This window comes from Rosa rugosa, chromosome 3, assembly GCF_958449725.1.
Source record: "Rosa rugosa chromosome 3, drRosRugo1.1, whole genome shotgun sequence".
Taxonomy (NCBI): Eukaryota; Viridiplantae; Streptophyta; class Magnoliopsida; order Rosales; family Rosaceae; genus Rosa; species Rosa rugosa.
In genome coordinates this window covers 22863142-22934043 of record NC_084822.1, presented here as the reverse complement: position 1 = coordinate 22934043, position 70902 = coordinate 22863142, and the positions used below count along the sequence as shown (strand labels likewise).

Sequence of the window (70902 nt, the reverse complement as noted above, 5' to 3'; positions counted from 1 at the left end):
TTTTTTTTTGAGCATCATTACCTTCCAAGTCTACCTTGCATGTTCTTCTATTTGTTTGTATATGAAAGTAATGGATATAGTACTTATTTGTTGTTGTTCTTTTGTATGTTTTTGTTATTAGTCTTTCTTTTACCTTTGCATGTTCTTCTATTTGTTTGTAAATGAAAGTAATGGATATACTACTCATTTGCTGTTGTTTTTTTGTATGTTTATTTTTATAAGTCTTTCTTTTATGTAATGTTTTGTGTATATAGTACTGATTTACTGTTGTGTAATAAAAAAGTCTTGCTGTTATAATTGAACTAAGAATTTCATATATACATGTTCTCTTTTACGTATTATAACTATTGTCTGTGATCGACATGCATTCAGGTCAATCATACTAAGCGTGAGCTGCACAATGTCTTCATTAAGAAGCTTTACAGGTGACAAAATAGCTAGATTGGCATCTGCAAATTTTACATCCAGGATCTTTTGTTTATTGGTTTACCTGTCATGACTGCTGATGTGCTTGCTATTTATGCTTGCAAACAGAGAAAACTTGTTTGAAGAGATGCTGCAGGAACCTGATGAAGTATCAATGAAGAGAAAGCGCACCCGGGAAACCCTTCGAGTTCTGCAACAGGCTTTCCGGGTAGGGTATTCATAAATTTTTTGAGGCTTTGGATTTTTAAAGATAAATGATGAAGTTCGTGTTATTACACAACTTTACCTAGATTTAGTGATATTAGTGGCTCCGCATGTATTTTTGTGCACACAATTGATGTCATAAACATAGGCCTGTTCCATATATGTTCGAGTTTCATGCCTTTGACAAATGGAACTGAAACTTGTTCAGCTGGCAAGATATTTACATTTGAATTCAGAACTCTTATCAAACTTATTGGTTTGGTTACACCAAATGTGTAAATTGACACTAGGTTAATTGGGACTTGAATATAAGAATGGATGGTAACTGAATTTCCATTGGCTCTCAATTTGCACTATTTGCAATTACAGTACTTATTTTTCTTTTTTATTTGGTGCTAGACATTGGATGAGCTGCCTTTGGAAGCAGAAACAGTTGAGAAAGGTTTTACTATGGGTGCTGATACGACAGGATTGCCAAAGATCCATGGATTGCATACATCGTCGATGTACTCCACAGGCAGTCCGAATGACTCTTACTCTTCACCTAAGAACCCAAAGCCCAGAAAGTCATCTCACTCTGGAGAGCTCAACTCACCGTTTTATGCAAATGCAGATTCTAATGGAAGTGGGCGCATGTACATGCCTGGTTTATATCCAACTGTTGATCTATAAGCCGATAAAGTAGTGCTCCAAGTCTTTCAAATAGTGTCGAAGCATTATATTCATTTTAATTGCTCTGTCCAACTGAGGGGATAGGAATTCACCTTCTGCAGCCCAGCTTTTTGCAAGTGATTTGTGCAAATAGGGTATCCGGCATTGCTTTTCCCCCTGCATATTTTTTTCATTGTCCTTATAAATAGCATAGGTTCTAAAGTATTTCTTTTACGGGGCTCCGAGAATAATATCAAGGAGGAGATGGACCATCCTTCTCTTTACCCTCTTAATTTTTTGTCAGAATCAGGTGATTCTCAGATATGCATATATGTTTACTTTTAATTTGAGATTGTCCACAACCTGGGGTGATGAAAATGTGCAGGTTGCAGCCATGTATCAAATGTAACCAGTATTGAGTGTACCGTAAATGTTAATTTGATGGATGTGCATCTGTTTTCAAGTGATCAATGCATAATGAATATGGTTATATGGTGCTCAAATTTGGGGTCTCTTCTGTCATATTGTAATGTCATCCTGGAATGATGCCCTCCACAAGTTGGAAGGCGTATACTGCTGGGATGAACAAGCATTCTCTACGTATACGAAAAATTTGAAATTTGAGATGAAAAGTTGTCATAGTGATCAACTTCAAAGTAAATGAAAGCATATACTCACTATAACAATAGACAAAAGCAGATAAACCCTGAATACCATGCAAGTTGCTGAATTGGGGAAAAGGTAGACTGTCATGGGAATGCTAATTTTTACGAAGACTGTCCGTTTGTTTGATAATTTGATTTAGTTGAGTAAGCAAATGATTTCCAAATGGTTTTTTGTTGAGACAATCTTTGAAGCGCGATTTAAAAAATATATTACTAGAATGTGTAGTGCATGTTAATAACAGTAGATGTACGAGCTCCTAAAGCAAGGATTAATGTTGGTGGGTAGCTTGAGCCCGAAGGCAATGATCTCTCATTAGTCATTGGGCAACGATTACTCCACCACCGTGAGAAATTTAATCAACCCTAGGCACCAAAGGCGTTGTTAATCATGTTTTTCATTTTCTCTGAGAGTTTTAGATCCAAAATCCTCAGCATTTGGAGTTTTTTTTTTCGTTTTACTTTAAGCCTAGTTTGTCATAGGACACCCACAACTCTGGAGGCCTCAATCCATTCAAGTTCTACACTGCAAATATACAACGCAAATTGATCTGCATATTCCTAGAGCTACATAATTAGCAAAGTCTAGAGCTACATAATTAGCAAAGTCTATAATAAAGAGTGTAGTGTCGATGAGTGTAATTTTTTTCCCTTTTTCTTTTTTCGACCTTCTTGCCCCAAACGGCTATATAAACACCACTCCCATTCTTATTTATTTATTTATTTTTTAAGTAGGGCTAGTACGACTGCCCTCAAGCCTTGTTCATTAATGAAACCACAGAACTAGAAAGTACAATAAATATCAAAAGAACATTCCGAGATAATAACAGGAGTCTCAATTAAATATATATATTTTAAAATAGTGCTATGCTGGCTACTCCATTTGCTTTATAATTGTGGTGACACACTAGAAAGATATTGCTCGCGTGGAGCCATAATGTACTATTATTATTAGCTTTCCAACTATGTTGCCACCAGAAAATCAATTCGGTAGTACTTAGTTTCATCCTGCTACTTGGAGGTTGCGACCATTTGACAAAGCAAAGAACTCGCCGCCTAGCTAGAGCAGACAAGACACATAAGGTGCAGAGACGGGGACAAAGCCCACCTAGTTCTATCAAATAATGGCAACAATTTATTGACGACATGATCATCAAGACTCAAAATCCGTCTCATGAGAATCTTCCAAATTATGGTTATCGTTGGGGGACGCCTCAATGTCAGAACCTATTCCTGAGAATATAGAGCTCTATGAAAATTACACTAGTGTACATGAGACGTGGGATATAAACTCCATCATAATTGATGATTTCGTTGCGCATGAGTTTGTTGAGTCTGATGACATTGAACCACGCTCTGTTGATAAATGAATGCCAACGTAGAGAAATCTGGCCTAAATGGAAAGATGCGATCCATGTTAAGTTGGATTCTCGAACGAAGAGGAAGGTTTTCGAGCCAGTGATGCCAACACCTCCTAACATAAAACCTATTGACTAATGAGTTTTCGTTAGAAAGCGTGATGAGAAAAAGATATGGCAATCTCGCCGTATGGCGCAAGGCTTCTCACAAAACACCCTGGAATTGACTACGATGAGACATATTCTCTCGTAATGGATGTCATTGCACTCCACTACCCTGTCAGTTTGGTAGTTTCCGAATAACTGAACATGCAGCTTACAAATGTGGTCACTAAGTATCTATATGGGGATCTAGATACGGAATATACATGAAGGTTCATGGTGAACTTCATTTACCCAAGTCAAGAGGCTCTAGACCACGGAGAGCGTTTACAATAAGGTTAAAACGCTCACTAAAGTGACTACTTGATTGGGAAGGGATATGCCCGCGCGTTTCCATAACAAGTTCCGGATTCTATCGCGGTTCATGTTGGACATGATCTTCATTGGAAACCCTTAAAGAGTTAAGGTAAACCGCTGAACACTTGAAATCCGATTTTGAGATGAACAATTTTGGGAGAACACGATTATGTCTCAGCTTGGAACTTGAGCATCGTGTTGATAGATGCTTAGGCATTTTGACAAGGTCAAAACTTCAAGCACCCCCATGATCGTTTGTAGTCTTAATCCTGAAAATGATCCTCTTCGTCTGAAGGATGATGACGAAGATGTGCTAGAGGCAGAAGTGCCTTACTTAAGTCCAATAGGCGCATTATTGTACTTAGCTCAATGCATAAGACCAGACATCTTATATGTTGTGAACTTGTTAGCTAAGTATAGCTGTGCGCCAACGCGACACCATTGGATTGGTGGAAAAAGATATCTTTCGATACTAGAGATGTACGACTGATAGGGGCATGCTTTATCTCTACAGAGAGATGATGGATTCGGACCCATCACACACCAGGAACGCCGCCAACACTGGCCTGCCTCCTCTATCCCCATCCCAGAACGACATGTGTTTTGGAAAGTTTTGCTGATATTGGGTATCTTTCTGACCCACACAAAGGTCATTCCCAAACTGGTTAAGTGTTCACCATGGGTAAAGACCGTGATATCTTGGAGGTCTACAGAACAGACCCTAGTCGCTATATCTTCGAACAATGCAGAGATCATTGCTCTTCACGAAGTGGTTCGTGAATGTATATGGATTGGATCCATAATTACGCATGTTCGAAAAATTGTGGTTTGACGTCTACCACAGATGAGCCTAGCTATGAGCATTTAGGATAATGCTGCTTGTTTTGAACAAATGAGGCAAGGCTACATCAAAAGCGACAACACCAAGGATAATCAGCAACAACAAACTCTCCTTAAGATCAAAGTGAACTAGGTTCAATCTGAGGACAGTGTGGTAGGCTTGCTCACTAAGTCATTGCCTAAATTCCACTTTCGAGGAACATGTTGGTAGCATCGTTTGCCGAAGTTATCCGAACTCCCATGACCGTAGTCATCAGGGGGAGATGCAGATATCAGGGGGAGATGTCTACATGTATGGTCTCGAAACGTGAAGGGTGTGTTGTGCTCTTTTTCTCCTTCGACCGATGTTATTTTTGTCCCACAGGGTTTTTGTTACTCGGCAATGTTTTTAACGAGGCAACGAGAGAAGCACCGCGTTTGGGCGACACAAGGGGGAGTGTTTAAGTAAATCCAAATTGTGTCTGACCCAAACTCTAGGTTACTTGACCTAGTGGTAATAGAGTTTTAATTAGAGATAATCTCGGAGAATATCTTAGAGATATCCATTCATTGTATGATTATCTTTCCTTGTACAATTCAGATTCTATACATTGTAATCCTCTATATAAAGAGGTCCCTATTATCAATGAGAATACACAACAATTTTCTCTCAATTCTCGTTTCTCTAAAACAAAAAATTCATTATATGCCCTTCCTAAATTATAATTTAAAATTTAACCATTTAATAGAAAGAGGACATGATCAGGCCTATATATTATTCAAGGGACCATTATGTTTAAATTTTTTAAAAACTCATTATCTTCAATCAAAGTCTAAGAATGAACAATTTAATAGAAAAAGTACATGATGGTAACTTCAGAAACATAAAATAAAATAAAATTAAAAATCAAATCAAATGAATAATCTAACCTGAAAGCCTCTCTTTTTCAATTTCGCTTACCTAAGGGACAGTTTTAAGGGATTGTGAGAAATAAATACATCTCAACCACATATACTAAATTCAAAAGCTGAAATTATAACAACTTAAAACTGTGCATTTTTTTTTTAAATGTCAAATTCATTTGTCTCTCACAGTCTTTTAAAAACTGTCCCTTAGGTGAGCAGCCATTCTCTCTCTTAATTGCAATTTTCTCTTTATCTTTAACTATAATATATCTGAGTTTTGAATTCCCTATCTCTAACAATCCCTTGTTAAACTACAAAAAATGACTAGCAGAGCTCTGCTAGGGTTGAGCGACCGCTGCCTTTGTGCGAGGAGTTACAACACCTTCCCCCTGTTCAATGGAGATCTTTTACCTCATCTTCTGTGGTGTCGGAGTCATGGAGCGGCATTATTGTTGTCTCCACTTTCTCATTGATAGAGCGTTGCAGTTTGCCGATTCGATCAGTGTAGGAAGGTATGGACTAACCATCCTCAGTGGTTGAGGTACATGATGGTGGGTCGTCGAGGCCACAGCGGGCGTGCCTCAAAGTTGGTGAGTCTCTACTGGCTTTGTTGCGTTTGGCTGCACGGATTTGGAGTAGGTTGGATCAACAATGCAGATTTGATTGTTGTGGGATTGGCGCCGCGTTTTTCCGACGAGGGACGGAGGCACAATGCTTGGGCCTTCTCCGGCGAGGGATGGCGACCTAGAGTTTGGGCTTTCTCTGGTGGAGAGGGATACGTACTGCTCCAGGATTTGTAGAGGGATCTAGCTTGAGTTTCTTCACAGCTATTGGAAATCTCCTTCCGATTCGTTCTCTCTCAAGCAATGTCAGATTGGTGGTGCGAAGGATCGGACTGGTGGTGTGATTGTCTGGCTCAGTGGTGCGGCAGTTCGGCTTAGGAAAGGTCGACTCCAGATGCATGGGTGTCCATAGCTCTTCCAGATGGGTCTGCCTGAGAAGGCCCAAATGTTTGGATGCCCAAAGCACTTCAACTTGGGCCTGGTCTTTGTTATGAATGCTTTGGCAGATTTTACTTTGGATTCAAACTAGATTTGGATCCGAATTTGGGACTCAGGTCGTACCTATATTTGAATCTTGGATATGAGGAAGTTGCTCATTCTGTGTTGGCATTGGTTCTGATTCTTAGGAGTTCGTCTACTAACGTCCGAGTTTTTGACACTCTTAGTTACTTTCAAACTCTTGGTGAGCGAATCACCTGTCTTAGGTGGTCATATCAATGGTTACGGTTACTATTACATTTGCACAGCTCTAGTGATGACATATGCAGTGCAGCGATGCCTTTCGGCATCAAGTCACATCTTGGTTACCTTTGATTTTAGATGCGCTTGTGTCTTGTGATATTTTACTGCTTTTGCTCGATGCTATTGCATCGCCTCATGTACTCCTCAGTTCCATTTAATACAGATTATCGTCTTTCCATTACAAAAAAGTAAAATATATTTAAACATAATATAAAAATAAAAGAAAAACTTAAAGAAAATTAAGAAAAAGGAAAAGAACAAACTTTGTAAACTCTTTTTCTGTCATCAAAAAAAAAAAAAAAAAAAAGGAAAAAGGGAAAGGAGCAAACTTACACCCCCATAAACATGTGTTAAGAGACTAGTAATCATTTTGATAAAAATAAAATACTTTAAAAAAAAACCGATACTTTCTTCACTTCACAAATTTTTTTTTTTTTGAAACGGGATTTAGTGTTGACGTGAGTCATACTTACCTTATTTATGTAGATATTCTGTAATATTCTGTGATCTATAATATTCTGTAATATCTGTAGTATTATTTGATTTACTACTTACCTTAGAAATAGTACTTGTCTTATTAAGCACAATTGTAATTTGTATATAATTCCTTCTTGTAAGGTGAATGAATATAGAATTATTAAGCCAAAATTGTCTCTTGTTTCTTGTTATATTTTGACTTGGTATCAGAGCGGAGATCCGATCCTGGACTCTGACTCATTGTTCTTTGATCCTTGACTCTTGTTCATTGTGCTTGGATTTGTTCCTTGTCCTTTCATCACCGTTGCCTTCTTATACTTCCAAGAACTTTGTTGTTTTTTCTTCCGCTGCGTATTCACCATGGCTAAAGATCAAGATGTTTCGACCGTAATCAAGCAAGATGGAGATGGTGAGACGTCTCATGGTTCCAACCAAATTTCTGTCTCCGTTAAAGATGATTCAACTGGAAGTTATGGAGGTGTCAAGCTCAATGGCTCTAATTACCGAACCTGGAAGAAGATGATGGAGGCTCACCTCTGTGGAATCGATAAGGTGGGCTATGTTGATGGTTCAATTGCTGAACCACCAATTGCAGCCAACAATTATTCAAAATGGAAGATTGCAAATGGCTCGGTAACCTCTATTCTTTACAAATCCATGACTGAAGATGTTTCACAGATGATTATGGGATGTAATACAGCTGAAGAAATTTGGGAAAGCCTTAAGGAGATCTACTTTAACGGAACAGATTTTGCCGAGGTTTATGAGTTGAGCACTCAAGCTGCCCGTATGACACAAGATGGAAAACCAGTTGCCATGTATTTTGCAAAACTAAAGGGGATTTGGCAAGAAATTGATCAGATGCGTCCATGTCGCATGAAGTGCCCGGATGATGTCAAGATTTATAAGGAGGAGCAGGATCTCATGAGAGTTCATGTTTTTTTGGCTGGCCTAGATCCAATATTTGAGAATGCAAGGAGCGAATTACTTCGCCAGACTACCACACCAACCTTGCAGCAAGCCTTTGCTTATATTCGCAAAGATGAGACCCAGAGGGCTGGAACTAGAGCAGTTACTTCAGAAGTTGCAGGCCTTGCAATACAATCAAAGCCATCCAATTCCTCAAGTAATCGGTCACTCTCAGGCAATCGGCCTCCTTCTTCTCTGCGTCCCTCTCCTCAAGGTCCTCCTCCCGGGTTCTCCTCAAATCTGACTTGTAACTACTGCAAGAATCCAGGCCACATCAAAGCAAATTGTTACAGGTTGGTTGGTTTTCCAGCAGGCTACTTTGATAGGCCTCGACCTCAGGACAACAAACCCAAGGGAAAGGCTGCTGTTCATCTTGTTCAAGACCAAGATTACTATGCGGTGACAGAACCAGATCACACCAACTTGGCTGGTAAGGATACCGCATCAGTAAGTCGCAGTGGTAATGGTAAGATTGGAATTGCTTTAAAAATTTCTAGCTTTACTGGTGGCAATACTTGGATAATTGATTCTGGAGCATCTGACCATATGACCTATGATCGTAGTTTCTTCCTTTTTCTCAATCGACCCTCTATTTCCTCTGTTGTCAATGCCAATGGTGATTCTTTTCCTGTTTTAGGCATAGGGTCTGTTCGTCTCACTCCTTCTTTGACACTACATAATGTTCTTTATGTCCCTGATCTCTCTCATCATCTCATATCTGTGCCTCAGCTTAATACTCAATCTCGGTGTTCTGTAACATTTTTTCCTTTGTATGTGATTTTTCAGGACCTCCTCACCAGGGAAATAATCGGCAGGGGTTATCTGAGGGGTCGACTATTTCATCTGGATTGCATGTTCGCCGGAATGAAGCCGGAGAAGGCAGTCCAAGCAGCTTTGATTTCAACTGGGGTTACTAATCAAGTTGAAGAATTATGGCTATGGCATCGGAGATTGGGACATCCCTCCTTTAGTGTCATGAAGAAATCTATGCCATCCTTGTTTCTGGGCATTGATGAGTCTAAGTTGCATTGTGAGTCATGTGTCTTAGCTAAAAGTCATCGTACTAGTTATCATTTGAGTACTACTAGGAGTTCTTTTCCTTTTGAGCTTATTCATTCTGATGTATGGGGGACCTTCCCGTGAGTCAACCTTGTCTGGAAAACATTGGTTTGTTTTGTTTATCGATGATTATACCCGTCTTACTTGGGTCTCTTTATTGAAACACAAATATGAAGTTTTCTCTGCTTTCCAAGAATTTTTTGCTCTTGTTCAAAATCAATTTGGAGCCAATATTAAAGTCTTTCGTTCTGATAATGGGGGGGAGTTTGTCAATTCTCAGTTTCACCAATTCTTTCATTCTCATGGGATTGTTCATCAAACTACTTGCCCTCAAACCCCTGAACAAAATGGGGTGTCAGAAAGAAAGAATCGTCATGTTCTTGACATAGCTCGGTCTCTTCTATTTAGTGCTCATATGCCTAAGTATCTTTGGGGAGATGCAATTCTCACTGCTTGCCATCTCATAAATAGGCTACCTTCTTCTGTTCTCAATGGTCAAACCCCTTATGCTGCCCTTTCAAATCATGTGTCTGTCCATTCGTTTTCTAATCTCCCTGCTCGTGTCTTTGGGTGTGTAGTGTTTGTCCATGTCCCTAAGAATCAACGGTCCAAACTCGATGCCAGGGCATTAAAGTGTGTATTTGTGGGCTATGGTGTTAATCAGAAGGGCTACAAGTGTTTTCATCCTCCTACACAGAAGGTTTATGTTACCATGGATGTCACCTTTTATGAGGATGCATGTTATTTTTCTTCCACCAATCCTTCACTTCAGGGGGAGAAACACACCTTTTTGGAAGAGAAGTCTTGTGAGATTAATATTCAGCCAATTGAAGATGATTCACGACCAATTGAAGATGATGGTCATGTAATTTCGGGTCCAATGATCGATCACCAGAATGCCAGCGATCGAACACCAGACATGGTCATTGAAGAAGACAGTAGCCAAACGATCGATCGTTCCATTCCTGGCGATCGATCGTTCAGTGAGGCGAAAGCTCCCAGTAGCAAAACGATCGATCCTTCCATTCCTGACAATCGATCGCTAGCAGAACTAGAACACGATGACCGAAATTTAGCAGTCCAAGAAGGCCAAGCTCCTGCACCCCTCTCAGATACAGATAACCCTTGTCAACCAATCCCTGAGGAGCGTCCCAATCTTGAGGTTAGTGGTGTTTCTTCTAACTCTAATAATAGTGATAGTGTGTATGTTTTGCCTCCTAGGTCTACCCGTGGTAAACCACCTCGTCAATATGAACCAAGTTTAGATGTTAAGTCTAAGTATGCCATAGCTAACTTTGTATCCACCCATCGGTTATCCAAATCCCATGCTTCATTTGTGAATCAAATATCCTCTGTATGTGTTCCCAGTAAAGTGCAGGATGCTCTCAAGGATCCCAAATGGTGTCAAGCGATGAATGAAGAGATGGAGGCATTGGAGAAGAGTAATACTTGGGAGTTGGTGCCACCTCCACAAGGAAAGAGAGTTGTTGGATGTAGATGGGTGTTCACTATCAAACACAATGCAGATGGCTCAGTGAACAGATATAAGGCAAGACTTGTTGCAAAGGGATATACTCAAACATATGGCGTGGATTATGAGGAGACCTTTGCTCCAGTAGCAAAGATTAATACTGTTCGAGTGTTGATGTCTCTAGCAGCTAATCTAGATTGGCCTTTGCAACAGTTTGATGTGAAGAATGCCTTTTTACATGGAGAACTATCTGAAGAAGTCTACATGGATCTACCACCAGGATATGAGGCAAGCACAAGAGGAAGATTTGTGTGTAAGTTGAATAAGTCCTTGTATGGACTTAAACAATCACCACGAGCTTGGTTTGGTAGATTCTCTCAAGCTATGCGTCGTTTTGGGTACAAACAGAGTAATTCTGACCATACATTGTTTCTGAAACGCCGTGAAGGTAAATTAACTGCCTTGATTATTTATGTTGATGATATGATAATTACTGGTGATAATTCAGAGGAGGTTGAAAGATTAAAAGACCTGCTTGCATCAGAGTTTGAAATGAAAGATCTTGGTGCTCTTAAATATTTTTTGGGGATTGAGGTCGCCAGGGGGAGTTCAGGAATTTTCTTGTGTCAGAGAAAATATGTGCTTAACTTGTTGACAGAGACAGGAATGCTAGGTTGTAGACCTGCTGGTACTCCTATTGAGCAGAATCATAAACTGGCAGAGTACCCTAATCAAACTCTTACAGATAAGGCTCACTATCAGAGGTTAGTTGGCAGATTAATCTATCTCTCACATACTCGGCCAGATATTGCATATGCAGTTAGTGTTGTGAGTCAATTCATGCATAATCCAAGTGAAACTCATATGGAAGCTGTGATCCATATTCTGAGGTATTTAAAGTCTGCACCTGGAAAAGGCTTGATGTTTTCAAAGCATAATCATCTGGATGTTAGTGGTTATACAGATGCAGACTGGGCAGGTTGTATTACGGATAGAAAATCCACTTCTGGTTACTTCACTTTTGTAGGTGGTAATCTTGTTACTTGGAGAAGTAAGAAACAAAAGGTTGTGGCTAGGTCGAGTGCTGAAGCAGAGTATAGAGGTATGGCTCATGGAGTTTGTGAGTTACTATGGTTGAGAAATTTACTTCGTGATTTGGGATTTAAACCCAAACGAGCCATGGATTTGTATTGTGATAATAAGGCAGCGGTGGATATTGCTCACAACCCAGTACAACATGATAGAACTAAGCATGTTGAGGTTGACAGACATTTCATTAAAGAAAAGCTTGATGCTAAGCTTATCTCTTTTCCATTTGTCCACTCAGAAGAACAGTTGGCTGATGTTCTCACTAAGGCAGTATCGAGTAAGGCATTTCATGACTCACTTGACAAGTTGGGCATTCGTGATCTGTATGCGCCAACTTGAGGGGGAGTGTTGGCGTGAGTCATACTTACCTTATTTATGTAGATATATATTCTGTAATATTCTGTGATCTGTAATATTCTATAATATCTGTAGTATTATTTGATTTACTACTTACCTTAGAAATAGTACTTGTCTTATTAAGCACAATTGTAATTTGTATATAATTCCTTCTTGTAAGGTGAATGAATATAGAATTATTAAGCCAAAATTGTCTCTTGTTTCTTGTTATATTTTGACTTTTAGAACCCAGCCTTGTTGGGAACTTGGGATGCTCATCCCCACACCTAGACATATTATTAAAAGTAAGAACAAAGTACCACGGGAAGGACATAATACCTAAGCCCTGTGATAAATTACATAGATCTCACTTCACCAACTTATCCGTGTACACACACAGTGTGTGGTAACTGCTAATGGTTAAAAAAAAAAAAAAGGGTAGAAAATATAATTACTAAATTTTATCTGTTCAATTCTAGATGGTTCCAATAGATGACTAAACCACAACGACGGCCAGGATCTGCTATGCAGTCAAACTATCAGACCAACCTACAAATACAAGCCGCACTTGATTTCAACCCATCACCATATAAAAGTAGTAACGCTCCGAGAATTTTGAGTCCCAGAGAAAGCCTTGAAAACCTTTTTACGTACGGCTTCCAGACTCTTCCTCTAATTGTTCGTCTTCCCTCGTCTCTCTTCGCCACTCCAAATCCCTAATTTTCTACCATGGCTCGCCGCAGCTCAGGAGGTCAGTCTCTTCATTCAGATCTCTCCTCCATTTTTCTGTATATCAAACCTCCTTTCGGATTATTGTTTTGTATCTGGTTTCCGCCATCTTGGGACAATTTCTTGCGTCTTTGATTTACTGAGAACATGGGGAGCTTGTCTCATACATAATTGTGCAGATTTTTTTTTCGTTTTTATCTGATTCGGGTTCGCGGTTTGAAATTCCAAGGGATTTGGAATTCTAGGGTTTGTGCATGTTTTATATTAAATTATCCCAGAAATATTTATTTTAGTTTTGATCGAATGAAAGGAAGAAAAAAAAAGGGGCTGTCTCTTCCATTATCCGACTCATCCCTTCATGTGCTGAATCAATTGCTTTTCATTTCATTTATTGGTTCTAAATTGTTAATTTAGTAATTTAAATGCAGTTTTGATTTGTGCAAAGTGTGGATGCCTTCTGTTTTTTTTTTTCCTCAATTGTTATAAGCTGAATTATGTGTTGATTTTAATACGATGTTCGATAAGTAATTGTGCTCCCTGTGAGGTTCGTAATGTTTAAACAAGAAATTTGGTCCAGAGAGTTGGGGATGAAAACCTAGATCTTAGTTCTTTTGTTTTGTATAGCAGCTATAGCTTGATTTGCTCAGAAATTGTGTGATTGGTTCCTGTTAAACGTAGCTTACGCAGCAGGCATGAATATGTGGTGGACATCTTCATGTCATGTCATATCAAGATGTCTTTATATTCTTATTTTTGGCTAGTGGATAGGCAATTTTCAATGTCTCATAAAAGAAAGGCAATAGTACTTTCATATCATCTAAACAGGCAATTGGTCCAAGTGGTTAGGGATGTAAATCAGTATATACTGGTTTTGCTTTGTATATAGTTTGATTTGCCAAGATAGTATACCTTGTTAAAAGTATGTGAGCATGACTGTGAGGTGGGTGTCATGCTACATTTAAATGTATTCATAACTGGTGGATAGACAGCTTATATGTTCTTTTGACTCTCTTGTCCAGGTCGATCTGCCCGTCCAGCTCCTCGTCGTGCACCAGCCCCTGCACCAGGTATTTATACTGAAGCCAGTTTACATTGTCATATGTTGCTTTTTACGATATTGGCCTGTTCATTAGTTTGTTTGTTTCTGCTGCAGTTCGCCAGGCTCCTGCTCCAGCTCCTGCTCAGAGTGGAAGCGGTGGGGGTATTGGATCAGTCATTGCTGAGGGTAATGAAAATGTTAATTTAGTTTTGGTGTGAGCTTTTTACAATAGAAGCTTGTTGGCTTATTCAAATGTTGTTGCAGGAATGGCTTTCGGCGGTGGAAGCGCCATTGCACACAGAGCTGTGGATGGTTTGTTTGGTCCTCGCACTATTAAACATGAAACTGTAGTCTCTGCTGCTCCAACACCTACTGCTAACAGTATCGGTGGCTCTGATGCTTGCAGTGTTCACTCCAAGGCATTCCAAGATGTATGTCTACCACTATTTACTTCTACTTTTATTTTCCAGCATACTTTATGCACAAAAAGATAAAATCCCTTCTCCTATTTTGTTTGGTAATGGGAATGTCTATTTTTTGTTTGGTTTTAGAGCAAAATAGTTCCTTTGTTAACTCTTCAGGCATGCTGCAAAGCACCATCTGGGATAGTATCTGTTAAAGTAAAATGAAATAGTAAAATGAAATGACCAGTGGCTTGAGAAGTAACTTTACGCGGCTTTTATTGCAGTGTGTCAACAACTTTGGAAGTGATATCAGCAAGTGCCAGTTCTACATGGATATGCTCTCTGAGTGCAAGAAGAACAACTCTGGCATGCTGAGTGCCTAACTGCTGTCATGTTACCCCAATATGAGTACTTAGTAGATCATTTTTTTAGGTGAATGGTGACGAATAATCTTTTCTGTGGCCATGAAGATCTTTTTTTGTGGCGATGGATTTATGATAAATGGTTTTTTTCTTATGGTACGAAACCTGCTGCATTATGTACGCCACTATAATATAGACCTAGGTTTGACTTTTATCTGGGTGTAGTTGATGGCTCTTTCTCATTGCTTTCTTGCATTAAAATTGAAAAATTCTACGGGAATCAAAAGTTGAAAAGTGAAAAAGGGAGAATAGTCACTTTAGTCACTCAACTATGACTCATTCGACAGTTAAGGAGGTAAAAATCCAGGGAACAGGTAAATCAAACAAAAGAATTAATCCATCTATGGTGAAATTGAAAGGCGATAGAAGCTAGGAAGGATCAAAGAGAGGTCCTGCAATCAAGGCTGTAATCCTCTTCTAGGGTCGCTTCGCCGGCCGCAAGGGCGTCACTGGAATCAAGAAGTCAACGGTGAAGCTAGATCGTGTTTGATTTTGAATATATGGGTTTAGGAATTAAATGGTCGATCGAATTTTATTGGTGAATAGATGGACAATTGTGTAGCAGAAGAATGTTGAAGAAGGGATTAAAGATTTTGAAATCCCAGGATCTGGAGTCTGGAAGGTTGAAGAAGAATCAGCCTATCAGACAAAGCTAGTTTAAGTGGATAAACCAAAGACAATAATTATAAGTTACAGTGCATGTCGGAGTCGATTCTGATTCATGAGCCGGAGATCCACCGGGTCGCGGTACTTTGGTGAACACACGACGCCGGATATAGAGTTTTGCTAAATTGGAGGGGAGACCCCGTTGGCTTTGAATTTGATTTGGATTATTTTAATTTTGCAATTTAATTTGGACGGCAAGTTTACATCGATCGAACCCTTCAATTTGAACCCCAGAAGGACGAACTCCAAACAATGGGCAATTCAAAGTGAAAGGACACAGGCGGATCAGTCTGATGATGTTTGGAAATTGGATTTGTGGAGAAAATGGGCGTCTGCTTCTTGCTGCAACTGTGGTTGTTAGAAGGCACATCGATACATACCGCCGGAATTACTGAAGTTTCTCGACTTCGAATCGACTCCATCTCTCATCTTTCGGAGGAACCAAATCCAAGTGCACGTAGGCCCCATCAAAACGAACTGAACTAAGTAAGTACAACGCCGCTAATGTTCCCTTGGTTAGCTACTGACCAGGGATTATTTGCTCAACTACCGTCCGATTGAAATCGGACGGTTGACAGATCTCATCTCTTAAAAATCTAGATATCTGTCAACCGTCCGATTTCAATCGAACGGTAGTTGAGCAAATAATCCATGATCAGTAGCTAACTAGGGGAACGGGACTCAGTACAACGCTGGTTCGAAAAAGGGCTTGCGGGGCTGAACTGTTCTGGGCTCTTTGATCTGACGTCAGCAATCTATAACAAAAAATTTAAGTCAGTCAAACAAACGGTCCAGATTAAGCAGTTGGCAGTATCAACGGTCCTGATCAGAACGCTCAAATTTCTTTTTAGTTAAAATGAATTTCTATGATAGAAATTCATAGTAAATAGATCAGGTGTCTTAAAATTTCCCGAAAATTTTCACGAACTCGTCACGTTGCGTACTTTGTTATCGAACCTTTAAATTGGCGATTTCACCTCAAGAATATTTCAGGAAAATATTTCCGAAGTAGTTATATGAGCTTACTTTAGTTGACATAGTGGATCGAAGTTGAAACTATGAAGAAATTGGTTGTGTTGATGCGGTGTCGGGAGCCGCTATCTACAGAAGTGAATGGGGCCCAATGCTCTACACCATTACCTGCCAACACAGAAGTAGGTCAGGGGAAGACCGGGGTTGCCGGTCTATAACAATCCGATGCCTAAGTCAGTATCTGTAATACCCCGAAAAATCCAAATTAATTTCCGTGGATTTTTAGAAATGATTTCACGATAGTAGGAGCGAGTACGAAGCTTGGAGAAGTTGTGGAATTAGTTCGAACGATTTTATTTTCGAAAACGAACGTTTTTAGGGGGTCAACAAAGTTGACTTTTTATTCGTTCAAAATTTGGGAAAACTTCCTTCATGAAAGTTGTAGAGCTCGTCGATACGAGTTCGTGGACATGTGGAACGCATTATTCGGAGTTCGTATGATTAAGTTATGAATATTTGAAAATTGGGAATTTTCTATAAATAGGAAAAATTTCTGATTTATTCATTAAGGACAAAAAAATGGAGATTTTGCGGAATAGTCCCCCGAAACCCTCCGTCCTCTCTCCTCTCCCACGCGGCCGAACCGCTCGACCCGACCCGGCCGAACGGCCCTCCTCCGGCCTCCTCTGGCCACGGACCCGGCCTTCCCCGAGCTCGCCGTCGCACGCCCAGCCGCTCCCTGCCACCGTCTTGCCCCGCCGCTGCCCCCAGATGGAGATCGAAGACGCCCCAGCCATGTGAACCCGACCCGACCGGAAAACGACTTTTCCGGCGTTGCATGGGCCGATCGTCCCCATTTTCGTGATCTTCTCCTCATGCTGATCATCCCCATGTAAGCCTTTCATCACGATTTTGTGTATAGAACGCTAGATCATGGTTTGACTTTTTCGACGTCCCTGATTTAATCTGAATCTGATCAGACGCACGAGATTAATCCAACTTCAACGCTTGATCTAGGACGATCTAGGCCAAACCAGACTTAGCTCCAGGTATGGAAGTCGATCACCCTTTCATTTTGAACCAGTTTGTAGTTGGTCACTTTGCCATCTGAGGTGGTTGACCGTCGTTGACCGCCGCGTTGACCGCCCACTGACCACCGCTTGTGGCGGCGCATCAGACCATATTTCGAGTTTTCATTATCTAGGCGATGATCTATGCATCCATACGAGCGTTTTGATATATAACATGGTCATGTTAGAAAAAGTTGATAAATAGTGGATTTACGTTTTGACGTTACTATTTAACGTTTTTACGTTTATCTTCGGTTTACGATCTGTGAAGATCTGACCATCGGTTTTGCTTCAATTTTGGATATGTTGATCGTATGACTGTCCCGGTGACCTTGTGAGGTCACGGACGAAGATCCGACCGTTGGATCTTCGTATAATTGAGAAATAGTGATTCGGAAGGCGATTCGTGAGAATCTGACCGTCGGATTTTCATATAATTTTGTGGAGATGTTAGTAAAGGCGATTCAGGAAGATCTGACCGTTGGATCTTCGTGATAATTTTGGAGGATGATCCTAAAGGCGATCCGTGAGGATCCGACCGTTGGATCATCATTAAATTCAGATCCGACCGTTGGATCATCGTTTAATTTGAATCTGAGCGTTGGATCGTCGTTTAATTTCATATTTGAGTTGTTGGCTAAGTCAAGATCATTATTGGACTAGGTGATTGACGGTTTGAGTTGGTGGACGATTGTGGATCGTACTTTGAGCTGAATTGAAGACGCAGCGGGATTATCGAGGTGAGTAAACCTCACGTGGTTCATATTACGAACCCAATACAATTAATTGCTTTATTTTGTTGCAATCATATGAACTATTGTTGGTGTTACTAGACATTCCTGTGTGAATGTCTGTATATATATTATTACGTGAAATAATATGTATTGTTGGAGTTGTGTTGAGTTATTGTTGAGAAACAATATATTGTGAGAGATATTGAGTTTATTGTTGAGAAACAATATATTGTGAGAGGTGTTGAGTTTTATTGTTGAGGAACAATAAATTGTTGTGATCTGTGGAGATCACTAGGTCACGAGGTGACCATGGCATCTATTAGTGAATCACGCTCTCGTACCGGGCTGGTGGTTATTAATAGTATTAAATCGTAATCACGTCTGTGGCCGGACGAGTGGTTACGTTCAGTTAGAGCTCTAGTCTGTCTGCCAAATGTGGAGTGACCTTATGAGTGAAATTGAGAGTAACTCATAAGTGTCAATATATATATGGTAACCTTATGAGGGAAATTGAGAGTAACTCATAAGGGTCTATATATATATATATGAGTCTGTCTACCAAATGTTGGGAAATCTTATGAGCGAATTTGAGAGTAACTCATAAGTGTCTATATATATATATGAGAGTGAGGGATCTTATGAGCTAAATTGAGAGTAACTCATAAGTGTCTACATATATATATGAGAGTGAGTGATCTTATGAGCTAAATTGAGAGTAACTCATAAGTGTCTATATATATATATGAGAGTGAGAAAGTAACGTGGGTTTGTGGTAGTCTTGAAATCTAATAAATCAACAGTTCTTTCTTGTTTACTCATACTGGCTGTAAAAAGCTTACCGGGTTTTGTGTTGTTGCAACTCCCGGTACACTATTCAAATTGTGTAGCGGGTAATCCTACAGGACAGGAGAACCAGGACGGTGATCGTGCGGTTAGAGCAATTGTTAGAGTTTTACAACAATTGTAAGTTGTGAGGTGTGTTATGCTCATTTGAGCTTTATAATATATTGTGAGAGTGAATTGTAATAATGAACTCGAAGTTTCGAGATTTGTTTTTTTGTAATTGTAATTATTCAGGTTTCGGATTTGAATTTATTATTCAAAATTCGGGGCGTGACAGTTTGGTATCAGAGCGTAAGGTGCATATTTGGTGATGTGTCAATACCTTCCGAGTGATGGCCCGTCTGCAGCGGATCCCCATCGTGTGCTCTTCGGTATTGGCTAAGTCATTGGGTATGCGTGAGTGTTGGGAGTTGTTTAGGCCGCTAGGTCGTTTAGGGAACGTGAATACCTTCCCTATAGTATTGACTTGGTTAATATGAATTTGTATTTGACTTATACTGTGTTTTAAGTGTTATACATGTCTTAGCCAAGCATACTATACTCCTTAGGTGATGGAGATTCGAAGGGGTTGTACTTAGAACCTTACAGTTGTCTTGTAGGTTCGTATTGGAATAAGTTCAGTGGCCGCGAGTTACAATCCTTGAGGAATAGGAACCTCTTGATTCAACTCTGTTAAGTCAACGAGGATTGTTTTATGGAAATGAGGTTCTTTTGATTGTTGAAGTGTTTGGTTGAGGACATGGTGTGGACTTATGCACGTACCTAGTGTGGATACGAGTATGAATTGTTATAAATTTTGTCTTCTTAAGTTGGACGTACAGATGTTTAGATGAGGTGTACGTATCAAGGATTAGATATCTTGTTTTATAAAGAGACGTCTTAGTGGAGTTTTGGTAATTGACATGTGATACGTGATTAAAGTGACTCTGAGGCAATTATGCTGACCTTGTGTGAGATTGAATTCTTAGTGTAGACTAAGAAGGTTGTGTGGTGATTTTATATACACTACGTGATGAACTTTTAGAAGGAAAAGTTATGAGTAAAAGTATGGGTTTTTCCCTGATGTCTATAGCAGACTTGTGCATATGGCAGCCTTGTGGTGGTGCCAGTAGTGTTTATTTTATAACAGTTTTTATGGCAGTGCTTGTAGTGCTTTAGTGGTAGTTGTGTGATGTAACCATTTGATAGAACTCACCTTGGTTAAGGTGTTAGCCATTGAACAGGATTCTTGACTCTGTGGTTTGGGAAGAGATTGATATAAATTTTTGAGTGTAGTGAGGTAATTTGGAGATACTTAGGTTATCTATAAGGAGGGTGGTGGAGTTTGTTATCGAGGTGATACCAGGTTAGATACCTATATTAATGTCGCCTTATTGAATGAAACTGAACTTAAGGAGTTGAAAGTTCAAGGTGAGAGTTTACTTGAGTAGAGATTCATTAGAGCTAGTATTTTTCCATGATGGTACTGTATTGAGAAAGAAGAAGAATGTGGCTATGTTCCTTCTTTAAGGTGAAACATGACCATGATTAGATTTGGTACTAAGGATATGAATTATCGATAATGACTTGGAGCGAATTTGTAGCATTCTTTTGAGACATGTACTTTCCTGCCCAGTGAAGGATATGTTAGTGTTCTAGTTCTAAAGATCACGAGCGTAAGAGGTGTTAAGTTTGGTGCTCTATAGGTGTTTCTGAATGGGAAGTGTTTAGCTTTATTAATCCCTGAATTCTAGCGACGAAATTGTTTGTGTTTGGTTTGACTCAGAGGATGCTAGCTAGACCTCTGTGCAACTTAATTGATTGTTGGATTCTTTTTGAGTGATTGTTTTTATTGCATCATTATGAAAGATGTGTGCAGTAGAGTTGTTTATGGTTTTGAAAATAGTATTGGGTGACCAAGGTTCGATCCTTGGTGTTGTTGTTGGTTAAACAAAAAGAAGAAACAACATGCACACCATCTTATTGATTTATTATTACAAAAAGGAAATTGGAACTACGCTATACTAAGCCTAATCAGTAGCTCCGGATGGGTTGAGGCTGAGCTCAAGAGAAACTGGAGATCCACGGTTGTAACCGCCTGAGCCACCGAAATAGTAATCATGTGCACTACCTTCCTCGGAAGTAGTCTTCAGGTTACCAAAGACGTCCTCGCCGTGCACGGGGAACAGAGGAAGAGTTTGAACCTCCTGGTGATCTCCTCCTCGTTGTTGCAGGGATGTTTGTCCTCCTGTTGTGCCAAAAGAGTTGGACTGGTATTAGTGTTGAAGTGTGAGGAAGAATATGAAACAAAATTTAAGTAAATAAATCCTTCATTACCAGTAGAATAGGTGGAACCAAAGTTGAGATCAATGGATCTACCATCATCAGTAGAACTAGTGGACCCAAAATTGATGTCAATGGATCCACCAGCTGGCCCAAAATTGATGTCGATGGATCCACCAGCACCAGTAGAACCAGTGGACCCAAAATTGAGATCAATGGATCTACCAGTACCAAGAGAACTAGTTCTCATGGGCACTGGAGCAGCCTGATTACACCTATTCATCTGCTTCTCTCGAGCCCTGACGTTCTGGAACCAAAAGTAAATGTTCTTACCCTCAACATACCCATACTGGTTCAGCTGGAGACAGATCTCGTGAATCTGCTCTGTAGTTGGGCACTTAAATCCCTTGACGTAGTAAAGATCCTTGAGGATTCTTATTTGTTCTGGAGTAGGAATCCACCTGGTACGGCTTCGCCAGAAATCCATGTTGGCACTACTTCCAGCTGCTTGGGTGTTTCCTCCCTCCTCTGTTGGTTGCTGTTGTTGTGGTTCCATTTGTTGCGGGGTTTGGAGCTCCATTAGTTGCAGAGTTCGTGGCTCTTGGGTCATGGGGTGAGAGGATGTGGAAATCGAGGAATACATGGTTTAGTGTTTGAGGGAGATTTTGTTAGAAGGATTGGAGTTGTTGAACTGGTGATTGGAGATCTGAGATTCTCAGAGGAAAGATGAGATCGAATCTTCAAATGGAAGAAAAGATCTGAGAAAGAAGGATTGAAGATTTGGAGGAAAAGATTGAAGATCTGAAAGTTCAGAGGAAAGATGGGATTGAATCAACTAGATGGGAGAGAAGATCAGAAGAGAAGGATTGAAATTGATGAAGAAAGGATTTGAGTTTCGAGAGGAAGGCTGCAGAGTTTGAGAGAGAATGGCTGGGGAAAATTTCTTTTCTTTGGTGTGAACAGTTTTTCTCCAGGATGCACCTATTTATAGAACGAGGTGAGCAGATCTCCACCGTTGGATGGACGATCTCTGAGATTCAATCCACGCGTTGGATTAAAGTCGCCCCGAAACCCGGAAAAGCTGTTGGCGCGTGGAGAGCGTGTAAGGGGACCGAGGGAATCTCGAGGCGCTGTGGCAGACAGCTGTAGCCGAAAGCAGATTTGACTGCCGTAAATCACGGAAGGGATAAGCCGTGACACAAATGGGCCGTACTTGGGCCTGTCTCGGATCAAGGCATCACTGTAGCTGTGGGTGGAGGCCTGATGGGCCGAGTTTCAGAAACAGTTTTGGACATGATGGGCCGAGTTTCTGAAACAGTTTTGGATGAGTTGGGCTGGATTTCTGTAACAGTTTTGGATACGTTGGGCTGGGTTTCTGCAACAGTCTTGGATGTTTTGGGCCGAATTGTTGAAACAGTTGAAACAGTTGGTTTAAATAAAAGGATTGGTATGGATAATAACGTGAGCAGCCGTGCTCGAGTGGTTGAGTGTACAGTTCGTGTACAAGAGGTCTGAGGTTCGAACCTCGCCTCTTGTTTATTTTTATTATGTTCGTTTATGACATAATAAGTATAAAATTTGTACACATTATATTAAGCACAGCTTGTGCTCCAGTGGTTGGGGGACAAAGGTTTCGTGCGGCAGGTTGAGGTTTCGAACCTTGCCTCCCCCGTTATTTTATTTATGCCGCTTATGACATAATAAATATAACACGTGAGCATATATTAATGAAGGCAGCTCTTGCTTCAGTGGTTGGGAGCAAAACCTTCGTGTTTGAGGTCGGGAGTTCGAACCCTACCTCTTACAAATATTTTTGGATCTCGTATATGCTTGATATACGACGTATATACGGTATGTACGGTATACATACGTATATACGGTCTGTACGGTATGCATACGAATATACAGTTGTACGGTATGCATACGTATATACGATCTGTACGGTATGCATACGTATATACGGTATGTACAATTTCATACCGTAGCCGAGCTGGAAGTTGGTGGGCCGATTGGTAGGCCCAAATAGTAAGCCCAAATAGTAAGCCCAAATAGTAAGCCCGAATGGTAGGCCCAAATGGTAGGCCCAAATGGTAAGCCCAATTGTTCGGCCCGAATAGTAGGCCCAAATGTTAAACCCAAAGTGGTTTGGGCCGGTTCGAAATGTGGATGGTCCGATTTCTTCAGGCCCAATTGGCCAGCCCTAATGCTTAGCCCAAGGATTGAACAAGCCCAAGTCATCGTCACTGGGTGACATATTTTATTGGCGTGCTTTTGGGGATGATTTGTTTTGAGTGATGCATCTCTATTGTTGTGAAGAAAGGTGCATGCTTGAGTTTTACTATGGAGATTTACCGTGATGCTAATTGAGTAGCGAAACACTTTGTGGGAGTGTTTACTGTGCTTGTATGCCAGTACAGAGTGATGATCTATGTGAAGATCTATGTGAAGATCTATGTGAGGATCTATGAGATGATCCATGTGACGATTTTGTGTATGTGATGTGGAGTGTTGTTGAGCAGTTGTTTTGTGAATTTACATTGTGATGAAAGGATTTAGTGGCCCTAGGAATGTATTTTTATACAAAGGATTGTGGCTTTGTAGATTACTACAGATTTGGAAAAGATGGAGATTCTATGATTAGGTCAACCTTAATCGAGAGGAATTGACTTACGCTCAAATTTCGGGACGAAATTTCTTTAAGGAGGGTAGATTGTAATACCCCGAAAAATCCAAATTAATTTCCGTGGATTTTTAGAAATGATTTCACGATAGTAGGAGCGAGTACGAAGCTTGGAGAAGTTGTGGAATTAGTTCGAACGATTTTATTTTCGAAAACGAACGTTTTTAGGGGGTCAACAAAGTTGACTTTTTATTCGTTCAAAATTTGGGAAAACTTCCTTCATGAAAGTTGTAGAGCTCGTCGATACGAGTTCGTGGACATGTGGAACGCATTATTCGGAGTTCGTATGATTAAGTTATGAATATTTGAAAATTGGGAATTTTCTATAAATAGGAAAAATTTCTGATTTATTCATTAAGGACAAAAAAATGGAGATTTTGCGGAATAGTCCCCCGAAACCCTCCGTCCTCTCTCCTCTCCCACGCGGCCGAACCGCTCGACCCGACCCGGCCGAACGGCCCTCCTCCGGCCTCCTCTGGCCACGGACCCGGCCTTCCCCGAGCTCGCCGTCGCACGCCCAGCCGCTCCCTGCCACCGTCTTGCCCCGCCGCTGCCCCCAGATGGAGATCGAAGACGCCCCAGCCATGTGAACCCGACCCGACCGGAAAACGACTTTTCCGGCGTTGCATGGGCCGATCGTCCCCATTTTCGTGATCTTCTCCTCATGCTGATCATCCCCATGTAAGCCTTTCATCACGATTTTGTGTATAGAACGCTAGATCATGGTTTGACTTTTTCGACGTCCCTGATTTAATCTGAATCTGATCAGACGCACGAGATTAATCCAACTTCAACGCTTGATCTAGGACGATCTAGGCCAAACCAGACTTAGCTCCAGGTATGGAAGTCGATCACCCTTTCATTTTGAACCAGTTTGTAGTTGGTCACTTTGCCATCTGAGGTGGTTGACCGTCGTTGACCGCCGCGTTGACCGCCCACTGACCACCGCTTGTGGCGGCGCATCAGACCATATTTCGAGTTTTCATTATCTAGGCGATGATCTATGCATCCATACGAGCGTTTTGATATATAACATGGTCATGTTAGAAAAAGTTGATAAATAGTGGATTTACGTTTTGACGTTACTATTTAACGTTTTTACGTTTATCTTCGGTTTACGATCTGTGAAGATCTGACCATCGGTTTTGCTTCAATTTTGGATATGTTGATCGTATGACTGTCCCGGTGACCTTGTGAGGTCACGGACGAAGATCCGACCGTTGGATCTTCGTATAATTGAGAAATAGTGATTCGGAAGGCGATTCGTGAGAATCTGACCGTCGGATTTTCATATAATTTTGTGGAGATGTTAGTAAAGGCGATTCAGGAAGATCTGACCGTTGGATCTTCGTGATAATTTTGGAGGATGATCCTAAAGGCGATCCGTGAGGATCCGACCGTTGGATCATCATTAAATTCAGATCCGACCGTTGGATCATCGTTTAATTTGAATCTGAGCGTTGGATCGTCGTTTAATTTCATATTTGAGTTGTTGGCTAAGTCAAGATCATTATTGGACTAGGTGATTGACGGTTTGAGTTGGTGGACGATTGTGGATCGTACTTTGAGCTGAATTGAAGACGCAGCGGGATTATCGAGGTGAGTAAACCTCACGTGGTTCATATTACGAACCCAATACAATTAATTGCTTTATTTTGTTGCAATCATATGAACTATTGTTGGTGTTACTAGACATTCCTGTGTGAATGTCTGTATATATATTATTACGTGAAATAATATGTATTGTTGGAGTTGTGTTGAGTTATTGTTGAGAAACAATATATTGTGAGAGATATTGAGTTTATTGTTGAGAAACAATATATTGTGAGAGGTGTTGAGTTTTATTGTTGAGGAACAATAAATTGTTGTGATCTGTGGAGATCACTAGGTCACGAGGTGACCATGGCATCTATTAGTGAATCACGCTCTCGTACCGGGCTGGTGGTTATTAATAGTATTAAATCGTAATCACGTCTGTGGCCGGACGAGTGGTTACGTTCAGTTAGAGCTCTAGTCTGTCTGCCAAATGTGGAGTGACCTTATGAGTGAAATTGAGAGTAACTCATAAGTGTCAATATATATATGGTAACCTTATGAGGGAAATTGAGAGTAACTCATAAGGGTCTATATATATATATATGAGTCTGTCTACCAAATGTTGGGAAATCTTATGAGCGAATTTGAGAGTAACTCATAAGTGTCTATATATATATATGAGAGTGAGGGATCTTATGAGCTAAATTGAGAGTAACTCATAAGTGTCTACATATATATATGAGAGTGAGTGATCTTATGAGCTAAATTGAGAGTAACTCATAAGTGTCTATATATATATATGAGAGTGAGAAAGTAACGTGGGTTTGTGGTAGTCTTGAAATCTAATAAATCAACAGTTCTTTCTTGTTTACTCATACTGGCTGTAAAAAGCTTACCGGGTTTTGTGTTGTTGCAACTCCCGGTACACTATTCAAATTGTGTAGCGGGTAATCCTACAGGACAGGAGAACCAGGACGGTGATCGTGCGGTTAGAGCAATTGTTAGAGTTTTACAACAATTGTAAGTTGTGAGGTGTGTTATGCTCATTTGAGCTTTATAATATATTGTGAGAGTGAATTGTAATAATGAACTCGAAGTTTCGAGATTTGTTTTTTTGTAATTGTAATTATTCAGGTTTCGGATTTGAATTTATTATTCAAAATTCGGGGCGTGACAGTATCTACCTGTGAGATAAGGACAGGGAGAGGTATAGAGTGTAATAATGAACTTACTTGTTTGGGAAGAGTTTCCTCTTTTTATAGGTGACGCTCAGCGAAGTGCTTGCTTATTCCTCGATCGATGTGGGAATGTTTTCCTTAATTATGTGTGTCAAAGGCTATTTGACTGGTGCATGGCTCATGTTTCTTAGGCTTTGGAGGATTTGTCGTTGCTTTTGGTGACTATTGAGCTGTACACTCCTGATATTTGCTTCTTTCTGCCAGTGTGGCATCAACAAGTCCCCCAAGTCCCCGGTCAAGAGTCCTTTTGGGTGGGGACTTTTATTTTCTGGCAAACATCGGGAGTGTATGGCGAGATGGTCACCGGGAGTCTTTTTCGTGGGTCCTACCGCCCTACTCCCGGCTGCCCAGTCCCCTAAGTCCCCAGGCAAGAGGAGTCAAGGATCGGGTCCCGCTGGGTGTACATTGCTGGTACCGTGAAGTATATTTGGTGCTTGTACTGAGTGTCCGTTGTTTTGTCTTTGTATGCTATCCGTGGTGTATTATGTGAGAGAACAGTGTGAGACACGTGTTATGTTGGGGTTTGCTAATCGTGCGAAAAGGGGTGTCTCTTCCTTTTCTGTAACCTTGCATTAATGATTTGCGTAACCGAGGTGAAGACTCGCGTGTGGGGGTGTACAAAGGGTACTTCTTGGACACGTGTCCGGATCCTGGAGGTCATGTCCCTTCGTTGTCGAACGGTCGTGATGGTTCGCTAGGATCATCTGTCTATAAAAGGGTTAGTTTGCAGGGGAAGTCTCCATCATATATATCCTCTTCTTGCATTGCATTGTACGAGTTCTTGCGAGTATTGATATTTTTGTAGTGCTTGGATCTGTTCTGTGTTCCTGTGGGTGTCGCTCCGGTGATCTGGTTTTATCTCTCCGGCCGAGATTTGCGAGTCGGTGGTGTTTTGCTTGAGGTATGTAAGGCTGTACTGTCTTAGATCATGTTCTATATTTTGCTGCTCCCTTTACTTGTTGCTTGATGTATGTCTGGATCGGGCTCTGGTGGTAGGTAGTATGCTTGTTACGCCTTTGGGGTATTGTATGTTAAAGTGGTACCAAGTGCCTGGGGGGGGGGGTCGCTTTTTCTCGGTTTTGTCTTAGCTTTTGCATGGCTCTGTTTGCAGAATGTAAGTTTATTTTTGTGTGGGTTTATGGTGCGTTCTTTTGTGAAATATGGTCTGTTTCTGGGTTGTTGCTTTTGATGACTGTGGTGTAGTGTTATTATGTCAGAGCCTGGTCCTCTTTTCGGCAAAGAACCGATACTCATCTCTAGTGACGAGGTGAGTTCGGAATTGAGTGGTTCTACCAGTAGTTATGCTGATTCTTTGGATTTGGCTCGCTTTCAGTTGTCTAGTTCTTCGAGCGAAGTGTTCAAGGCCATCAATACCGGGGATTTGCTGCAAAAATTGCAGATGGCCGGTCGAGAAGAGGGTGAGGCTGGACATCCTGCTGTTGGAGCTGATATAGGTGGGCCCTCGAATGTTACAGGGAGTACAGGTGGTGCGGGTTCCACACTGTCTGACGGGACCCGGATTGACCCTCCTGGTCGTTCCATGACCGAGACCGAACTTGAGGATTTTAGGGTTAACTGGGGTATTCCCCCTGATGTGGAGTTGAGGCCGTTGCTGGAGGGTGAGTTGGCAAGTGACCCTCCTGCCGGTTGGACCGCAGTGTATGAGTATCAGTTCCGTTGCGGGTTGTCATTTCTGTTGAAGGAGGCGCTGCAGTATTTGTTGGCCTGCTTGAATGTTGCGGTAGGGAAAATCCCGCTGAACACTATGAGACAAATTATGGGGACGGTAGTTCTGTGGAGGATCTGTGGCCAGAACTTTCCTACCTATGATGAGTTCAACTTGTGCTATCGTTTAGAGTATTCGCAGAAGACGGGGAGTTCCGGGTGTATCCAATTGAAGACTACCGGGAGGTTTCTGAAAATTGTGGATGATCTGCCTACGTCTATTTACAAGCAATGGCGGGACAGGGTGTTCCTCATTGGTGGTCGGTGGCAGAATCCCGACATGTTTCACCAAGTCCCGAATGCATTTCAACCGATAGGTGAGTGCCTGGCCTTTGCGTTTCTCTGTATTTTATGATTGTGCTATTTTTGACTTATGTTGTGGCTATATAGTGAAAGGATCGTTTTATCTAACCGAGTTGAATATGAAGAGGATCTGGCGGGTGCTGAAGTCTTTCGGGGGTGAGTTCAAGCGGAGTGCGTATCGGTTGTGTAGGTTGGTCGTGTACACACAGTGGAAGTTGGCCGTTTGTCCTCGTAAGTGTTGTGCCATGTTTTTGTGATATACTAACCCCTCTTTATATATATATATATACAGCCATTCTCAGGTGCGGACGTCCGTACCTAAGCAAAAGGTACGGATTTCCATTTTTTCACCAGTTTCCAATCACACATTTACATCTTAACCGTTCAGTTTTTAGGTCCTAATGTATAGATCATATCTGCAAAATTTAGGTCCTAATTTACATCTTAACCGTTCAGTTTTTAGGTCCTAATGTATAGATCATATCTGCAAAATTTCAGCCAAATTGGTGATCGTTAAGGCATTCAAAACTGCAATTTACAACAATGAATACGAACGGTTCATTGTTGTAAATTGCAGTTTTGAATGCCTTAACGATCACCAATTTGGCTGAAATTTTGCAGAGATGATCTATCATTAGAACCTAAAAACTGAACGGTTAAGATGTAAATGTGTGATCGGAAACTGGGGAAGAAATGGAAATCCGTACCTTTTGCTTAGGTACGGACGTCCGCACCTAAGAATGGTTGAGTTGTATATATATATAACAAAACTTAATAAATTTCATAATACACCCTTTAGTCCCTAATAACTCATTCTCTTACAACACTTCGATAAAGAATGAAATTCTCTCCAAGGAAGATCGAGAGTACAATATTTTTTTCCTATGATCATAATGGCAAAGTCTAATGCCTATTTACAGTAAACCTTAAAAAAAATAAAAAAAAAAAAATAAAAAAATAAAAGCAAAGTATTATTTGAATCTACACTAATACTAAGGAACTATTCCACACTATTGATTTCACCTAAATGAATGTTCTTGAGTGTTTCTATTGGGACCTCCAAATCTGCTCAGTTGACCTCACTCTATTATGAATTATTAAATAACAAATATAACCTCTTATAAAATGACTATTAAGGACAATAATTATACCCAAAAAAAATTATATTTAATTTCTCTATACTTTCCAATTCAATAATATTATATTACATTCTTTATTATTTTCCTTATTTATTTTTATTTTCCAATTTCACTACATATAATCAAGATCATGTGACATAAAAGTTCCTATCATCATATAGGTTGAATGCATATTGGTGAGGGATAACAAAAGAAATCATATTATGACCTAAATCCTAGTCTATCTATTATATTTGAAAAAAAAAAATGAAAAAAAAAAGAGCTAGCCGTGAAAAGAAAATCTAAAAAACTATTAAATAATTAATCATGAGGTACAGAAAATAGAGAAAATAATTAAACATTAAGAAAAATTACTCTTCATTTTTTTTTTGCACATCTACAAGAGAAAAAAAAAAGTAAAAAAAAAAAAACAATTCTTTTTTATTAAAAATTAATTTTTAAAGCCCAATACCTTGTGTTTTTCTTTTTTATTGGATAAGAGATTTATGTAATCTAGTTAAGGAATGAGTATGTAATTAATGATGGTGTGTTTGCAAATTATATGAGTGAGGTTATTTCAGGAACTTAAGTGAGGTTTAATGAGTAAATTTAGTATTTAAAAATTTAATAAGAGGTGTAAAAAGCAAGGAGGTCAAGTGAGTAAATTTGGAGGTTCCAATAGAAAAACTCTCATTTACTACTTACTTTTTTAGAAAAGCTTTACAATATATTAATGTAACGATATTTTTTTTTTTTTGACTAAGTTCGATGTAGAACTAGATTGGCTCCATAAATTAGTTGTGGCTTGATATCGAATTAATCTACCTTTATATCCAGTTAGTCTATCTATATGTATCAAACTAGTCTATTTGATATATCGATACGTTAAATGTACCGTAGACGAAATTTTTATTCTTTATGTATTTTAAGATCAATAGTGCATAATTAGATTTGTTGCTTTAGTTTCAACTATGGCTGCACCAACCGAGCTGTAGCATCTATATATGTATCAAACTAGTCTATTTAATGTATCGATACGTTAAATATATCGTAGAAAAAACTTTTATTCTCTATGTATTTTAAGATCAATAGTGCATAATTATAGATTTGTTGCCTTAATTTCAATTATGGCTGCAAGTTGTAGCATCTAGACTGCTCGTACGATAAACAAGTTATATCCAATGTATCGGCCATTCAAATTACATACTGCACTTGCTTTATATCTCTAGTTCATTTGAGCCGTACTCGAACAAAACTATGCGTCTTATTCTTATGTTCCAACCGTAAACATACAAACGCAGACAGGATCGACTTGGGTTCTCCAACAAGATTCGACTATATTTGGCACCGTATTCCTCTGGAATTGTCTTCCATGTTTCGAGTTACTCGCCGATGATGTGTCTCGACTGTGTCGGTAACACTGAAGTTTATGCTAGCTACATGTCCAAACAATACGAGGCCTCAATCGTGTGTCGCACCCCACCTATAGTTAGGACCGACTGCATCATTCGCTTTCAGCTGACACCTATAGTCATGACTTGCCATTATTAGCTCACCCCATACGTCAGTTCCAACCTAGAATCATATGACTTGCCATTATTAGCTCACCCCATACGTCAGTTCCGACTTCCAACCTAGAATCATCTCTCACTTTCTTAATATATACCACTTCGCAATTGCTATATCTTCATCATCAGTTTACTTCCCAGAGTCTCACTGATCCCTTCAACTCTCGTACTAAAACTACTATAATTTATCAGAGATCAAGAAATGGTGGCATCTTCAGAGCACGAACACCCCAAGAAGGCCCTTGGATGGGCTGCCAGAGACACATCTGGTGTCCTCTCTCCTTTCAAGTTCTCAAGAAGGTGTGCTATTACATGTTTTGTCTACTTCAATTGCCATAACCAGTTCCCGGTTCCCACTTGTTTATTTCAATGAAAACTTGGTTTCTTAAACAAAACTGAACTGCAATGATTGCAGGGAAACCGGAGAGAAAGACGTGACGTTCAAAGTTTTGTTCTGCGGTATATGCCATTCCGACCTTCACATGGTTAAGAACGAATGGGGCGTCTCTACCTATCCTCTTGTTCCCGGGTACGTAAAATGGCCCGAATCACACTGCTTTTTAAAATCACTTTGAACTAATAGCTTTTTCGAATAAAATTATTTTTTGATGATCAGCTTTTTTTTCGAAATCACTTCGTAGTGCTTTAGCAGTTTAGCTTCTAAACTAAAGCAGTTTGAGTAATAATATCATAATACATATTTTGGGTGTTTCAGACATGAGATTGTGGGTAAAGTGACAGAACTGGGGAGCAAAGTCCAAAAGTTTAAAGTTGGAGACAAAGTTGGTGTTGGGTGCTTGGTAGGCTCATGCAAATCTTGCGACAGCTGTGCTAATGATTTGGAAAATTACTGCCCTAAATCAGTACAGACTTACGGCGCCAACTACCTTGACGGAACCACCACATACGGCGGTTACTCTGACATCATGGTAGCGAATGAGGACTTTGTAATCCGTATTCCAGACAACCTGCCTCTTGATGGTGCTGCTCCTCTCCTCTGTGCCGGAATTACAACATATAGTCCCATGAGATATTTCGGACTTGACAAACCCGGCATGCATGTGGGGGTGGTTGGCCTTGGCGGTTTAGGTCACGTGGCGGTGAAGTTTGCCAAGGCTTTGGGGGTTAAGGTTACAGTGATCAGTACCTCCCCTAATAAGAAAGATGAAGCTATTAAACATCTCGGTGCTGATTCTTTCTTGGTCAGTCGTGACCAAGATCAGATGCAGGTAATAAATACTTTAATCAAGAAATTATTGTGCTTAATCTTTTTAAATTATTATTAGCTGCAATGACCCAACCCAAACTCCCATGGTATTTCTCTCCACATTCACTAATGTGACTCATTATCATAATGTACGATCTCCTTGTTTTCACCCCAATCCTGTACTCTAACTATTGTAAATTTCATGTAAATTTATGATTTTTTCTTTCAAGAATGTGTATTGTAACCTAATCACCTAATTTTGTTCTGCTGATTTTTTAGGCTACCATGGGAACATTGGATGGTATCATCGACACAGTTTCTGCAGCCCACCCTCTCCCACCTCTGATTAGTTTATTGAAGGTTAATGGAAAGCTTGTGATGGTTGGAGCGCCAGAGAAGCCTCTTGAGCTCCCAGTTTTTTCCTTGCTAATGGGTAGGACTTTATCCTTGTGATTCTGCATTTTAATTGGATGATCGATTAACTTATGTGTTAATCTATAATAACTCACTTTGCAATTACAGGAAGGAAGATTTTAGCCGGTAGTAATATCGGAGGTATCAAGGAGACACAAGAGATGATAGATTTGGCAGCCAAACACAACATAACGGCCGACATCGAAGTTATCCCCATCGATTATTTGAACACTGCCATGGAGCGTCTTGCCAAAGGAGATGTTAGATACCGGTTTGTCATCGATATCGGAAACACATTAAAGTCGGCCACTTAAATTTGCATTTCCAAAACTTCAAGGACAAGAGGCATGACAATCGAAACATGTACTTGTTTTTGCATGTAGTCTTTAGTTTTGTCTCTTTATGTACTCCATCTGTTTTGTTTAATTAGGTTCCATCTCATTATGAGAAAAATGTGGTACCGTCGATATTGAATAAATGAAAGAACTGGAACGATGGTTTCACATGACAATATTTTGTGGTGTTGCCTGGTCCCAGAGACCTTTATCTCGTTTCCTTTATAGACTTTTCTTCCCAGAGACCTTCCTTTTCATCGCATGCCTGGTCCCCAGAGACCTTTATCTCGTTTCCTTTATAGACTTTTCGTCGATATTGAATAAATGAAAGAACTGGAACGATGGTTTCACATGACAATATTTTGTGGTGTTGCCTGGTCCCCAGAGACCTTTATCTCGTTTCCTTTATAGACTTTTCTTCCCAGAGACCTTCCTTTTCAGCGCATGGCTGACCGCTCCACTCTCATTTTCGTGGCCAAGACAAATATGTACTCTCAAATTTCTCCGTTGGCTGGTTAATGTCAAATAATGCAGTAAGGTTCCCAACTAGCAGGAACTGGATAACACAAGGTGGATCATTCAAGAGATCTACATTTCAACCAACTCATTCTTAATTGTCGCCTTCTCACCCTTGATGGTGATTTTTCCACGTCTGTGTCAATACCTTTCTCCGTCCTTTTTATCTTTGCCTCATATCCCCGGGTCTTTGTTAGGTATAAAGAAAGCATCATACCATGTTTTTTTTTTTTTTTTTTGGGGGGGGGGGGGGGGGGGGGGGGGTGTGTGTGTGTGTTAAGATAACATCCTAAGGACCAAATTGATCTGCGTCTCTAAGTAGACTTAGCCTCTTATACAGGCTTACACAACTCTTCCAAATCACTCAACTAGATCCGGCCTCTTATACTAGCTTACATAATTAGGCCATGATACATTGTTTCCTTATAGAAAAGAGAAGAAATTTTTTCTCAATAACTCTGCTCTGCTCTGTGAACCAAATGCGAACTAATTTTTCACAACTCTTTAGTTTTTCTTGACCATATTAGTGTCATAGGGGGTTATATGGTAGTGTGATGTTTATCATACATTTATTTTACATCTAATCAAATCAAAATTATAATTTAACTGAATTAAATTTATTGCATTGACAACAAAGATACCTTATTCGTTTTATAGTATTTACATATAATTAAAGAAAAAATTCATGAATAATACCTGAAGTTAAGGCCACTACGAATTTCTGTACATGAAGTTACAAAATATAAATTTTAGTGCACCAAATTACAACTCCAACCCAATATATATACACTACGTCAATAACTCCGTTACTATGTGTGCCAAGTGTCATAATTTGAGGGGCACCCATCTCTCTCTCTCTCACTATGGGCACCCATCGCTCTCTCTCCCCTTCCGATCCTGATTGCGCCTTCAATTCCAAGTTTCCAACCATTACCATCAATCCACACCCCTTCAATTCCCTGATAGAGAGGGTCTCTCTCTTGCTGTGGAAGTGAAAATGCCGGCCAAGATAAACTCAAACTTCACACAAAACGAAGAAGAACAAGAACAAAGCCCAATAACCAACCAACCAACCAAAGATTCCAAAGACCTCCCTCAGTACCTTCACCACTATCCAAGGTACGCTCCTTCCTCACCGCACCAACTACTACTAATGCAGAGAAGAGAAAAAATATTATGCTTCTACTAATGAAAAATCCGTTTGCAGAGGAGAGAAAAGATGGTAAAGACCTTGCCTAAAATATTTGTATGCTTGCCATAATCGAGAGTCTAATACATAAAAGCCTGCACCAAATCCCTAAAGAAGGGCTTAAACCCAACCCAAACCACTATATAGACTCAAACATCAAAATTTCACAAGGTTAGAATTATATCCCGTCTATAATGCCCACCGAAACACAAATAAAATATCAAGTAAATAGAAAAAGAAAACAAATTTAACGAGGACCAGTTAGTTGTATGGCCTCAAAATTGGGATTGGACAATTATGATACTACAGACATCCAAAAGATGAACACAGAAAATTGTGACCTAACTAATGATGCTAGATCAATAAGGTAAAAAGAAGTTTCATCTCTTTTCTTCTCAATCGCAGTAAAGTCTGATCACCAAGTCAGCACCCTAATTTTCCAAAATACGTACCCTCACCGCACCGCCACCCGATCCCCCACAGCTCTTCCCAAAATCCCTCTCCTCCTTCAATTCCCTACCCAGGCCAGTCCCCACAGCTCCTCCGCCCACCAATCACCGTCCCTGTCACGTCATCGCCTGTACCTCGATTCCGGTCCAGGAACTATTGAAGAGTGGGAGGAGATATGCCAGCGTATGAGATTCAAAGATGGGGGGTCTTGAGAGGCCCCAATCGGAGGAAACTTTGTACGATCCTTTCGAATTGGTACTATCTAAATATTACTTTAGCCCAAAATGGTACTGTCTAACAAAATAGCCCAACAAAGACCAGAAAACACAAGGAAGGCCGAATCCAGGTTACACTAGTTGCGAAAGCATGGTCACGGTCAACAACCAAATTCTATTTTTCATCTGTTGACCGCTGACGTCAGTTTATTCTCTTGAATTTTCTCACCCAATACGTCATCATCTCTTCGACATTCTATTTTCCTCACCCAGTACGTCACCCCAGCCCAAACCTAAAATCTCCTCCCTCTACATATAGCATTTAACTCCATATCTGTCTGTCTCTCACCTTTTACTACTCGAACGGCATTAAGCCTCAACACCAAAACCATCAGTTAAGAATCTGCAACAACGAAAATAGTGATGTCTAACGATCGAGCAAGAACACCCCAGGAAGACATTTGGATGGGCTGCAAGAGATTCATCTGGTGTTCTCTCTCCCTTCAGTTTCTCCAGAAGGTAGATTGTCAAGAAGTACAACACTTCTCCGTTCTTCCTCTTCAGATTAAACCATAGTACATGTTTGTTTTATAGTTCTAAAGTTCAACCGATTTGATTGCAGGGAAACAGGAGAGAAAGACGTGACATTCAAAGTGTTGTACTGTGGGATTTGCCATTCGGACCTTCACATGGTCAAGAATGAATGGGGCTTCTCTACCTATCCTCTGGTTCCCGGGTACGTTCGACCTTTTCCTGCACACTCTTTACTAGTATAACTAGTAAAGGTGTTTACCATTTTATTTATATTAATGCTTGAACCCTCTTCAGTAATCTAATATATATTAACACAATTTGGCAATGCAGGCATGAGATTGTCGGTGAAGTGACGGAAGTAGGGAGCAATGTACAAAAATTCAAAGTTGGAGACAAAGTCGGTGTTGGATGCATAGTGGGAGCTTGCCGATCTTGTGATAGTTGTACCGACCATCTTGAGAACTACTGCCCCAAACAAATACTCACGTACAGTGCCAAGTACTATGACGGAACCACCACCTATGGCGGTTACTCTGACATTATGGTTGCAGATGAACACTTCGTACTCCGTATCCCGGACAACCTACCCCTTGATTGTGCTGCTCCTCTCCTATGTGCCGGAATCACAACCTACAGCCCGTTGAGATATTTTGGACTTGACAAGCCCGGCATGCATGTGGGCGTGGTTGGCCTAGGTGGTTTAGGCCACGTCGCAGTGAAGTTTGCCAAGGCAATGGGAGTGAAGGTTACAGTGATCAGTACGTCCCCTAATAAGGAGGAAGCAGTTAAACACCTAGGAGCTGATTCGTTTTTGGTTAGTCGTGACCATGATAAAATGCAGGTAATTATTTGAACAAGTTACACCTTTTACGTCTTTTAAGTGCATTATTCAATGAACAAGTTACTTAATGTTTGTTTCATTGATTAATTTGTAGGCTGCCATTGGTACCATGGATGGGATCATTGACACGGTTTCTGCACAACATCCTCTCTTGCCTTTGATTGGTTTGTTGAAGTCTCATGGAAAGCTTGTTATGGTTGGTGCACCAGAAAAGCCTCTTGAGCTTCCGGTTTTTCCTTTACTCATGGGTAGGCATGTAACTACGAGTAGTTGGCTTTACCTGTTATCTTTTGCATTTTAGGGTTATTAACAGAGCTTAATGTTCGATTTAACAGGAAGGAAGATGGTAGCTGGTAGCGGCATTGGAGGTATGAAGGAGACACAAGAGATGATCAATTTTGCAGCCAAGCACAACATAACAGCAGACATTGAGGTTATCCCAATTGACTACTTGAACACTGCCATGGAGCGCCTTGCCAAAGCAGACGTCAGATACCGTTTTGTCATTGACATTGGAAACACACTGAAGGCTAGCTCTTAAATTCTCCAACCCAGACTGTATCAATGAAGAAATAAGAACAGAAGCCGAGACTGATCTGGTGTCATAATCATTGTTGTTCTTTCTCCAGAGTATTTTTAGTTGTTCACAACATTATAAGCAGAATGTAATGTGATGATTCGAAATAAATGATTACATGAATAATGTACTGCCTTCTTTAATGATTTGATATTAATGATTCATTTATATAATGTTACTGCCTTCTTTTGTAATGTTGTTTTGCCATATAATCACTTCTAAGTGTTTTGCTATATCTCTAATCCCTACTGCTAATGCAAATTCATCAAAAACAAAAATTAAGAACTGAAAACTAGTATCTGGTACAAACAGAAATGAAGTTATCTGCAACGATGGCTGACTTTTAGATTTAACTCTAAAGACTGAATTTCTCCACTATGACAGTGTCAGGAACTAAAAATCAAGATATCCAGTTTTAGAGGACCCAGAACAACTACCAGAAGTGCCATATGAACTCCCACTAGAACCATCGATAGGGGCCTGGTTTAGACATTCTAAAACCAAAAACCTCCGCTTTTGCAGCTTTATTGAGAAAGTTGTTGCCTCAAGAATGACAGGAACCTGTGCAGGTGAAATTATGAAAAACATTTAAAAAAACATAAGCAAAACAGAGTAAACACTCAAAATTACTTGCATTGTGCCAATTTAAAGTTTTTTTTCAACTAGACCAACTTCAATAAACATGTGGTAACCATACAATGAAATGTGTACAGCATTAACTACTCAAAAGGTAGCAGAACTAGTGGCATATCGGTAACTGTACTGACAGAAAAATGTAATAGTATTAAAGAGCCTCTAAGGATGACTGAGTGAATGGGTCGGTAATGTAGTTGCATATTTGCAAATTCGTATCAAGTAGCCTAGCAAATATGATAACCTTTGTACTAACTTCATGCACATAAAAGGAAAGACAGCAAACTTGATTCAATCAGTGTTAGATTTGGGTGAAGCAAACTTTTGCACTACCTGTGTGTTAATTTGCGCTACTTTCTGCACATTAAGAAGGCCAACCATGTCCTGGTAACCAGTAAGGAGCGTTGCCAATTCCTTGTCCTCATCTGAATTAATCATTCGCTATAGGTTAGTAATGGCAGAACAAAAAAAGGGTAAGAGTGCAAAGAACAATGTGAGAGCTGATATAAACCTGGAATTGCTTTAACTGACAGCAAGGTGTCTGCCATGTGCTGCCATCTTGTAGAGGAGGATGATGAAAGAAGACTAGGCGGAAATGTCACAACAGCAACTGCATTTGAAGATCGTAGCATGCTTTTTAGAGATCTAAGGAAGGAAAGCATGTCCCATTCCTGCAATGCAACAGTATTAACTGTATTATGCTTGATTCAGTAATACAATATATTGATTTGAGTAAGGAAAAGACATACACAACCCATATGAATCACCAAAACAGCAGAGAAAATAAATAAGAGGCAGCTACAAAGCAAAGACTCAGAATAACAGTTGAAGACCAACTAACAATTGCCACTCACCAGGCTGGAATATCCACACTGTGGAGCACAGAATGATTGAATGGCAATACGACCAACACAAGAAATGTTGCTGTCACTTCTGTAGAATAGTCAGAAGAAGGTTAAAAACATGATAGCAGATACAAAAATAGAATTAACCATTAGAACATTGCCACCTAAAGTTCTACTTAAGCAAGGATTAATAATATTCATTACCCAAGTATTACAGACTTATGAATTATGACAACTCTTAACAACTCAACATGAGATATGAAGTATTTGACAAGAACCATTATAAGCATCAATCCCATTTGTTAAAATCAAAACCTTACAAGCATAGTTTTTAGACAAATTAACCATTTAATATTTAAATTCACCAAATGTTAGCCTTCATAATGAACTAAAGAGCTAGCTTGACGTTCAGAAAAACCAACGGATTTGCATATATTTTTACTAACCAGACATGATAAATGTAAACTTTTAGGCAGGTAAGAAATAAGACTAGAATACTATACCTTGGAAATTGTGATAAAAATGTAGCACAACGATCATAAAGTGTGACAAGATTTGGAGAATCAAGAATGCTAGCACAATCTATTCGCTTGCCCGTAAGAAACTGCCTCTCCAAGGGCTTCCGCAAGTCGAAGTTGTTGCTGAACTCATGTTTCCCATCTGGACAATGAAAGCATAAAAACTTGCTCTCAAACTCCAAACCAGCTATGTGCTAATGAGACTAGTTTTATAAGAATCAAGACCATTGAAAACTTACTTTGACTATCAAAACCCTGCTGATTTTCACCAAAATACTTCTTGTATTGCCAAGCTATCCTCAACCCTTTCTCCTGAAAAATATTTGAGAATATAGTATCACATGTATTAATGTTCAGTTGCTGACCCTATAAGCCCACTTACTGAACTCGAAGAAGAGGAAAACCTGATCAGGGTCTCGATGACTAGACTTTTCATCTTTGGGTACCGCTGGACTAGGCAAAGTACCAAGAAACTGTCTTGGGTCCTTGGCTGGGCTTGCATAGAGAAGGGGTTGGTTGTGAACGAGTCCTTGAGACATGAAATTCCTAAGTAAAAGCATATGATGAGGTGCTTCTGCATCTTCCATCACCATTACTAGGCTTCCTAGAGCAAAACCACCACCTAAAATTTCTGCAGATTAAACATAATCAAATCAAACTGCTATACATTGCACAAAAAATACACATAAATAATGATATTTCCAATACTTTATTAGTTAGAAGATTACTGTCAAGGTCTGGAATCCCAGATGAAACAAACATTGTGCCATTGGGTCCATGCTTGAGTCCTGGGATTTGAGGTGAGCTTGCACCCGAAAAACTGCGAGAGAAGCTACTCGTCCTAGTCTTGGTCGCAGCCATGGCTGCCAAAACACTCTCCAAACTCTCAATCAGTGCTTCCAACCAAAGCCTGGAGCTCTTTCCTGATTAACAGATACCCTGCAGCCAATTTGCAGTTGACAAAATTTACAATTGCCCTCATCCAATAACACACGTAAATATCAGTGGCGGATCCAGGATTGAAATCTTAGGGGGGCTTGGATTTCTTAAACGAAAAAAGAAAAAAAAAATTATGGAGAATCTCGACGGTGCGAGAGAATTTCATTAATTAAAAAACAAGGGAAGCAATATGCCCTATCAAGAGCAATTGAATATTCTAGCCATGGATTATCCTTGAACCAAAACTGAAATTTACGTTGTTGACTCCCTTGTTCGGTGAATGGAAATGTTAACTCGGGTTGAAATGAACCCAACAAGACATAGGCTTTTCGAATACTATCACGCTCATTCACTGGATATTTCCATATGCACAACGTAATCCAGGATCACGTTCAAGAGCATTGATATTATTTTGTGGTTCAGGAATGGAAGGTGGAGGTTCAACATCAATATTTGGTTCAGGAATAGAAGGTGGAGGTTCAACACCAATATTTGGAGAGGATATGGAAGGTTCAGAAACCACATTTGAACTTGAAGACTCAACATTTGTTCTTTGAAACCATGTATGTATGAATTTTGATCGCTTCGGTTTCAGCTCATGATTTGACATTATACTCTAACACCAGCTACATTAAGAAATTAACTTTGAATTAACAATATTTCATAACAACTAATTTAACATAAACAAAAAGCCACAATATAAGCCACAATTTTATATGCACAATGAAGAGAAAAGAAAAAAGTACCTTCGAAAGCAGTAGATTTCAGCTACTCTAACAATGGACTCGAACATTTGTTCTCATCAACATCATTAAATATTGGGATCCAGGTTGAGCATTTGAACCATGCCTATAACATTTGAGATAATTTAACTATAATCACATAAACAAATATAGGAACGCAAAAACAAACATTCTGTTCCAGACTTCCAGTTCATACTTCATAGTGCCCATTACTCATTCACAATTAAACATTTAAACAAACCTAAAGAAAGAAGCAGAGAAGTAAATGGTAGACGGCATGGCTACACCTACTAACTCCTAAGCAAAGAAACAAACAGAAAGAAGCAAAGAAACAAACAGAATTACTCAATTACAGAAAGAAAGAAAGAAGCAGAGAAGCAAAGAAACATTTAAACCCAATTAAAGATGTAGTTTGAGATCAATATTTAACCCTAAAAATTGCCCCAAATTGGATTGATTGAATTAAACAAAGTTGAAATTATACTTACATTCAATTGAATCAATTATGGCACTTCGAGTTAATCAGAGATTCAGAGGAATGAGGAGAGGCAAGCATGAAGCAACGAAAAACCATGGTTTCGCTGGGGGGAGGACTTGAGGAGGCTACGGAAAGAACTCAAAGAAGAAAGGTTGGGCAGCTGGGGTCGGGTGGGCTTGAGTAGGCCTGGCAACGTGCGGGTATAGTGCGGGTACGGTGCGGGTTCTTAATGGGCCGACCCGGTAAGAACCCATTAGCTTAACGGGTTTCGCAGGCCAAACCCGGCGGGTTTGTGGGTTTTCCGTTGGAACCCATTAAAACCCGTAAATAGATTTTTTTTTTTTTTTTAACTTTTTATCAAAGCAACTAGAACTAGTTAATTATGCATAGTTTATAAATATACAATCAAGCATGTTTATAAATATACAATCAAGCTGTTGCATCTTCTCCTCTTTCCTCCATAAATTGGGACTCATCATTTATACTCATCTACAAAAAAAAAAAAAAAAAAACATACAGACTTAATTATGCATAGTTTATAAATATACAATCAAGCATGTTTAATAAAACCAAGACCAAGTCAGAAAGAGAATCTAATAACCTGTTGCAGAGTAAGGAAATAAGAAACATCCAATTACTCATTTTTGCTTTGGGGATTTGCAAGTCCATAAGAAAAAGGCCAAAACTGATTGCAAGAAAGATCAATGGTCCACAACCACAAATAAGATTTTTGTGCATAGTATCTAAATTCACCCTTTAAGTTGCTATGTCTAACTGAATCAGTTTGATAGCACCGCCCATCTATTGGAGTTCTCAGTGTAAATAATGATGCATCACATACCCAGTAAACGCAAGACACCAAATAGTCCTTTGGTGTTCTTGTCAGCAATTCAGAAAGATTGGGAAGGAAATACAAGGAAATATTCAAATAGGCAATACAATAGACCAAGCACTCAAGGCATAGACAAAATTAACAAAACTCAGCAATTACGCTATCAATAAGTCAATAACAACAACGGGAAAAAGTGTGAATTTTTACCTTTCTTGTTTCTGCTACTAACCAGCATCACTAGACATTATCAACCAAAACACAACTACATAAACAACGGATATCTTAATTTCGTCCATATACTATTCCATCCTCATTCAACTAGAATTTACTCAATGCAGCATAAGATCGAGCTCTTTGTTCATCGGAATATACAACGTACATAGTGAACACACCAAACACGGCACTGCAGCTATCCCATTTAATAGTAAGGCTGAAAACTTTTCAATACCAAATACAACAATACAAGCCAGAAATTTCCTTGATGGAATAATTCCATCTAATCAACTACTGTGTTAGACAAACAACTTCCTATACCCCAGATCTCTACTCTTTTTCAATCATTTTATAGATAGATAATAATCCATTGCAAAATGTCAAAATTTAAACTTTATCATCACCAACAAGAAAATTAACAAATAGAGATACAAGAAAAAGGAATTTGAACTCCAAAAACCAACAAAAAACAGTCCAACAACAATCATAGATCCATTAGATCATAATAGAGATTCCTACTGATGATTCATACATGAAGCAACAGAAAAACTAAAAACAATTAGACAATTAATTTAACTAGTAGGACTCAACCATCAAACATTAGTAGAAACTAGAAAGTTACTGAAACAAGTGGCAAAACACACAATCCAAAAGCCCAGTGCTTTGAAACTGAAACTGGGTTTTCCAATTTCGACTGATTACATTGAAATCCAAGCTTGAAAAAGAAGCCGACTTACAGTTGGGGAGGTCTCGACGAAGGCAGTGGAAGAAGCTCGAACAGTGATTAACGGTGAAGAAGAGAACGAGGAAACCTCTGGCTTCTCTGGGTTTTGGGTTTTTTTTTTTTTTTTTTTTTTGGCGGTTTCTCTGGGTTTTGGGTTTGGAGGCTGCTCTTGGTTGCCGAAAGAGAGGAAAATAAGAAATGAGTTTTAGTTAACGGGTTCAACGGGTAATAACGGGTTTAGCACGGCCCAGCCCGTTTATTTGCGGGTTTTTGACGTGCGGGCTTTTTTCAGCCTGGATTAATAATAGTGCGGGTTCGTGCGGGCTTTTAGCGTGCGGGTTTGCGGGTTACGGGTCTAAATGCCAGGCCTAGGCTTGAGTGTATGCTACCACATTTTGAATACAACTCAAATGCTTTCAAATATTTGAAGTTTAAAACTCTGCAGATACCAATTTCCAATACAAAACAAAGCCACAAACTTTAACCTTTAGTAACTCAGAACTTGAACCCACAAACCTAAATTGATTAGAGTGTAACCCAGAGACCAGAGTCTGTTCAGTGCTACTTTGGGGTTTACTGCGCCGTTCAGCCAGCTCCGGTTGTTTCCCGAAATAAAACAGCCAGAAACACGCACACCACTGGCTATTGTTGAGATTTTGCAACTGAGCCCATGTCATTCAGGCCCAGGTCCATTTGACATTTTTGCGACAAACTAGCACCCATTTTCTTTTATGTTTTTTTTGCCAAAATCTTTAGCCTGTTAATTATTTAGATCCTATTTTTTTTTTTTAAAAGGTATTTGGAATCCAGCCTAACTGGGAGGCTAGCCCCACGCTCGTTATTATTATTAATACTAGAAGGAAAACACACACTATGTGTGTGCATTTAGTTTTGATAAAAAATAATAATAATAATAAAATCATTTTAAAATAATGAAACCAATTTTTAGCACTTTTTTTTTTTTTTGGAAATACGACAAGTATATTAAATGAAATTGAGGAGTACATGGAGCGATGCGAACGCATCGAAAGAAAAACAATAAAGCATAACAAGATGCACAAACGCATCTATAATGAAGTAAAAACAATAAAACATAACAAGACGCACAAATGCATCCAGGATGAAAGGTAACCAGGATGTGACTTGATACCGAAAGGTATCGCTGCACTGCATATGTCACAAGAGCAGTGTAAATGTTATAGTAACCATAACCGTAACTGTAACCGTAACCGGTGACACAATCACCCAGGAGAGGTGATTCGCTCACCAAGAGTTCGAAAGTAACTGAGGGTGTCAAAAACTCGTAAATTAGCAGACGAACTCCCAAGAACCAGAACCAGTACCAACACATAATAAGCATCTGTCTCGGATCCAAGATCCGAATTTGAGTGCGTCCAAGGTCCCAAATTCGGATCCAAATTCGGCCCAACTGCATAATTAAATCTGGCAAAGCATACATGACTAACACCCAGGCCCAATTGTGAATGTTGTGGACACCCACACATTTAGGTTCCCTGAGGCCAGCCCATCTGAGGATCCTCGTTGCACCCAACCACCGCGCCACCGAGCCAGAATGTCGCATCCCCCCGAACGACCTGGAAAGCCCTTCACCAGAACGCGCCGCCATTCCTTGAAAAGATCTGATCTCATAACCACCAGCCCATGCCAGAGAAGGCCAAACCACTGAACCTCCGTCCAACACAAGAGTAAGACAGCGCTATTCCCACAATAATCAGATCCCGGCTGATGCAAAGCCAGACGGGAATCCTCATAATTGAGGCTTGCAGCCAACTGCCCCCACCACCCAAACTCACGACCAAAATTCCAAGAAGTCTTCATAGTCCCTGGATCCCAGATCCTGATCCAACCCAAAAACTCTGATTTCCCATCGAAAGGTCGCCGACCACTTGCCCAGATCGAACGCAGCCTTGAATCCCAGGTTGTAAAGACCTGAGAGAGAGGGAACATATCACTATCCGCCGCCGCAGGAGGAGTCGTGCCTTTGAAAAACAAACGGGAAGAAAAGAAAAGACGGTTTGCACCGCACTCGAGGTATACTACACCAAGGGATGTGCCAACATTGTTCTCCATCAGAGATGGAGAAAGTTGCAGAAACGTCCACCCATCGGGGCGGAGTTCTCTCAAACCCTAATGAACCAAATCTACTTAGTTTTACTTCCAATTTTTAGCACTTAAATAGGGGAAACAGTTGAAATTAGTGGGTGACAGTTTGGGGAGCAAATGGATAATGCTTATTTTTTATTTTTCTTTATCTTTTTTTCCTTTTGTAATTACAGCTTTACCTTTATCCTTGTACGTTTAAACTTTCTTAAACTTTTTTAATATTTGAGGGCTATTTCAGTAAAAAAAAACTCTGTTTTGACTAACAAACCCTCTTCTCTTAATAATTTTTTTTTTTGAATAACTTAATAATTATTAATATAAGAAGGATGATTGTACAGCGAGGGGGACATGTTACCTACACCTCGAATACTAGTGTAAGAATCCTCATAAAGTACATCCTCGTTATTATTATTAATATAAGAAGGATAGTTGTACAGCGAGGGAGACATGTTACCTACACCTCGAGTACTAGTACAAGAATCCTCATATAGTACATCCTGAATAATCACAGGAGTCTTATCTAACCAATAATCATCTAAGTAAGAGATACTAGCAAGATGTGCCAATCTAATTATTTTGTGAGACTGTAGATTGGGCATCGCACATGATATTTTGTGAGATTGTCAATTAATTGAGAATGTTTCCCTCAAAATTTGACCTCATATCAATACGTTACATACGCAATCGGGTCATGATGGGTACAATAGACGGCATCATCGATACAGTTTCAGGCTCCTACCCTTTCGTGCCATTGATCGACTTGTTGAAGACTAGCGGAAAGCTAGTTATATTGGGTGTTCAACTTACCTACTGAGCTGCCAATTTTTCCCTAATGATAGCTAATTTAATATTATTTTTGCCCTATTTTTGATCATATTTATCTTGCACGCATGAAAGCACTTATCCAAACTATTCCTAATACAGCAGTCTTTCATTATAATTAAACATAAGTTGTTTTAAAATACAATTAAAAAATAGAGAGACACGATTGGCGGGGCATATCACGTGGCTGGTACGTTTGTCCTACTTAAGAATTTCTCTAGATAAGGACGAAGCTAATGACTGGAAGTGTTTGTGAGGGAATGAAAGAGACCCAAGAGATGATAGACTTTAATACAACTAAAGAAAAGGTTTATTACTTTTCAAAACCATTTATCTCAAGAAAAGAGAATGACTTTTCACCTATCGATTCTAATATTATACTTGTCCAAAGGTAAATGGTTTTGAAAAGTATATGTAGGAGAAAATTAAAAAACGAAACGCTCCTGCCTCTCATATGTATAAATCATCGTCAGTGCTGACACTACTCGTATAGCCATCAACTATGAAAGCTAGAACTTATTATCCCACAAACATGCTATAAATACATAGCAATGAATGCATATAACACACATATTTGTGTACACAAATACGAAGAGAAAATGTCTAAAGCACCAGCTCAAGAAGAAGCAGTGCATGCTTATGGATGGGCTGCTAGAAATTCCTCAGGAATTCTCTCCCCCTACCATTTCACTAGAAGGTACTCCCTCTTTTGGCTAGCTAGCTTCTACTTTTCCTCAAGATCTTAGCAAGGTGCCTCAACTTATTTTTCTCTACTTCAGGGCTAATGGCGATAATGATATTACCACCAAGATACAATATTGTGGAATTTGCCACGGAGACATTCACCTCGTAAAGAACAAAATATGGACGACCATTTATCCAACTGTGCCCGGGTAAATTTTCATTTCAACGAAAGCTAGTTTGGTTTGTTTTTAATAGGTGTTCGAAAATATGGATCAAACTCAGGTCTGGATTGTCTTTAAAAGATTAAGTTGAGAACAATATTTGTGCAAGACAAAAAAGAAATAAAGGGAGTAAGATTCCGACCATTTAAAACTAATGGCATTTTTTTTTTTTTTTGGATTAAATTTTGTTTACTACCCTGTACTTTTAAGGGTTCGTCAGTTCAGTCCCTGCACTTTTAATTTAATCAGAAAAGTCCTCGCACTCTCCAATTTCATCAAATCGATCCATTCCGTCAATTTTCTCTGTTAAGGTGCTGACGTGGCACTTTTTCACAGGGAAATTCCCAAAATACCCATACAAGTATATTCTGTTTACTCTCCTTCTTCTCAGTCCTTCCCTTGTTCAATTCTCAACCAACTTCCCAAGATCGATCCCCACTACTAGCTCACTTGGAAGGTCATACTAAAATCAAATGCATACCAAAACACATCAAAGACTCCAAATATGAACTCATCCAAGCAAGAGTACTGAAATCAAGAGCAACTCACAAAGACAAAACCCCCAACAATCAATGAGAGGACTCTGTGCTTTCAACACCATCAACCTAAACCAGAAACTCAGAAAACAAGCCCAGAATGAACCATTCAGTAAGCAAAACACAAAACAAGAAATTTGGCTCATCATTTTGTTTAGTATAAACACAAACTCACACACAAACGTGGCCAGCCCCAGTTGATCATACCCCAGCAACCATCCTCATCCTCCTCAGCCAGATGCCCCACCTCTCCGACCCCAAAGTCATCGCCGCCATGACCCGCGCCGTCTCCGACGTTGCCCAGACCCACTCCGTCCTCAACGCCCTCGGTGACCATCCCGACCACAACCTCCTCCCGCAACCACACCCTCAACGGCGATCCAAACTCTCCTTCATCACCCCCTCCGAAATCGCAGCCAAATTCTCCCACCACGACCCCTGTACATACATGTACATTTACATGCATAATTAGCTATAATGAGCCACGCTCATGGTACCGCCAGAGGTACTGATTCCCGCCAAAGGAATAGCCTACGGATACATAGCCAGGCGAGCTACAGCCTAAGCCTCGGATGGTCCCCAGATCACCGCCGACGCGCCGCCACGCGCCGTGCCAAGATAGCATCAGAAGCTCCTGAAGCTGGGGACTGAAGCATATCAGTCCCACATCGAAAACAAGGAGAAGATCAGCCTCCTCCTCACCTATAAAAGGTTCTCTCCTCTCTCCTCATTAAATACGCATTTACTACTCATTTATTGTTATGCTGTCTATATGCATTGACTGACTTAGGCATCGGAGAAGTGAAGACCGCCCAACGCGGTCTCCCTCTGACGCTCTGTCTTTCGTTTGACAGCTAGCGAAAAAGATCACCAAATCCACAGAGTAGCGGTCCGCCCACCGGACTCGCGTTAAACGAAGGTTTGGCTACCGCCAGACTTTGAGCATTAACAACCCCAACTTCGCCTGGATCAACAACTGCAGCTTCGGGTCCTGCCTCGACTCCATCATCCAGCCTCCTAGAGTCCAAGTAGCAGCGTTTGCAGGGGGTGCACTGGAGCCAAACGACGTCAGAGCCAATGTCGAGGACCATGCAGAGGTATTTAGGGGGAGTGCCGACGCCGATGCGGTTGAGGGAGAGGTGAGGGAGGTGAAGCGGAGGGCGTCACGGTGGAGGCAGAGGTGGAAGAGCTGGGAGATGGTTTGGTTGGAGGAGAGGACATCGAGGTGGTGGAGTTGGAGGGAGATGGAATCTGGGTCGGGTTCGGAGGTGGCGGAGAAGGATTCGGGTTGGGGGAGAGTAGGGGCGGAGGGGAAGGGGGAGAGGAGGAGGGTCTGGTGGTCAAGGGCGACAGAGAAGGAGAGCAGAAGAGTGAAGGTGATGGAAAAGAAGAGATGGTTTCCTTTTTCTCCTCCATTTTTTTGGGTGGGGAGAAGAGAGAGAGAGAGAGGGAAAGAGGGTTTCGGGAAGAAGAAGTGGGAGAGAGAGTGAAGCATGCTTCTGATGGAAGAGGCTTTGAGTAGGGGTATTTTGGGAATTTCCATGTGAAAATGTGTCACGTCAGCACCTTAACAGAGAAAATTGACGGAATAGTGACGGAATGGATCGATTTGATGAAATTGGAGAGTGCGAGGACTTTTCTGATTAAATTAAAAGTGCAGGGACTGAATTGACTAACCCTTGAAAGTACATGGTAGTAAGCAGAATTTAATCCTTTTTTTTTTTACATATAACTATAGTAAGGTTTTGTATGATCATTTTTGTAGGCATGCAATTGTTGGCCAAGTGACCAAGGTTGGGCTCAACGTCAAAAAATTTAAAGTTGGTAACCTGCACAAAATTAGTGCTCAATTTAAAACCCTATCAATGTAGTAAGAGTAAGTAGGGTATCGTTCTCAACCGAGGATTAGGGCCTTATTAATTCATGAAAAATAAAACATTAGAGAAACAAATTAAAGAATATATATACATTTTACGATTTACATAAGTAAGGGGATTTAGGATTTTTATTTAATTTAACAACTAACTAAATATATAAATGTGACACATCAAAACACAGTCAAGGTAGAAATATATGAATGGAACGAATTTAGATGTAATTAACTACTATTAACACGTTGGCAAGGTTTCAAACATCAAATCACGAATCAAAATATGTTATAGCATAGAATCAACCAAGAACAAAGATGAACGCATACAAAGTTCTTTTTACTTCCTTTAATTAAATCAACTAGATGAATGCACCATAGTTAACCCTATTAATCATGAAATTACTAGTGGTAGCTAATCACTAACAAAAACACTTTTAACGCATTAACAATATTGGAAGTTTGATCAATTCAAGCCAAGAACACAAGTTAGAGTGCTAATCAAGCATGCAAGACTCATTGTTAATTTACCTAAGTAATTATAGGTTTTCCACTTAAATAATTAAAGCCTACAACGCTAGCACCTTAATATGAATTCAGTTACATGTTCATCAACCTAAGTATGCATCCAAAGATCAATTAACACATAAAAGATGGGATTGAAGCTCGAAATTAACAATCATGCTATCATATAAAGAAATCTCAAATTTTCAATTAGAAAACCTAAAACATGCTTCATAGTATTCGAAAACTACATATCTAAAATCAATGCTTCATCATTACAAGAAATCGCATAACACAATCCAGAAACATAAAACAAAATCGCAAATTCATAAGAAACCGAAATTGTTTTACATTCAAAAACCGAAAACAAATTATGGAGTTCATGGTTACACTTTTTGATCTTCAAGGATGCAAGAAGCTTCAAAAGGTGGTGGAATGGATGAGGATCACGGCAAGGATGCTTGAATGGAGAGGAGGATGCTTCACGGCCTTGAACTTTGATTTTCTTGAAATTGCCGAAACTTGGAAGAGAAGGGGAAGTGTTTGTGGTGTTTGATTCTGAATTTTGTGGTGTGTAGAATGTCTTCACAAACCTCCTTTATATAGTGCACGGCATAGGCTTGAGAATCAAGATTGAAATCTACTTGTGACACCATTCGACCAATGAAAATATTCCTTGAGAAGTAGAGAACAAGTCACCTTTCTTTGTTGCCGAATTCACCATGTATCTAGACCATATTTCGGCCTCCAAGTATGTAGAATGGAATCAGGAATCCAAATTCAATATTTATTCCTTTATTTTCTTCTCCAAAATTCAATAGAAATCCAAAAATATCCCAAAATGTGCATTGCCGAAATCTTCTAGTATTTTCTTTTAATTGTCACAGCATAAAGCAATATAAATGGGCCATGGACTCCTCAAGACGTCATGGATGATTCTAGAGACTCATGTGCAAGTCACATGCTTCAATCTTCGAGCCAGGCTTCTCAAATTGGCCAATTCGAAATCCATCTCTATGATTGCCGAAATTCTTCATTAATCTAGAACATTCTTGAAATATCTTGAGTCATCTTCAAGACACAGCATCTCCTAGTCTTACCAGGTCTCCTAGCAGCATCAGGACTCCTAGTATGATCAGGTTTCCTAGTCCAACTGGGACTCTGTCATTTTTTCATTTCCGAACATCATTTTTCCAAGCTCTTTCCTAGTTGCATTAGGATTCCTACTTCGACTGGGATTCCGTTTCCTGGTAGAACTAGGAAAACTTCATTTCTCCATTTTTTCTCATTTCTGCGCATATAACTCTTTGCCTTCCATTTCCAGACTCAAAACTACCTAAAAACACGAAACAAGTTAGAAATGACATTGTTAAGAGAATAACTAAGTAAAATGTGCTAAAACTGTAGCAAATATTAGTCTCAACAGTTGGAGATGTAGCCCGAGTAGGGTGCATTATGGGTTCATGTGGCTCATGCGAGAACTGCAAACAAGACTTGGAAAATTACTGCCCCAAAATGTTATGGACCTACAATGGACAATATGAAGATTGAACAAGAGCCTTTGGTGGATATTCAGATAAGTTTGTTGTGGAAGAGCACTTTGTCGTCCGAATCCCAAATGACATTCCATTAGCAGGTGCCGCCCCGCAATTGTGTGCCGGGATTACCGTGTATAGCCCCCTGAAATATTTTGGACTAGTCCCCCAGCCCGGTAGCGATAAACATTTGGGTGTTGTTGGGCTTGGAGGTATAGGTCATATGGCCGTGAAGTTTGCCAAAGCTTTCGGAGCAAGGGTCACTGTGATTAGTTCCTCTCCGAGTAAGGAAAAGGAAGCAGTGGAACGACTTGGTGCAGATTCATTTTTGATCGGTCATGACCATGAGAAATTGGCGGTAATTAAGTACTGAGTTTAATTTGTTGCCCTTCATTATATATTATCTATATATGAAGAGAGCATCATGTGAATAAGAAGTTTATGGTCACCTACCATTGAATTGAAGTTCCATGATTGAGATTAAAACACTTAAAATATTTTTATTTAATCTAAACCCTTAGATCTAAATCCAATAGTAAGTGACACTAAGATACTAAAAAATACCACTGATTTCTTTTATTAATCAATATATTAGGCCTTTCTAGTTTGCCCAAATGGTCAGAGTAGGTCGAGAATTATGAGAGGTTAGGTCAAACGTTCGATTTTCCTTCAATGTAACTAAAAAAAACCCGGTCGATGAAAATCAAAATGTGATGATAATATTTTCATGTTTTTAGGCTGCCTTGGGCACCATGGATGGTATCATCGACACTGTTTCTGCTTCTCACTCTCTCCTTCCATTGATTGGCTTGCTGAAAACTAGTAGAAAACTAGTTTTGGTGGGTGCTCCAGTGGAGCCATCTGAGCTTCCCGTCTTCCCTTTAATTATGGGTAATTTCCCTACTTCTCTTTCAAAATCATATTTTTAAAGGGTGGAATACTAATTAACACTTCTTCTTCTTCTATTTTTGGAAATAATAGGGAGGAAAGTTATTGCTAGTAGTGCAATTAGGGGAATGAAAGAGACTCAAGAGATAATAGATTTTGCAGCAAAGCACAACAACACAGCAGATGTCACAGCAGATGTCGAAGTTATTCCAATGGATTATGTGAACACTGCTCTTGAACGACTTGAGAAGGGCGACAATGTTAAATATTGCTTTGTCACAACACGATAAAATGTGCAAACTAGTTCGATCAAGTTGTAAAGCTTTAAGTCTTTAGTATATGACTAGATAAGCCCTCCCGCGCCATGCTACGGGTTTAGTTTTTTTTTTTTTTCTTCCCCAAATTAAACAGTGTATATTTACATTAGATACTATCAATCAGAGAGATTATAAAAACAGTATCACAATTAAACTACCTCCAATGCAAATGGTAGCAAATTTAGTCAATGCCTACAATGCGCATTACACATAGTTTAGATTTATTCAAACACCAAATCAACCACTCAAGGAACTCTTTTATTACACAACATTGTTCCATAATGTCAAAGCGCGCAGCTCTACTACTGTTTGTGATTCTGGATCCATAGAAGAATTCCAACAATGACTTAAGAGAAAGATTGAAATAAACCATAAATCTTAGATCAATCTAATGTTTGCAATGATCAGTGATCACCCCCCCCCCCCCAATTCTTGTCTCTTTTACAGATCCAGAAGACAATTTTGATGACTTTGGAGGCCAATTCTTGATTCAAATTGGTTTCTGCCATCAAAACGACAAAGATCAGGATCCCAAGCTTGTTATCTATAACTTTTCATAAGAAGAAACATATACATAAGTGTTGCCCATAGGTTGGCACATCTCGCTAGTATTTCTTATTTAGATGAGGTTTGGTTAGAACAGGTTTCTGTGATTATCCAGGATGTTCTCTATGAGGATACGTGTACTAGTATTCGAGGTGTAGGTAATATGTCCCCCTAGCTGTACAATCATCCTTTTTATGATAATAATAACGAGCGTGAGGCTGAGCCTCCCAGATAGGCTAGGTTCCAAACTCCTTTCAAAAAAAAAAAAAAAACGCCAATCATAAAATAACATGATAATTATTAATTTAGTTTGAATAGGTAAACTTAGGTTATTTAATCTATCAAAATGACAAAAATTATATGCGCAATTTGTTTTTTCTTTATTCCCAATTTTTTTAAGACGTCGTAATCCTAATGGAAACACACGATGCCGCCCTTGGAGCCTGTCAAACCTAAACTTCAACCCGTTTTCACATAATATTGGTAAAGTGAATCGCCCAATTTTTGAATCCTCTCCAAGTTTTGTTCGAAAACCTCTTCCAGAAGACATTTTGGAGCATATTCCTTCATCCTATTTCCTAATTAGAGGTATTGAAGTCCAACTTTGCTTCCATTTGTGGTAGTGAACAGTTGTTGTGCAAGCATGGTTAATGTTTTCCTTTGATTGAAACAAATCGCTTCTCTCTTTGTGCTACAGGGATATGGGTCAACACGGGCATTAACATTACCAATTAAATTTTTTGATATATCGATGGATTCGCCCCTTGCTGTTTCGTACCAAGCTTAATCTAATCTGAATACTCAGTTTGTCAATCTTGTAGTTAAGGCAGTTGTTAAGAATCTTTTTTACTATTGTGATTTTAATACTATTCTTCCTTGTTGTATATTTGTAGATTGCTTCCCTATGTTTATTAAGACTATCCTCTCTGTATATAATTTGTCCCCTCCCCAGTTGTTTATTACCTCTGCTGTAAATTCATAATTACCATTTACAGGTGGAAGTTTAGTATGGAAGAACAACTAACTTGTGATTTTTATTATTATTGATGCGTTCATGCCCACTTTTAAAATGCTTATTTCTTTGCACTGCAGATAGGGAGAGAAATCATGGAGGAGAGCGGCATGCGATTCAGTGAACTGTATTACCATGGTTGGTCTGTAGATGAGGATGACTTTTCAGAGTACAAAGAGTTATTCTCAGATGAGGAAGCTTCGCAAAGTGCAAATAAGGATGAGAATCTGGATTGTCTACACTTCAACAGTAAGAAGTATGAACTCCTTAGATGTTATGATTGGTTTTGAGTTTAGCAGCGTTGAGGCAGTGGACACATTCTATGCTTACTATTCACTTACCATGCGCTTTAGTTGGGAAAATTTGGATCGAAATGCAGCACAATTGGTCGTGAGGAGACAATTAGTGTGTTCAAAGGAGGGTGTGAGAAAGGGAAAAAAAAATGGGGCAAGCCTGAGCCTACTTTTGCATTTGAAACCATTTCAAGCGCCCAAAATCTTAGTCCACTTGATGGGTCAAAACTGGTCTGCAGGAGGAAGACAGTTCATTAGAAACCAATCGTACGATGCTGATACATCAAGTACGAAACGTACTCAGAAGCAGTTTGGTGATGGTGAATATGAAAAAAAAAGCAGCGCCCTCCACAGAGAAATATTACCAGAGGCAATTGTCAAGCACGTATCACAGTGCGCCGATGCAAGAAAAGTGGTGTCTTCCATGTGGTCCAATTCATCACCGAACATAATCACGACCTTGCTACAACAAAATTTGTTCCCTTCCTCCGATCTCAGCACATGGTTCGGCACCATGACGTTGCTCAGGTAACAGCATTTAAGAAAGTCTTTGTTGGTACATGCCAGGCTTACGAGTTTTTTGTCCATTTGGTCCACCAATCTTGTGGACATGAATTTGTTGGCTTCACCATAAAAAAATTGTACAGCAAGATGGACTCTGAAAGGAGGGAACTCATGGTTGATGGCAACATCCAATATGCAATTAGTTTCAAGAATTTAAAAGCATGTAAAGAGGTCGAGTTTTTCTGTTTGTTCAATGTTGACACCGAAGCCCGGCTGGGTAATATGTTCTGGAGAGATACCAAGTCTCTGGTAGATTACAATAATTTTGGGGAGGTGTTGATTATTGATTGCACATACAAGACTAACATCTATGGCAAACCATTAGCCGTCTTTATTAGCGCAAATAATTATAGGCAACCGTACTCTTTGGGTGTGCATTGTTGGTTGATGAACGTGAGGACACCTACAATTGGGTGGTTACAGCCTTTTTGACTTCTATTAGGGGGAAAAAGAACCAATATCAGACAACACCAATATTTAAAACGCTAAGGCGTAACCTGAGGCGTTTTCAGGGGAGCCTTGCTAAGGCGTAAGCCTTGAGACTAAAGGCATACGCCTTACGATATTAAAAAAATTATACACACACACACACATATATATATATAGAGGGAATATTAATAGATGAAAATCTACAGATACATTTAGATATATATATCAGATTCAGAAAACTTAATTAAAAGTCAATACATATCAGATTGCATGTACTCATGAATTCAAACTCAAATCAAACTCAACTTATATATTATTAGCATAGAAATGAAAAGAATATGTCTGGTATACTTTGATTGAAACAAAACATCAATATATTCGAAACTCAAATATGATTAGAATTCTGGTATCAATGAAATGGAGACCTAGCTAAGCAATGTAGGAGGAAGAAGAAGAAGATGAAAATGATGAGAAACTGAATTGTACTATTACTAACTAAGATTACAAGAAGTAATTGGCGTGTACTTATACTAATCTTGCTGTAGTAACCGACTCTTCCAACTGAACCTTTAGATTATCTCATTTATAAACTGGAAGTTTATGATCTGGTAAGAGTCCTAACTACATATACGTATACTAGATTAACAAGAACTTTGAATATCAAAACTCTGACTTTCTTGTGCTTATTGACCACTTTTATTGAGATTACTCTCTTTCATCTTAACCAAATATTCAAAATCTGTCTGATAAACTTCAATTGAAACAGAACTACAAAACATCAATTCGAACTCAAGAGTAGAGTCCATAAACAAATTTGAAAAAAAAAAAAAACATGCGCATGCACTTCTTCTGCATTTTTGTGCGCTTTCAATGCCTTATAGGTGCGCCTTCGACTCCTTTGCGCCTAGACATCAAAACTAACGTAGTAGAACTGATGAATTACGCTTTACAAGCCTCAAGGCGTGCCTGGCATGCCTTTTAATACATTGGTCAACACTGACAGAGACGAGGCATTGAGAAAAGCTATTGTGAATCTCATTCCAAAGCCCTGGCACAGATTGTGTGCATGGCACATTGCTGAAAATGTTGTCAAAAATGTTAGGGATGTGGATGTCCAAAAGGAGTTTTGCCACCTAATTTTTGCTAGACTCGAAGTTGATGAGTTGGAAAAGTCATGGCATTACATGGTGGCAATGAATGTGCTTCAAAACAATAAATGGGTTGCTGCAATGTACAACAAGAGGGAGAGGTAGGTAGAGGCCTTCTTCAGGAACCATTTCTTTGGTGATATGTGCACCACTCAAAGATGCGAGGCAATGCACAGAAATTTGAAAGGTGGGATTGGCCGTTACATGAGATTGTGTGAAGTGTTGCCACACATGGACAAGACAATGGAACACATTAGGTTCAATGGGCTGAACGATGACCTCAAATCAATGAACTTACACCCAGTTATTGGCAGCCACATGTGGTGTATTCAAGAGCAGGTTAGTGCAAAGTTTACCTATGACTTATTCCTCCTCATAAAAGAGAAAATACTTTTTGAGTCAAAGTTTCTTGTTGCTGACCACGTTCAGTATGAGAATCAGGGATCAACACTTTATATTGTAACTCAATATGGTAAACCTGAAAGAACATGGCATGTAACACATTATCAAGCTCAACCCGACTTTTCTTTCGTATGCTCATGTCACCTTTTAGAGTCGGATGGTATTCCTTGCTGCCACATCTTCACAGTTATGAAGACAATGAATATGACTACCCTTCCAAAGTCTTTGGTTAAACAAAGGTGGACAAAACAGGCCTGTACTAAAAATACCAGCACCTTCATGAGTGGAATGATGCTTTTTAGTTGACTAATGGTTAGGTCCAAAACATTCAAGAAGTGCAAAGATAGTCACCCACTAGGAACTGTTGATGGTCTACACCCTAATCTGATTAAGGATCCGAATGTCTCCAAAACCAAGGGCACACATTTCGGGCATTCCACCAGTGCTGAGTTTGCGAGGGATCAGCCAGGAGGGAGGGTTGTGGATTTTGCAGCCGCCCAGGTCACAATATAAGCACTTATGCACTAGCTGCACAAAAAGGGGGGAATAAGGACGATCCTCCTCTCTAAAGAGCGGGGAACAGCTCGGTTGATGCTATTGCAACCTCAAATGGACCATGTAGCTTGCGGTCTATTCCAGGTTCCAATACATTCAAGGGTCTAGTTAGTTTTACAAACGTCTGTTAGACTGATGAGGATGATGCTTTCCTCAATCAGACTAGCAATCAATATATGGTGCATCACGTTGAAGAATGTAGGATCTTTGACTTTTCTACTGGACATGATACCTTTTTGGCTTCCTTGATTGCTCCATCTGCAAACTGAAATGGCCTTATATCGTCTAGTAATACCCATCATGAGATTGCTTCTAGTGGGAACATAGGTGTGCAGCCTTTCTGAACATGAATTGCAGGTGCGTGTTGTTATATCTTCCATTGAATATAATTGTCTTAGTTATAATTACAGGTGTGCAGCTGTAGTTTTGTTAGTTTGTTAGAACACCCACATGTTGTCGAGTTGCTTAATTAGCTGTGTTGTATGGTTACTTACATAAGTTCCTATAGCTGTTTGCTACGTGCGACTAATCTGCACACTTAGCTTATAGTATAAGTTCCTACCTCTCTCTCTCTCTCTCTCATTCTTTTTCCTTGTTGTATCAGAACTTAGTTTTTTAACAGACTTTATTTTTCTCTCTGTTTTTCTTTGCCTCTCTATGCTTGATTGATTTTTGACAAACAAATTTGAAGGAAGTATATTGGAAATGAGTAGTCAAGAAGATTGATGAACTAGAAATTTACTGGTAGTTAAGCCATAAGTTCTTCTCAAGTTTTTTGAAAGATGAAAGAAGCCTTATTCTTCTATTAATGGTGAATGACTGAATCAATTATTTTTGTTTTTTGGAACTTTGGGAATACATCAAGTACTTTTCTTTTTATTGCCTCATAATTTATTTATGCATTGCAATTTATTAAGCAAAGCAAAGCAATGATTAATGGTTTCTCTTGTTCTAATGCTTGTGCTCAGAATTGTATTAGCATAACGCTCTTCATCTTCAACTCAGGTTGAGTTCCTGGCTGGGAATGGTAATTGATCAACCTATTTTTTATTATTCTTTGAGCTATTTGTTAGTGAGACTTTCATTGTTGCATTTGTAAGACTTTGTTAATCACTTGATCTGTGAATTAATATATTATTCTCGTTCTGAGATACTTATCTGCCTTCCTAAGTGGTATTTAAATCCATTATAATTTGTGGTTTAATGTTACATAGGTTTTGAGATAATCCTATTGGCTTGTCTTATCTTCGGAGGTCGTAGATTGATTTCAAAACATTTGAATTAGTCATGAAGGCTCTAAATCATACCAGCCACTCTTTGCATCATATTCCTTGGCAAGGGTATCTTACTGGGAAATGCTTAATGTATTTCTTCTGCTATTTTACTTGATCAACTATTAAAAATTTATTTTGTATTTGCTAATTGATGCTTAAATAGCGTGAAGCATATGCTGAACATTTAATCTCTTTCTTATAGCTTTGAGTTGTCTTCAAGTGTAGGTTTTTTTTGGTATATATATTTTTACTCACTATTTGAAATTCTTATAGCTGAAATATTACAGGGAGACTGAAGAAATATTGATTTATCCTTTAATCATCTATTAATGAAGGATAAACATTATTATATTTTTTCTTTTCAATTTCCCTAAGTGCAACCTGGCTGCTTGATGGATATGCATTCAAAACATATGTCCATCAATCTCAATAATTTGGTTAAAACATCATTAGTCACATGACCATTTCATATTTCAGAAATAACATATATCGACATGAATTTTTGTCTACAATTTTGGTTTAAAATTAAATCACATTCATTCCATATGATTCACTGAACAATCTGCATCATCACTCAATCATGTGTTCTATAAATTTAACAAAATACCAACTGGAACATGCATAAAATATGCACTATTGAATGCGCAATTTAGATGGACTTGCCAAATTTTTGCTCTCACCAAAGTTGATTAGCCCATTCAGGGCTTCTTCCTCTTGTTAATGTCTCATATTAAGGTCGTCCCTTGTCCTCAGATTATTAATTTCAAGGATGAACTGCAGCTATCTGAATTCAGTGTGTTACCATTCAATGCTAAACTTTTGATACCCAATGATGATGCATACATAAATAAAAAAAAAAACCGTTCAGTGACCTATTTCACCTAGTTTTTCACACAAATTGAAAAATTCTTGTCTGTTTCCATTACCCAAATAACATCTTCACTCGTCCATGGATCAACAACCATTGCCAAGCCACCACTAGTCATCATGCGACGAGCCCCACCAACCCTAATGTTATCGATTTCATTTACCACATCTTCTCCTCACTGGCCCAAACAATCTACCACAATTTCTCTTACATTTACCACCTCATTGCTAGGGTGATAGACACACTTGAGGACCATACTTACGCAGTGCTCATCTGAAACATACTGCATCCATGAACAATGTATAAAGATTTTTGTTTTGTGTAATTTATACCAAGTGTAACACTAGATTCTTGTTTAGAGGCCACTCACATCCCCATTCCATTGTGTGTCACAACGCTGCATGTTTCTTATTACATATACAGCACAATCGAACATGTTTCTTTGAATCAGGTGGTCGTGCTTTGTCCATGAATGGAAGATCAGCAAAGTGAGGTAGCACTTCCATTTCCTCCATCATATATATCTTCAGAAAAAAAACGTTGTCTAGCATCTTCATCTGCGTAGATGGCATTACCACATGTTAGAAGTAGCTATTAATCATAATGTTTTGTAATAAAAAAGTATTCCTACTAATAATTCGTTTTTCACTGATTAATATTTGTGTTTGCTGACAACTCAATTCAATGTGACAACAGTAAAATGCTTGTTTAGTACTACAGTCATTCTTATGTCTTCATCACGGAATGAACTCCTATTATCATCAGGTGCACTGTCAACTATTTCTCCAAATCTGCATTCTTTATGCACCACCAACAAGTATCAATGCCCTCCAAATGCAGGATCAGGCAGAGGAATGAATATTTGCACACAAGACACACTACAAAAAAAAATTGCAATAGCCACGGCGCCGTGCCGTAGCTAAAAGCTGTTTTGCCGTGGCAAAAAAACATTTGCTACGGCTCTGCGACGGCAAAGCTTCTGATGCCGTTGGTGGCGTCGCCAAAACCTTTAGCCACGGCAAAATGCCGTCGCAAACGTGGTTTGCGACGGCAAAGTGATTTGCGACACTTACTCTGCGACGGTTTCATGCTACCCCTAATGCCGTTGCCATTACAAAATTTACTACGGCAAATTTCCGTCGCAGCATAATTAATATTGTGATAAATATATTGCCGCCAAAAAATTTTCCTGCCAAATTTGTTTCCCGCCTAAAAATTTTCCTGCTAAATTTGCTTCCCGCTAATTTTTCAATAGCAAATTTTGCTACGGTCTCGTTGCCGTAGCTTCATGTGTTATATAAAAATATATTCTTGGCTACGGCAATTCACCGATGCTAGTAGCCAACCAGCAATTTTTTTTTTTTTTTAACAAAACCTGTATTTTTGCAACCAGCAATTTTTTTTTTTTTTTAACAAAACCTGTATTTTTGCAACATCCAAAAATGAGATAAAAATATCAATACACAACACATATTGTTCATTAACTCATCTATTTCATAGCAATGTAATTAAGTTGCTGCATTCATCCAAATATGTAATTAGAAGAAATACAAAGTTATGCCCAAAACCCAGCACCTAATGAAAACAAACAAGAGTAACACTTAACAAAAATTCCAATGTTGCACTATCAGAATATGAACATATTGAAACTCAGTCCATTGCTCTATCACAGCTTGAATCTGGATTCCCTTCTTCTCCTACAGATTCCCTCCGAATTTCATGATTACTAGTTGCATCTGGAACCTAAGACATCAAAAAAAGAAAATTGATATATCATGTATGGCTTTGCATATCACCCTTTTTCAATGTCACACCATAACCCAATTTCAATAATGAACATCGCAGGTTGCACCATTCTTTATAATCATATTACAAAGAGAATGGCAGTATGAGAGGAAATTTCAAACCAAGTGTCATCAAAGCTAGTGTTTCTTTTACAACTTCAGGGGAAAAAAGAGAATTATAAAAAATAAAAAATAAAAACAAAGAAGAAGAAGAAGAAAGCAGATCAAAATTTCAATGGACTTTACCTTCTCAATGTAGGAGCGAACCATATTTTAAATGTCCTGCACAATACTATCTGGCTGACCTCTACATTTACCAAGGCAGATTGTTAAGAGTCATATTACATATACGATTAATAGAATTCAGTAAAACTAGGGACAATGTTAAATTTCCAATCAACTGTAGATTATAATGACAAAACTAGGGAGGAATCGGTTTACCATGAATGATGAGTAACTAACCTGGGAGGAATTGGGTTATCTCTGAAACAACAATAAAGCAGAAAACAAAACAAAGAATCAAAAGAGAAAGCAATCAAGAAACCAGCATCAATGAAACAAACATAAAAACAGAGATATAGTTACATGAAGTGTGACTATTTCAAGAAGCTCGAAGTCCAACAGAAGATGCATGACTGCATTAGCCAATACCTCTTCTAAATAGACCTGATACTTCTAAATATATTCATTCCCATTAAAGGAAAAAAAGGTCGAGACAGGAGGAGTAATTAAGTGATAGAGTAATCTTAGCCATTAGCAGTAGTAAAATTTATGGTAAGGTATGGATAGAGAGATAAAATTGAAGAATATATTTTCCATTAAACCCAGATATCCAACATTACATCAACAAATTCCAAAACCATGTATTACATTCTCTCCCCAAAACAACTAAACTCAAATTTTGAACTTTTGAGTAGAGAGATAGAAACTATTTACCAGCATAATTAACATATATATGTAGGTGCAGTCCTTCCTTCAGCAGGAATCGAAGAAGCAAGTGAATTTCTTGAATTTCAGCCCTTCCTTCTAACTTGGCAAGATCCAGCAAGCAAAATCCAATAATAAAGACAAAAGCTGCCCGTGTTCGGCTACCTTTGAAGGTTCTGCATTTCCTTGTTCGACAGACCTGCAATGCTCGTGTTGATCTCCTAATAAGTATCCAATGTCTGCAGAAAATCCGATTAATACCACCTAAATTACAACAGTTAGTTTAGCAAATAAAAATGCAAGCATTAATTGATTCAAAATAAAATGAAAATAAATATGTAGGAGGAAGGTACAAAGGGAACTTACTTTGTAGTCAACCTCCATCTTCATCACCTATACAATCACCAGAAAATTAGATTTGGTTAAGTCGAACTACAAACATGCATACATCTGTACAGATTACCTAAAACCAGAACAAATATGAACCAGAGACAACATGAATTTTATAGAAAAATGTAAGGTCAAAAATTTGATATTCATGCCCTGTGCAGAAAATGATGAGGAAACAATGGATTGAATTGTAGTTTGCTCATATACACAAACTAGTAGCTTACTAGCTTCGCTCCCGATCATCAACTTTATCATCAAGGGGAATACTTGATGTAAAATCCAGTTATAATACCGAGCGTAATTTAAAGACTTCCATTCAATCCTGAGCGTGTATATTAGCCTAACTAAGCTACAAGTTCAATAAAAAAGAAAATTTAACAAAGAGATAGCTAACCTGTTTCAGAAAAACCTGCAACTGCAGGTGGGAATCTGGATTTATGGTAACCTCAAACAGCGGTTTAAAGATTTTGTCAAGAATGTTCTGAAATGATGTGACTATCCCCATTTCCTGGTATATATTGTACAGCCGTGGCAGCTGAAAGAAGACAAAAATTGCGTAATAAGAATTCAAGTTTTTACAGAATCCTAAACCCTAAATCTAACATTGTTACTGGAACCCCCAAATTCATATGATCTATTTCTGAAAGGTAATCTTGCATTTACCTATATCAACCATACAACATTCTCACTGTACAATTCATTGTTCACTATCCAACTAGCCATTTGGTCCCACTCACTTTGCTTCCTGCCATATTTTGATATTCTGTGCTCAGCCATCTGCAGTTTTAAAATAGAGCATCAGGCAAGGAGCCAATCTGGACATGTAGAGAAATAAAAAAGACAAACAAACAAGAAGGAATGGAGAGGGAGTGGTCATTTGTTCCATATCAATGAACATTCAGAGAGGCAAGGAAGGATAATTCAGAAACCTAAACTTGATCCAGATATCTAAATTATTATAAACACTAGTATTTATATCCAACAGATTGGGAAATTAAAGTATGTATGAATTAATTAATAGTTGGAGCGTTAATCCACACTAGCAGTCTAGCATTCTTCATAATTGATGATTAAAAAAAAAGGGAAATAAAACCACTAAAACCTATACAAAAGTAGCAGAGCATGAAAGCACCTGATATTTACTGGCAGAAAGATCAGAAAACACTTGCTTTGTCAGCTCAGCAAGGAAACAGCCTATTCAACAAAAGATAATCATGAAAATTAATGCCTTTAAGACTTGACAGAAATAACATCTCAAAAGCCATGGCTTGAGAATCCAATACTTAACTATGAAAAGAGCAAGTAAGCCAATAAACAATTATACCTTGGATAAGATTATCCTGCTTAAGGAAAATCTCCCTGAGCCTACTTTGACCACAGTGGTTGTACTTCAGATTGAACTTATCAAAATGATGAAATGTGCTTTTGTCTGCATGAATATCCAAAAGGTCCACATTCAGGTCGTACCTCTTGAAACAAATGTGACAAGTGTTTATGGCATCCATGGTGGACATCTTCGGCCTCTTTACACTTTTCCACAGGCAAACACATAGGGAGGTTCATGAAAGCCATACCTGAAGCAACAAATCGATATCCCCAAGCAAAGTGGGTTCTTGGCCAGGAAAGTAAGGATATTTACCAGCAGCTTAAAAACCCAAAAATTCATATTAATCACGCTGAAAAACATGAAAACAGGAACAACAAACACTTGGTCCACCTCTCCACCAATTACATTACACTTGTGATATTAGACTTACATATCGATGTGAATAGCATTCTTCTAGACCCATGGTTGTTGTTTTCTCTACAAACCTGCTTAAGTGTTAACAAGAAATCCAGATAAGAATGTTAATATTCAGTCTATTTTAACATACTAAAATTCAAGAACTGACAAAGGTGTGAAAGCCTTTCAAACAGATTGTTTCGTAACAAGGTTGCTGCAAATTTGAGAAAATTTCAGAAGACTGGTAGCAAGAAAGAAAAATTCACCGCCAACTACTCTTTCAGTGATTTCATGCAAAACTCTCCAGATTTGAAGTAGACATGTAAAGCTACTATTTTGCAAAATTTCAGGTCATTTGCAGTTCAAATGAGTGGTCAAACAAGAATCCAAAGTAGCAGAAAATACTGATTTCTGCATAAATTCTGAAACAGTGCAGTAATTTCAAAATGGCATAAGTATTTCATTTTAACTCCGTTTTTCATGAAACCAAGCTCAAAATGATCATTGAAGAGTCTATTTTAAGCTATCAAAAACCGAGAGTAAAACAAGAAGTATAGGGTTTTCGAAAATCATGGAATAGCCCACTGGTTCAGCTTGGGTGCTGTCTTTGAGGCAAAACTTCAAACACATAGTGTGCAGTAACTGAACATTCTAAATGAGCAACAAACAAAATTGAAAAGAAAAATACTAGAGGGTAAGACATAATCGGAATACTAGTGGGTTCATGAAAGCCATACCTGAAGCAACAAATCGATATCCCCAGACAAGGTGGGTTCTTGGCCAGGAAAGTAAGGATACCAGCAGCCTAAAAACCCAAAATCCAATCCCAATTTAACTTACCCAAAAAGAAAAGAAAAAATTACACTAGCAAAACAGTAGAAAACTGAGTTGGGTTACCTTCTGAGGAAAAGCCCAAACATGGAGATGTGAATTTATTACTTTGGTGCTCTGGGCTCCCCTACAGCCATTGTTGCAGCAGATAGTCTGGACTGGGTTTTTCATGTGAATCTATGCGAGAATATATTCGACCTAATTCTAATTCATGTGCCACCAAACTGAATTCAGAGGAAGATGAAGATAAAAGGTGTTAACCTAAAAGAAGCTACACTTGACGAACGAGAGAGGAGAAAGGTTACCGATTCACTGCCAAGCCGGGGAGGGCAGGATACGACATGCACGGCGGCCATGGCTTCCTTTGGTCTGTGAGAGAGCCGCCAAGGAGGTAAAGATGGAGGTAGATCTGAGCCATTTGCAAGTAGATCTGAGATAAGATGACACGAACCCTAAGGCCAGCGAATCATCAACTACATGAATTTCACATACCTGATTTGGGGTTTTTGATTCCGTTCAAATTTGATTCCGTAATGTAAAGGAAAATTGGTGAGATTAGGGTTTGAAGAACTTACCGGAATTGAATCAACGGCAGAGATTTTTGGGCGGCGGGAAAGAGAGGGCCCTCTCTCTACGCCCCTCTCGAAGTCGTCGATCGTATCCGGAGAAAAGAGAAAAGGAGAGAGAGAGAGAAGGGGTTTTTAGAGAGTAAGCGGCACCATTATTTCCTTAATAAAAATGAAAAATAAAAATAACAAGCTCAACTAATATTGCACCGGAAGAAAACTAAAAAAAGCTACGGCAACTATAGCGTAGCAAGAATCGGGACAAATTTAACTACGGCATTGAAGATGCCGTCGCAATTGTATTAGTTTTTATGCCACGGCGTTAATTTGCCGTCGCAAATCAATTTTAATTTTGCGACGCCTTGTTTCCCGTAGCAAATCTATGACCAATGGCGACGGCATTTTTGCGCCGAAGCTAACTGCGGTAGCCATTGCAATTTTTTTTTGTAGTGACACAATTTCAGCAAATGGGATTGTATAATGTCTTATTTGATTGTACTGCCTCTTAACATTTGATCTAATATAGAAGTTTCAATACCCTTATGCACTTCCACAAACAATTTCCCTTTGAATCTATCCAACCTGCCAATGCGACAGGTGTGTTCAATCCATTGCATTATGGTCATCTTTATATTTTTCACATTGGAGCTTGCCTACAATTTATACACGATATTTACAAGGCATTTAATGAAATATTTAATCTAATCTAAAATCATTGACAATTAAACTCATTACACCAAAATAGGAACAAAAGTACCAATCCCAAACCCATCTTCATTAAGGTAGCTTGCAAACATGTTGATGACCTGCACATATAGTCTTCATCAACCGAGATGTATCATACATAAATTCTTCTTTGAACTATATATAGGGATACCAAAATCTTAATCACTAGATTACTTCAATAATGCCTGACAAAGCAGTTCTACAGAATTATTATAACATTTATGCATGTGATATAATTAAATTGTATTCAACATATGACTAAGCACTAGTGCACTACTTCCTCCCCAAGCATTCCTAGTATGCTATTTTAGTGAAGAATGTCCTCCTAATAAGCAAATGTAGGTTTTAATTTGCATGGGATGTTGATTGTATGACTAAGCACTAGTGCACTACTTCCTCCCCAAGTCGAGCCACAGTGACAGACATTTTCATATTTATTCATTCAAAGAAAACAAGTTGGAGGTTTCATTCTTCAAATATTACAATATATAATTTGGATTATGTATAACAATTAGTAATTGTACACACCTCTTTTGAAGTTCTGTAAGTGGCCTCTCACTAAACCCTATGAAAGTCAACAACTCGACGTCCTTCGGAGTATTTGCTTTGACATTGAATGGGCAGGGAATACCCTGTTCCCCTTATTTTTGATCATCTTTTAATTCCCGTCTTGTTTGCCTGTCATATGTTTTTCCTCGCATTTTAAAAAGCCCCGAGAGCCCTTTGTTTCTTTTCCTTTATTGCTCGCTTAGCCGGCTTCAGAGGACCATTTAAGCTAACTGAACATTTCGATTAGGCATTGCGCGGCAGATTCAGCTTTCTAGCCATGTAAACCTACCTATATGAATTATTCCATGAGAAATAGAAAATTTGGCCGCCAAGGTTACTATCTTGTATCTTCATGATATGATAAAATGATACAATGAAATTAATGCATGCCTAGGAAATAAGCTATATACTCTAACAATAAAGTATATGTGACATCGTCTAGCAGGGGGTTCATGCAAATATTTTTGCCCTTCAATAGTCTTGATGGATCATTAGACTGTGCCTCTGAGCCTTTGAGCCTCTGAAATACATGCACATTAGGGTCGACTCTGAACCTTTGATTGATCTTGGCACTCCCCATGTCGGCCTTCATTTTTTTGTTTTAAATGAGCAAACATGTCTCTAAAAGTATGTTTAAATGCTGCCCCCTGGAATGAGCCTAGCATCCTCTCCATTCTCTCAATTGATTCTATCAGTCTTCTTTTTGTTCGTTCCATATCAGAAACCCTTTTATGAAAGCCATGTACAATTAATATTATTTTTTTTGCATCATACTCCTTCTCATGGATTGTAGGATTTGTGCTTTTTTTCTCCCAATAAACCGAAAAGTCATTACTTTCACAAACATTCCAGTTTGTGTGGGTGATTCCCCCATTTTGTTCCACCCAATTGATCATTTTCTTCACTATCATAGTGTTCCATGTAGTGATTGGAGTGATTCATTTGTCAACCCATCTGGACCCATTATCAACGGCGTCAAAGTAAAAGTTCTGCAGGAATACCACACAAATTGCTTGGTTGCAGAACCCTTTCGACTGGATTGATATGACTGACTCCTGCATTTTATAGTTGCAGAATGTTGCCCAATTCGGATCCTTCATCATGTTTGTCTCTACTAGAGTAGAAATCAATGACTGGTCAACTAAATTGGTTCCATTCGGACATAACATGCATGTGATCGCATAAAGTGCAAAGGTTATCTTGAATATTTCATCTGACCGTGTACTTTCCATGATACATTTCTTCAAACTTGCAATGTGTAGTTCACCTTCTCCACCCCCAATTGTTTCCTCATTAACCTAACAAGTCTTTCATTCGTATGTCCCATCATCTGAATGTCTAAACCACCATCTTTTATGCCTATGACACATGCAAAATCTTTGGGCCCAAAGGGTATCTTGCCATGTATGAACACAGTCTCATTTAGAGAATCAATACTATTAACCATCATCTCACATACTGTATCATATATTGTGGTGCAACCTAGGCGATGTAACTCCCCAAAGCTGATAGTGTAGACAGCCTTGGTTCACTGTCAGAGCCTGAATAATTTCAGCGAATTGTGTAGCCATTAACATAAATGTATTGACTTCTTCCTCTTGTTTTTTGTTCTTCTTCACTAGATTAATGTCATCACCCATTGACATAAAATCCGATATTAATATCATAGATACATTACTATCCTGCATCACAAATTAAACAATATTTAGTTTGGTTTATGGAATCAAAATTTATTTACTAATGTAAATCAAATGTGCTTATGCATTTACTGGAAACATTGCTTATTTATTACTCACCATCTTTCGTTTCAATACGAGGATATCCCCTCCAACCATGCTACCCAAATATGTGGACTTGTGTTTACCATACAACATCACCATAAACAATGGAAAAATATCACGACATATACTAAACAAATTTCCATGGCTTGAATATTACAATCATTATTTTATTCGAGTATGAAATTTTCACACATCCATGTTATAATGAATTGACAACTTCAGGTAGCAATATTAATTTATATGTTTTACATGCAACATAGTAGGTTCAATTGTGGGATTGAAATTTGAAAACATAGTGATCTCTATCGAACTAGCGGGTTCAATTGTCTAATTCAACTTTATTTAGGCAAGTATGAAATTTACCTCTGCATCATTTACTCTTGTCTTCGGAACAACAAAGATATCTCTTGACTCATTTCCAATATCGCGGTTAGTTTTGCCTTCCCATCAGTGGCATGCACAAGTTCCTCTTCAGGTATCATGTTCACATCATCTCTTAAAACCAACTTTTTCTTTGCAGCCATCACTATCTCAGTTTCCCCATTACAATTTACACCCTTTTCACTTGGCCGGGAATAGCTCCCTTGTACTGAACCAAGTTCATTGACTAGTGTGGCAGATTTGGGTGTATCAACATGTAACTCCTTTCCATCAATCTTTGTTTCTAGCTTGGTAAACTTCTCACTCCAATAATCTTTTTCCTCAGCCAACTGTCTATCCGTCTCCTCCTCCTATGAAGAGCTCTTTCCTTAGCAATTAAACTGTAATACCCCGAAAAATCCAAATTAATTTCCGTGGATTTGTAGAAATGATTTCACGATAGTGGGAGCGAGTACGAGGCTCGGAGAAGTTGTGGAATTAGTTCGAACGATTTAATTTTCGAAAACGAACGTTATTTAGGGGGTCTCAAAAAGTGACTTTTTATACGTTCAAAATTTGGGAAAACTTTCTTCATGAAAGTTGTAGAGCTTGTCGATACGATCTCGTGCATATGTGGAACGCAATATTCGGAGTTCGTATGAATAAGTTATGAATATTTGAAAATTGGGAATTTTCTATAAATATGGAAAAATTTCCGATTTTGTCATTAAGGACAGAAAAATCAGAAAAATTGCGTTTTGGCCCCCGGAATCCTCCGTTCTCTCTCCTCCCCACGCGGCCGAACAGCTTGACCCGACCCGGACCCATCTTCGTCCTCCGCCGTCCTCCGGCCACGACCCGGCCATCCATGGCTTCGCCGTGAGCCGTCCAGTCGCCTGGTGCCATCGCCTTGCATCGCCGCTGCCCCCAGACGTGGATCGAAGCCCCCCAGAGCCTAGCATTCGACCCGACCG

General features: G+C 39.1%; 5 protein-coding genes, 1 long non-coding RNA gene and 1 pseudogene across 12 annotated transcripts in view; 5 read left to right on the top strand and 2 right to left on the bottom strand.

The window, feature by feature from the left end:
- LOC133736571 (dynamin-related protein 3A-like) overlaps positions 1–1744 on the top strand; it is a 9527-nt gene extending 7783 nt beyond the window's left edge. Inside the window, exons 18-20 of the mRNA XM_062164112.1 lie at positions 373–425; positions 535–634; positions 1030–1744. Coding sequence (XP_062020096.1) covers positions 373–425; positions 535–634; positions 1030–1302 — 426 coding nt within the window. The 3' untranslated portion in view covers positions 1303–1744. The remainder of the gene's footprint in view (positions 1–372; positions 426–534; positions 635–1029) is intronic.
- An 11039-nt stretch (positions 1745–12783) lies between these two features.
- Positions 12784–14938, top strand: LOC133739131 (uncharacterized). The gene is made up of 5 exons (XM_062166857.1): positions 12784–12941; positions 13939–13986; positions 14073–14144; positions 14223–14389; positions 14647–14938. Exons 1-5 carry the CDS (start codon positions 12920–12922, stop codon positions 14743–14745), a joined length of 408 nt encoding a protein of 135 aa, XP_062022841.1. The 5' UTR covers positions 12784–12919; the 3' UTR covers positions 14746–14938.
- A 16678-nt stretch (positions 14939–31616) lies between these two features.
- Positions 31617–33633, top strand: LOC133736191 (probable mannitol dehydrogenase). Its single transcript, XM_062163634.1, has 5 exons — positions 31617–31799; positions 31915–32028; positions 32215–32728; positions 32986–33139; positions 33229–33633. Exons 1-5 carry the CDS (start codon positions 31702–31704, stop codon positions 33432–33434), a joined length of 1086 nt encoding a protein of 361 aa, XP_062019618.1. The 5' UTR covers positions 31617–31701; the 3' UTR covers positions 33435–33633.
- A 2486-nt stretch (positions 33634–36119) lies between these two features.
- On the top strand, positions 36120–37930 carry LOC133736192 (probable mannitol dehydrogenase). Its single transcript, XM_062163635.1, has 5 exons — positions 36120–36344; positions 36448–36561; positions 36690–37200; positions 37295–37448; positions 37536–37930. The coding sequence occupies exons 2-5, from the start codon at positions 36515–36517 to the stop codon at positions 37739–37741; spliced, it is 918 nt and encodes a 305-aa protein (XP_062019619.1). The 5' UTR covers positions 36120–36344; positions 36448–36514; the 3' UTR covers positions 37742–37930.
- Positions 37931–38038: 108 nt separating this feature from the next.
- LOC133736189 (elongator complex protein 4) lies at positions 38039–43856 on the bottom strand. Of its 3 annotated transcripts, XM_062163631.1 has the most exons (11): positions 43716–43815; positions 41944–42422; positions 41459–41561; positions 40502–40712; positions 40178–40404; positions 40013–40085; positions 39759–39915; positions 39265–39343; positions 38922–39081; positions 38744–38835; positions 38039–38338 (listed from the first exon to the last, which is right to left on the bottom strand). In XM_062163631.1, exons 4-11 carry the CDS (start codon positions 40632–40634, stop codon positions 38171–38173), a joined length of 1089 nt encoding a protein of 362 aa, XP_062019615.1. In that variant the 5' UTR covers positions 40635–40712; positions 41459–41561; positions 41944–42422; positions 43716–43815; the 3' UTR covers positions 38039–38170. The 3 variants fall into 3 exon arrangements, with proteins under 3 accessions (XP_062019615.1, XP_062019616.1, XP_062019617.1); XM_062163632.1 differs by lacking the exon at positions 41944–42422 and having other exon boundaries at positions 43716–43856; XM_062163633.1 differs by lacking the exons at positions 41459–41561; positions 41944–42422; positions 43716–43815 and having other exon boundaries at positions 40482–40618.
- A 3391-nt stretch (positions 43857–47247) lies between these two features.
- Positions 47248–56047, top strand: LOC133737442 (probable mannitol dehydrogenase; annotated as a pseudogene).
- A 5811-nt stretch (positions 56048–61858) lies between these two features.
- On the bottom strand, positions 61859–66618 carry LOC133740312 (uncharacterized). 5 transcript variants are annotated; one of them, XR_009861115.1, is made up of 15 exons: positions 66522–66618; positions 66252–66376; positions 66013–66150; positions 65853–65920; positions 65150–65204; positions 64967–65037; positions 64717–64821; positions 64525–64586; positions 64056–64169; positions 63787–63927; positions 63369–63395; positions 63012–63266; positions 62538–62558; positions 62322–62382; positions 61859–62034 (listed from the first exon to the last, which is right to left on the bottom strand). It is a non-coding gene; the product is annotated as an uncharacterized LOC133740312 (long non-coding RNA). The 5 variants fall into 5 exon arrangements; XR_009861113.1 differs by having other exon boundaries at positions 66252–66438; positions 66522–66600; XR_009861114.1 differs by lacking the exon at positions 66522–66618 and having other exon boundaries at positions 66013–66170; positions 66252–66509.
- Between the last annotated feature and the right edge of the window lie 4284 nt (positions 66619–70902).

What these genes read in the sequence shown, in the direction of transcription:
- LOC133739131 (XM_062166857.1), top strand. Translation starts at nt 12,920, where the DNA reads ATGGCTCGCCGCAGCTCAGGAG. An exon ending in TGCACCAGCCCCTGCACCAG is followed by an intron (nt 13,987 to 14,072) that starts GTATTTATACTG and finishes TTTCTGCTGCAG; the next exon opens with TTCGCCAGGCTCCTGCTCCA. An exon ending in TGGATCAGTCATTGCTGAGG is followed by an intron (nt 14,145 to 14,222) that starts GTAATGAAAATG and finishes ATGTTGTTGCAG; the next exon opens with GAATGGCTTTCGGCGGTGGA.
- LOC133736191 (XM_062163634.1), top strand. Translation starts at nt 31,702, where the DNA reads ATGGTGGCATCTTCAGAGCACGAACACCCCAAGAAGGCCCTTGGATGG. An exon ending in CCTTTCAAGTTCTCAAGAAG is followed by an intron (nt 31,800 to 31,914) that starts GTGTGCTATTAC and finishes CAATGATTGCAG; the next exon opens with GGAAACCGGAGAGAAAGACG. An exon ending in AGTTTTTTCCTTGCTAATGG is followed by an intron (nt 33,140 to 33,228) that starts GTAGGACTTTAT and finishes TTGCAATTACAG; the next exon opens with GAAGGAAGATTTTAGCCGGT.
- LOC133736192 (XM_062163635.1), top strand. Translation starts at nt 36,515, where the DNA reads ATGGTCAAGAATGAATGGGGCTTCTCTACCTATCCTCTGGTTCCCGG. An exon ending in GTGACCATGATAAAATGCAG is followed by an intron (nt 37,201 to 37,294) that starts GTAATTATTTGA and finishes ATTAATTTGTAG; the next exon opens with GCTGCCATTGGTACCATGGA. An exon ending in GGTTTTTCCTTTACTCATGG is followed by an intron (nt 37,449 to 37,535) that starts GTAGGCATGTAA and finishes TCGATTTAACAG; the next exon opens with GAAGGAAGATGGTAGCTGGT.
- LOC133736189 (XM_062163632.1), bottom strand. Translation starts at nt 40,634, where the DNA reads ATGGCTGCGACCAAGACTAGGACGAGTAGCTTCTCTCGCAGTTTTTCG. An exon ending in TGGGATTCCAGACCTTGACA is followed by an intron (nt 40,405 to 40,501) that starts GTAATCTTCTAA and finishes TTTAATCTGCAG; the next exon opens with AAATTTTAGGTGGTGGTTTT. An exon ending in AGTGTGGATATTCCAGCCTG is followed by an intron (nt 39,082 to 39,264) that starts GTGAGTGGCAAT and finishes GTTGCATTGCAG; the next exon opens with GAATGGGACATGCTTTCCTT.